General features: G+C 50.9%; 1 long non-coding RNA gene across 1 annotated transcript; it reads right to left on the reverse strand.

Annotated features, from left to right (window-relative positions):
- Positions 1-15844: 15844 nt before the first annotated feature.
- LOC147660956 (uncharacterized) lies at positions 15845-53941 on the reverse strand. The gene is made up of 2 exons (XR_015306102.1): positions 53792-53941; positions 15845-16870 (listed from the first exon to the last, which is right to left on the reverse strand). It is a non-coding gene; the product is annotated as an uncharacterized LOC147660956 (long non-coding RNA).
- Between the last annotated feature and the right edge of the window lie 17831 nt (positions 53942-71772).

Here is a 71772-nt window from a genome sequence, read left to right on the forward strand (position 1 = left end):
TCTTTTTAAATAATTCTACCGCTAGGAAATTATTGTCTGCCTTGATACTAATATCTAAAAAGTCTACTTTACCATTGCTGTATGAGGCTGTGAACTTTAAGTTTTCATCCCCTAGGTTGATCCAAATTAAAAATTCTTTTAAAACTTGTTCAGGTCCTGACCAAATGAAAAAAATATCATCTATGAATCTTACCCAATTTTTAATATTCTCGTAGAAGGGGCTAATTTCATTATATATGTGCCTTTCTTCAAATGTGAAGCGACCTGCGGTGAGAGGGCGGCCTGGTGAGAGTCGGCAGAGGCGGAGCAGGGACCAGTCGGGCCGTGCCTGGCTGGGGACGTGGATCTCGAGGCCGGCAAGGGTGCGCTGGTATACCGGGGCGGCACGGCGCTTCCCCCTTTCAACATCAGGTGGGGGCTGCCTTGTGGAGGAGCGCCCGGCGGCGGTTCGCGCTGCCTGGCTTTGCTGCGGGGGCCCTTGTGAAGACAGGCCTGGAGTGGTGAGCAGGGAGAGCGGGCGTAGTCATTCGGACGGCCCAGTGGAGGAATGCAGCCATCTTGCACATCCCGGGCCGGCGGTGGTGACCCCTGCGGGCCGCGTCAGGGGGGAGGCTTGCTCCTACCTCCTGCGAGTGCTACTGGGGCTGTGGGGCAGCACTGCTGGTGGATGCTTGGCAAGGCGGCTGGCCAGTCGGGTCAGCCTGTGTAGTCCAAGAATTCGAGAGGGAAACAGCGGCCGCCACATTGCGCCATACACTGGACCGAGGTGGGTCCCACCCATTGACCGGCGGGGTGGCTCTCTCCAATTGATGATTGGTGGCGTGGAGGGATTTGGAGCGACGCCATCAGGAGATCCTCGGCGGTAATCCTCCGGGGGCTTGCCATGAAGACGTCTGTGAAAAGTCAAAGAACTATCCCTGGAAAAGATGATTTAACGGGAAGTTATCTCACTCACTCACACATAATATTACAGGTAATATTTAAGTCACTGGTCACAAACTAATTTATACCGTTCACAGTCTTTTTATTAAAAACATAAAGATAAAAAAAAATTCATTACAAAGTCAATTTCATAATACATGTAAAATCAAATACATATCGTATTGTACAATAAATTAAAAACAGTATTAAAACATATTCAGTTTTATACATAGACAAAGCAGAGAAACAGAATACATGAGATCCTCGGCGGTAATCCTCCGGGGGCTGGCCATGAAGACGTCTGGCCGGATCTGGGGGTCCTGGGCGGGCAGCTTGCCGGCCCGGGCCCGCGGTGGTGAGTCTCTTCCATCGTGGTGTGGGGCTGTGGGCAAGGGGAGTCAGGTGGTGAGAGCGCCTATTCCCTCCCCCCCGCACCGTTTGCCTCGCCCGGATGTGCTTTGAGGTGAGGGTGGCCCTGACTCTTGGGTGCTCGGCGGCCTGGTCGGGCAGCGGCGACTGTGGGTGCGGCGGACGTTGCAGACTGGCGTGGCTGTGTTTGCAACCTTCCCAGTATAAGAATTGGCTTGGTAGTTTGGTCTGCCCTGTTCCCATGATGCACTGGGCCAGGGTCAGACTAATTTGCATATAGCCAAGTTCTGAGCTGGGATGGTGCAGTGAGCTAAAAAACGGTGATGGATCAAGCCCTGATCTTTGGACTGGGTAAGAGTGGTCTGCTTAATTCAGACACTCTGTTCATCACCACCCCCTTTTCTGAATCATGTGTTTGCAACCTGGCCCTGGTGTGGTTTGGTGGTTGATGGTGATCCCGTTGCTATGCTCGGAGGGCCTGCGGGAGTGAGTCGGTGGTCAGTGCGGGCCACGGTGCACGGAATAGAGTGGTATCCTCTGGTGGCGAGGATGAGTTGCCCTTCACGTGGCTTAGAATCCTGGTGATAGCCACAGCTTGCTTGGGGTCAGCTAGGAGGGCCCTGCTGTATTAAACGGTGTCTACTGCACCACCGGCGTGCGACATACGACGGCCCCTGGAGTTGGCTATCTCTGCTGCAGTCGGGTCCCAAGCATTCACGATGACCCACAAGGGAAGTGGTGGTGGTGCAAAACAGGGCACGCTCGACAAGTACACTGGCGCTGGGGCTGCCGCTGGGACTGTGGGCTCGCAGAGTCAATTGCCTGACAATGCAGCACTAATGGCGGCTATCACTCAGTCCCGTGACATGCTTGACGCCAAGATCGGGCTGTTGGATCTGATGTTACCTTGCTGCGCCAGAACCTGCAGAACACTGTGGAGCGTATTACTCTAACAGAGGCTCACGTGTCAGAGGTGGAGGACAACGTCACAGTCCTAAAGAAGAAAGTCGCAACAATGGAGAAGGTGCAGAAGGGTCTGGCCATGCGGGTCGAGGACGCGGAAGGGCGCGCCAGGCTCAACAATCTCCGTTTTGTGGGATTTCCGGAAGGATGCGAGGGAGATAATATGGAACGCTTTCTGACCCAGTGGTTGGAGAGTTGGCTCCCACCGGATGTGCTTTCCCGCTGCTTTGTTATAGAATGCGCCCACCGGGCCCTCATGCAGAAGCCCCCGTGGGTGCTCGCCCAAGGCCAATTATCGCCAAGTTTCTTAACTATCCTGCGACAGGCCAGGGCTAGGGCTACTCTCACGTGTGACAATGCCTCCATACTTATCTTTCCGGATTACACTCGCTTGGTGCAGCAGCAGCGACAGTCGTTCCTGACGGCCAAGGCGCCCCTGCAGGACCTTACGCTTCAATATGCTCTGCTATATCCCTCCAGACTGTGGGTCATCTATAGGTCCCGAACAGTGTTCTTTGATTCCCCAGAAGAAGTTTCCAAATGGAGTGATGAAACTGTGCGGATACGTCCTCGTACGCCGCCGAGCCTTGACTCTGAATCCTCTTCCGGTGATGTGGCGAGCGGGGGCATGGGCATCGGGGGGTGGCAGCCGGAGGTCTCGCTCCAGGGGTTGTAACAGGTCTGGCTCTGTCCTCAAGCAGACAGGTGCGTCTCCGGAGAAGCAGCAGTTGGAGGAATGACCTGGTGACACTATTGTTTGGATGCTCAAATGGGCTTGTTTGATTTAGGCTGGTTCCCGTTCACAACTGCGTGGACGGAAGGGGGTGGAGTTTTTTTTCCCCCCAAAACTTATGGGTGTTTCCTTGGGGATCCATTGGAGGGGATGGTGTTTGTCCCCCAGTTGGGGACTAGGCCTTGCTCCGGCCGCGACAGGTACTTCCATGTTTGGGAGGTATGGGGTGGAGGGGGAGGGGATGGGGGGGTCGAGGGGGGGGTTGGGGTTTGTTTGATTGCGTGATTGTGCTGTCTGTTTGTCAGAATTTGGATACACTGGGTCGGGGTGGCACTGGTGGGAGAAGTGAGTATTTGATATCATGCCCTACACTGAGGGTGGTTGCGGGTAGTCCCGGGGTTAGCTTGAATGTGCGTGGAGCCTTGGACAAGGTGAAGAGAGGTGCTATTCTGCACTACGCCAAGAGGGTGGGGGCCGATGTATTGTTGCTTCAAGAAACACACCTCCTAGGTACGAAGATCCTCTGTTTGCAGAGAATTGGCTTTGATCAGGTTTTCCATTCGGAGTTTACTAGGGGTTCAAGGGGAGTTCCAATTCTGATCCATCGTAGGGTCTCATACACACACGAGAAAATTAGGACCGACAATCAGGGAAGGTATGTGGTCATTCAGGGGACAATCGAAAGTGACCCCGTGGTGATCAGTAGTGTGTATGCCCCGCCGCCACTATCGTGGTCTTTGGCGGAACGATTCTTAACGTTGTGGGGGACCATGCCAGATGCCCTGTCCATAGCGGGGGGGACTGGAACGATGTGATGGAGCCTGGACTCGACAGGTGGCACAGTGGGGGGACGTCCTGTGGTGGGGGGTCCCTCTACCAAGCTGCATACCATGGTGTTGGGGCTGGACTGGGTGGATGTGTGGCGCTTTAAGCACGGATCTCGTTGGGAGTACACATTATTTTCTACAGTGCATGAGTCCTTTTCTAGGCTGGATTATATTTTTGTTCCCAGGGAACTTGTCCATAGGGTACTATTGGTTACTGTACTGCCCAGGGCCCTGTCTGATCATTCGCCTGTAGCGCTCACACTCCAGCTGGGCCCGGGGTAGCAACCGCTTCGATGGCGTATGTCGGGGTGGGGCCTTCAAGGGAAGGACTATAGAGAGTGCATGACCAGGGCCATTGCAGAATATTTTGTTGCTAATGAGGGGTCAGTGGACATCTCCGCGAGGCTGTGGGAGGCGCTGAAACCGACGTTGCGGGGAGTTGATATCTCTTGGTGCGTGGCAGCGCGATGGGAGCGGCAGCGAGATTCGGTGCGTCGGGAGGCCGCCATTGAGGCGTTGCACCGCAGGGGGTGGGAAGCTGATGGTGGGGTGGTGAGGAGACAGCTTGTGTTGGCCCAACAACAATATTCCGTGATTCTGATGGATGAGGCGCGTCAGGCCTGGCTGGCTACGCGTAGCCGTGTATACCAATTGGAGGAAAAGTCCAGCAAGATGCTCAACCGCCTGTGTCAGGGATCCCTGCATGCCCAGCCTCGGATCTGCGATCTGGAGGGGGCGCCTGTGGTCGAGGCCTCGGCTGTTGCTGCGAGCTTCGCAGAATACTGTGAGCGTCTATACGCGCCATGGGAGTGTCTCCCAGAGGAGACCATTCAAAAATTCATTGATGATCTTCCCCCCAGGGTGGTCTCAGATGAGGTGGGGGAGGGGTTAGATCGATCCCTGTCTGACGACGAATTGCATACGGCCTTAGGGGAATTTTTTTAACGTTTTTCTGTGCAGCTACGCCCCTACTTTTGACCGGTGATTGAGGAGGCGCTGGAGAGTGGCTCGCTACACCCGGACTGGCGACACGTGCAAGTGGTGGTCTTCCTCAAACCAGGGAGACCGCAGGAGCACCACGAGTCCTATAGCCCTATCTCCCGCCTGAAAATTGAGGCCAAGGTGTTGGCTAAGGATTTGGCTAATAGGCTCAGGCCACATATTACGGACCTGGTCCACCCAGACCAGGCCGGATTCATGCCCCAGCGGGCTACCCGTCATAATATCAGACGGGCGCATGTTGCAATATCGGCCTGGAAGCAACTCGGTGAGCCAGCGGCATTATTTTTGGCAGATATGAATAGGGCATTTGATTCCCTGAGCTGGGTGTACCTGTTTGCGTTGTTGCGCCGTCTTAATCTGTGTCCGTGCCTTTTGGCCTACCTGCGGTTGCTCTACACAGATCTTACAGCGTCGGTGCGAGTGGGGGGTGCGATATCTCGCTCCTTTAAGATCCAACGGGGCACACACAAGGGGTGCCCCCTCTCCCCACATTTTTTTGCGCTAGCTATGTAGCCACTGGCGGCATGGGTGCGTATTGATGCCCAGCTCAAGGGCTTTTGTTGGGCTCCTGGCGTTGTGGATAAGATAGCGTTGTACGCTGATGACGTCCTCTTTTTCCTCACTGATGTAGATAGGTTGGGACCGTGCTTGCTACGCATTTTACAGATTTTTGGCGAAACCTCGGGGCTTTATCTGAACCCGGGTAAATCCACCCTAGGGGTTCTGGATGATCATTATAGGGCAGGGGACTGGGCGTCCATTCTGCACCTCGCCTCTGGAGAGATGAAGTATCTGGGAGTCTATCTCTCGGCTTCATCGGTCGTCTCATGGGAGCGGAACCTGGCCTCGGTATGGGACCGCACGCGAGAGGACCTTAAGGCGTGGTCTCGTATGCCCCTCACTATCTATGGTAGATCGGCTTTTGTTAAAATGCTAGCGCTTCCTCGCCTGCTGTATCAGCTGCAGAACCACCCATATGTGATCCCGCCGCGGTGGTTCCAACAAGTGAATTCGGTCCGGGGTGGGTTTCTGTGGGAGGGAGGGGCGGTTCGTGTGGCGTTACGTATGTGTTTCCTTTCGACATACTCCGGGGGGCTGGCGACGTCGGATGTTCTCTCCTACTATCAGGCGGCGCACCTGCTGGTGCTTAATGAGTGGTGGTACAGGAATAGGGGGGACCCGGCGTACGCAGTGGAATGCCACTTGATGGGCACTAGGACACTACACACACTACTTTATTCAGTGCCGTTGCGGCACAGCCTCCCCTTGGCCACACAGGTGGTTTTTCTTGTCTGGTGACGGACATTGCATAGGATGGGGTGGTGGAATGTGCTGACGCGGGAGACGCCACTATGGGATAATGGGCGGCTGCCCCAGCTGGGGGCGCTGCGAGGATTTCAAGGGTGCGACTCGATAGGGATCTCGTCCTTGGGAGACGTGATGACTGACCTAAATCCTTTCAGGAGTTACGTAATGAGTATGGAATGCCGTGGTCCCAATTCTTTCAGTACTTACAGTTTAGGCATGCATTGTCACCTCATTTAGTGGGGCTGGAAATCCCTTCCTGAGTTGAGCCCTCTTGAGGCAAAGGTGTTTATCGGCGAGTTGCCAGACCGCAAGATTTCATGCATTTACCAGACGTTGACCCACCACTGTTCTACTGATTTGCAGCATCTTCGCGCGGCGTGGGTGGGGGATGTTGGTGATCTTGAGGAGGAGGACTGGACGGAGGCACTGGCGAGTCCGCGTGGGGCTGCTATCTCCACCCGCCTGCGGTTAGTGCAATTTAAATATTTGCATCGGGTCTACTTTACTAAAGTGCAACTGTGGAAGGTAAAAATGATAGAATCCCCTGAGTGCCTCCGATGCAAGACATTTGAGGGTATGCTCCTACACACTGTCTGGGATTGCTCTGTGCTGCATAGATTTTGGAGGGGTGTTTTCTCCTGTCTGCCTGATGTGCTGGCCTGGGAGCTTCCGTACACTCCGTGACTGGCGTTGTTGCATGTGTTGGAGAGTGTTGGGGGCAATAGGTATAAGCGCCACCTGCTTCTGCTGGGTCTCACACTGGCAAAGAGGGATATAGCCAGGGCCTGAAAGGCGGCTCAGGCTCCGCCGTTGGCTGCCTGGTGTTCTGGGATGGATTTTTGCATGGGGCTTGAGTTGGCAATATTTCTAGCCAGGGGATACCCCCTTAAACACTTCAAAATTTGGAAACAATGGGCTGATTACAGGGTATTGGAGCTGGACCCGCCGTCGGATGACGCTTCCACTGTACCTCCTTAAACCTGGGATGCTGATAGTAATTTATGGGGTGCTGGAAGGACTCAGTGTGGATAGTAGGTTGTGTGATTATTTTATTGTGATGGCATATACGCAATCGGGGGGTGGTGGGGTGGGGGTTGGTTGGGGGTATAAAAGCCTACGGCATTATTGTATTTTCTTTAATGTGTGCTACAGTCTCGGGTTACGGAACTATGTGTAATATGTGACCTGTGACAAATAAAAACTGCTTTAAAAAAAATAGCCATGTCAAAAAGACTCCTGGAACAGATGGGGTCCCTATGGACCTATAACACAAATATGGAATTTTTGTCACTATCACATGCCTATGTCTTCAACTCTGTGTCTAAGGCAGGCATTACTGCATCTTGCCACACATCAGTTATTGTTCCAGTTTTCAAGAAGGGCAGCTTGGTAGACCCTGCATGCTATCAACCCTTCACCCGCCTTGATTGAGTCACAAAAATAATTGAGCGCATAGTACTGGATCGCTTGTTAGACTGGACATCATGACATGGCATAATTTCCCCAGTGCAGTATGGGTTCAGGACAGGCCTTGGAACTACTGTGCCCTCCCTTAATCTTCAGCTGCTAGTAGCTAAATATAAGGATGCCATGGGTTCTTCCCTTTAACTGGCCTTCTTGGATTTATCCAGCGCCTTTTTAGTTTGTTAACGGGTCAAAACTGTGGTCATTTTAACATCTTTATGCCTGGAGGCAGATCTTGTTGCATTTTTACAACATCTCTATTGGGACTTGAAATTGTCAGTTAGATATGGCAACAATGGTGAGTGATACAAGGCTACCCCCGATAAGGGGTAGACTCCCCAATGCACTGCTTGAAAATGACACAGAGGTCTAAAGATTTGAAGTCCACTTCATTTAAAAGTTCAATCCACAAAATTCACTGATTCTTCGTATTTTTAATGAGTATACATTCTGCTCCATGTATAAATGTTCCAAACATTGGTAATATATATCATCCACAAAATTAAATTTCAATATTCAACGATCCCAATGCATTTCGGGCTATAGCGTAGCCCTTCCTCAGGGGATAGCTCTACAAACAAAGAAAATACCATCAACAGGTCTGATTCAAGCATAGAGTAAACAGTACTGAATGTGTAAACATGCTGGATTATCCAAACGTATTAAAAATGAGAATGAAATAAACCATAAGGTATGATAGAGTGAAAGAACCACACTTTCCAAAGTGCGTGTGCCAAGTAAAACAGAAAGAAAAAACACTCCACGTGTGAAGGTTACTACGTAAATCAAAGTGTTGTCACGCGGTGAGAAACCAACAGAAACCCAAACTTCCAATGAACAGTAAGACCCGAAAGCGTGTAAAGGACTTCTAAGCAAACGCGTGGTCTAGACATCAGAACGAAGCTCAAATGTACACCAGTGTAATATAGCGCGCAGCGCGCAAACACAGTTCGAGTAATTGTCGCCAGTATATTAGAAAACAGTCCCCACCAGGAGGTACTTACAGGGAACGCTGTCAGCGCACAACCACATTCGGCATCGGTGAACAAGATACAAACGCGCCCGGTACACTGCTGGTTTAAACAACAATGCTAAACATAGAAGATGGACACTGGGGCGTCCCGAAATGGGCGCCATCTTAGAATGGCAAACACACTGTAAAGCGAATGCTCACAATATACCTCCATAATAATGAGAATAATGAAAATAATAAACATGAGAAGAAAACAAGAGTAAAAAACAGTGTAAAACAAGAGAATCAAGGCTCAGACAGATAAACCAAAAAAAACGGAAATGCAGATAATTCTGAGATAACACAGGGATAATTCACAGATAACACAGAAATTCCATACGATCATTGAGCCCGTGCGGCTGCATGGTCGCCATGTATCGGATCCAAAAGTTCTCCCTTTTCAATAAGGTTTTTTTGTTGTCATGGGTCAGTGGTACTTGTTCAAGAATTTGATATTTCAACTGAGCAACTGTGTGATTATGATCCAAAAAGTGTGCAGCTACAGTGGATTTCACATTGCCAGTCCTTATGTTGCTCTTGTGTTCCAACAAGCGTGTCCTGACTTTCCGTTCAGTGTGTCCAATATAACATTTGCCACAAGGACACTTCAATAGGTGAATGACGTTCGCAGAGTTGCACGTGGCATTGACACGCAGTTTAATGGGATAACCCTTCATAGGGTGGTTCACAATATTCCCCAAGATGCAATTATGACAGTTACTGCAGTTATAACAAGGACGTAGGCCCTTGTAATTCACTGGTGGACTTTCAGATTTGGGTTTGCATAATATCTCTTTCAAGTTTCTTCCCCTTGTGTATGCAAACAAAGGTTGTTGTGCGAAGGCTCCCTGAAAATCAGGTTCCAGGCTTAATAGTGTCCAATGTTTAGAAATGATATTCTTGAACACCTTGCTCAATACTGTGTACTTGGATACTACGACCATCCTGGTATTTTCAGTTTTAGTGCTAGTCTGTAGTAGTTCATCACGAGTCATATTCCCACAACGGGTGACTGCTTTTTGAAGAGTTTGTGATGGGTAGCCACGAGCCTTGAACCTCTCGACCATGATGTTCATTTCAAGTTGACAGGTCTCATCAGAAGTGACGATGCGTTTGACGCGCATCAATTGGGAAAGAGGTAAGTTCTGTTTTAGCCCAAATCGATGAAAACTTTGGTAATGTAACATTGAGTTACGGTCAGTAGGTTTTCAGAAAAACCTACTGACCGTAACTCAATGTTACATTACCAAACTTACCTCTTTCCCAATTGATGCGCGTCAAACGCATCGTCACTTCTGATGAGACCTGTCAACTTGAAATGAACAACATGGTCGAGAGGTTCAAGGCTCGTGGCTACCCATCACAAACTCTTCAAAAAGCAGTCACCCGTTGTGGGAATATGACTCGTGATGAACTACTACAGACTAGCACTAAAACTGAAAATACCAGGATGGTCGTAGTATCCAAGTACACAGTATTGAGCAAGGTGTTCAAGAATATCATTTCTAAACATTGGACACTATTAAGCCTGGAACCTGATTTTCAGGGAGCCTTCGCACAACAACCTTTGTTTGCATACACAAGGGGAAGAAACTTGAAAGAGATATTATGCAAACCCAAATCTGAAAGTCCACCAGTGAATTACAAGGGCCTACGTCCTTGTTATAACTGCAGTAACTGTCATAATTGCATCTTGGGGAATATTGTGAACCACCCTATGAAGGGTTATCCCATTAAACTGCGTGTCAATGCCACGTGCAACTCTGCGAACGTCATTTACCTATTGAAGTGTCCTTGTGGCAAATGGTATATTGGACACACTGAACGGAAAGTCAGGACACGCTTGTTGGAACACAAGAGCAACATAAGGACTGGCAATGTGAAATCCACTGTAGCTGCACACTTTTTGGATCATAATCACACAGTTGCTCAGTTGAAATATCAAATTCTTGAACAAGTACCACTGACAACAAAAGAACCTTATTGAAAAGGGAGAACTTTTGGATCCGATACATGGCGACCATGCAGCCGCACGGGCTCAATGATCGTATGGAATTTCTGTGTTATCTGTGAATTATCCCTGTGTTATCTCAGAATTATCTGCATTTCCGTTTTTTTTTTTTTGGTTTATCTCTCTGAGCCTTGATTCTCTTGTTTTACACTGTTTTTTACTCTTGTTTTCTTCTCATGTTTATTATTTTCATTATTCTCATTATTATGGAGGTATATTGTGAGCATTCGCTTTACAGTGTGTTTGCCATTCTAAGATGGCGCCCATTTCGGGACGCCCCAGTGTCCATCTTCTATGTTTAGCATTCTTGTTTAAACCAGCAGTGTACCGGGCGCGTTTGTATCTTGTTCACCGATGCCGAATGTGGTTGTGCGCTGACAGCATTCCCTGTAAGTACCTCCTGGTGGGGACTGTTTTCTAATATACTGGCGACAATTACTCGAACTGTGTTTGCGCGCTGCGCGCTATATTACACTGGTGTACATTTGAGCTTCGTTCTGATGTCTAGACCACGCGTTTGCTTAGAAGTCCTTTACACGCTTTCGGGTTTTACTGTTCATTGGAAGTTTGGGTTTCTGTTGGTTTCTCACCGCGTGACAACACTTTGATTTACGTAGTAACCTTCACACGTGGAGTGTTTTTTCTTTCTGTTTTACTTGGCACACGCACTTTGGAAAGTGTGGTTCTTTCACTCTATCATACCTTATGGTTTATTTCATTCTCGTTTTTAATACGTTTGGATAATCCAGCATGTTTACACATTCAGTACTGTTTACTCTATGCTTGAATCAGACCTGTTGATGGTATTTTCTTTGTTTGTAGAGCTATCCCCTGAGGAAGGGCTACGCTATAGCCCGAAATGCATTGGGATCGTTGAATATTGAAATTGAATTTTGTGGATGATATATATTACCAATGTTTGGAACATGATGATTTATACATGGAGCAGAATGTATACTCATTAAAAATACGAAGAATCAGTGAATTCTGTGGATTGAACTTTTAAATGAAGTGGACTTCAAATCTTTAGACCTCTGTGTCATTTTCAAGCAGTGCATTGGGGAGTCTACCCCTCATCGGGGGTAGCCTTGTATTAGTCTTTGAATATACGCTGACCGGCGCAGACAGCGTTCATCCCTGGTTGCACGCCACACATCGTTACCTGTTGTAACTACAGATCACCTTCAGCTGTGCAAATACCTCTTTCCTTAACAATGGTGAGTGCACACAAACCTTCTCAGTTAATTTTGGGGTGAGGCAGGGGTGTTTGCTTGCCCTGATCCTACACCTGCTTTCCATTAATTAGTTTGAATCTATTGTAGTAAATGTGGGGGCTGATGTGCCCGAGGTGAGAGTTAAGCCCATGCCGGCTCTCCTTTACTCGGAGGACGCTGTGCTACTGGCCAGGACTGCAAATGGCTTGAAGCAGCTTATTACATTCCTTGTTCTTTTTTTGGGGAAGCTAAGCCTGCAGACTAATCTGTCAAAGACACAGATAATGATATGTGGACCAAAAAACACCAAAACGCGCCCCATTTGTGTTGGTCGGAAATCCATTGCTAGAGTGAGCCAGTTCCCTCATTTGGGGGTGATGGTCGTTAAGGTTCTTCATGGTCCCCGTGTGTTTTGAGTAGAGTAAGCCGGTATTCTTGTGCGGTTGGGTCTGTCTTCTCTCTTGTTACTGCCCTGGGGGGCAAACCTATTTTAGACATTTTCAGGTGGAAGTGCCTTCCTTCCCTGATATATGGATCAGGGATATGAGGACACAGGGACATCATAAGGGCACAAGTGGAAGAGAACAGAGTCTGTTGACGGCACGTGGGGGTTCCGCCGTCTACCTCCCATTTTATAGTCCATCAGGAGCTTGGACTAGAATATGTCAAGGTTCATATACGTTCGCTCCCTTTTTACTATGGTACTCATGTCGTAATTGGACAATGGCCGCGTTAGCGCTTAGCTGTACTACACGTTTTCCCGCTTAACTTGGCTATACACGGAAACGCCATTTTGAATGTTACGGCGGCCATCTTAGATTATAAGCGGCCTCGTGGCTAGCGTGCCCTTTAGTCCGTTGTCCGTACCACTGACCACTTGAGTTTGCCCAGCAACAGGCTATTTTTAGTACTGGTCAAGCCTGTACATGCGCAGTCCCCACTGACCAGTCACCCCTCAGGAATGTGCCGCCAAACTGACCAGCGGAGTTGTAACCCCTCCAATGAGCTGGCTGTGTTCCAAAAATGACCATATATGTACATAACGCCTTGTGACTTTGTGCCGCCTATCTTTTTATTACCTGCAAATTGTATAAAAGACCGAGTCACACCGATGTTCGGTGTGATACTTCTTGCATTACCGAAGGGTGCTGTAGGAATGTACCACCACCCCATGGGGTCTTAATAAACTTGTTCTTTGAATTTTACAGTTTCCGTGCCAACAGTTCTTGAATGTAAGTGGGTTATCTTCGGAGCATGTAGGCCTTGGGAACCCGATACTACACTCATTTTGGCTAGATTAAGAGGCTGACGTTGGCCGTCTTTTTATCTCTGACTGCCTCTCCTGTCGCCATGGTCATAGCATCCCCGTGGCTCAGATGTATTAGAGAGACCACCTTTGCCCTAGGCTTCCCCATGTCTTTGACAACCCTCTAAGCATCACCAAGAAGGATAAAGGGTGGATAGAGGATTGCTTCCTCTCCCATAGAAAGGCCTGTGTAGAGAGGGAGGGAGTAGTGAAACCATCTGTCAGAGATTTCTGCCATGTCCCAACAGGGAACGCTGTTGCTCCCTTCCTTTGTCTTGTACAGAATTCCTAGGAAAGGGTGCTATTAACGCTCTTTTGAACCTGCTCCATCAGATGATTTCTGTGCTTCCCTCAGGGACAATTTAACATAACATAACATAGCATGTGTATTTGTAAAGCGTGCGTTCACCCAGAGGTTTCTTGGCGCTGAATAGCAGATGTTCATTGTTACCCAACTCAATGGTACTCATTTTATCGACCTCAGATGGATGAAAGGCTGAGTGGACCCGCCGGGATTTGAACCTGTGACCATGAGGTCGAGCACAGGCCCCTGCAATGGATTTGCATCTGCTGAAATTTTACAATGCTCTCGTGATGAGACCTCACCGTAGTCGCTGTTGCACCTAGTATTGTTTTGTACGTTTTATGGCCCCTTGTTCAAAAGGTGATTCCACTATTATGAAATCCAAACATCAGGAGGTGGACAGCTGTGCTACTTTTTCTTCAGCAACTCCGATGACAATTGGTATGCAAAGCAGTTGGTTCCTTTTTAAAGAACGCTCTACGGTTGCGAAAGTCAATGCTGTTTTAATAATGGTATTTATTTGTTACTTTTATTCATTTTAATATGTTCCTGGTACATATACACTTGGTACTTGATGTATTTACTGTTTTTAGGGTCTTAGCATTTTTACATTGATATATTAGATGCACTTTAATTAATTGCCACAATTGTATATTGTGCCCTTTGATGTCTTTGTTTATGATCCATTGCTATGTGATCGAATGAAGAGATATTGAATTGTGTTATCTAGTTAGTTTTGGACATATCAGCCTTGGAAAGAAGAAACTCATTGTTATCCAATGCCCTATGTATATCTCTTGGCTCCTCTGAGGCTTTTTCAACCCACAGGCGGAATACTCCCCAGATCCAAAACTGAGGTTTAGTAGACTGTTTGTGAATTATTTAACCAACCAGAACTGTCAACTTGGTTTAGTTTGCAAGCTGTCTGACTACTTAGGGCCTGATACAGATTTCAGTGGATGTCGAAATCTAAATGCCATAAGGTATCATGGGATTCATAATTCGGCGGACGGCATGTCCGTCACCTATGTGATGGAGTATCCCATCTGCCAAGATCCTAATCAGTTCAGCACGGACGCATAATGAGCCATCAGACGAGGAGAGTAACACCGTTAAATTAGACAATAAGATAATCACTCTCGTCTGCAAGTTTTTAATTAAGTCTCAGGTGGAATTGAATCCTTACATTTTTTATCAGATGCATGGTTCCATTTCCCGCCCACAATCCTTCTTTATAATCTTCATGCATACTAAGAGTCCTCTTTAACTAATGCATATATCGACTTGAAACTAGACTCCATTCAGAAGGTTACCTACGGTGGTTATACAGGACCAAATTAGCATCAAAAGTAATTTTGACGTCCAGGCTGTATAGAGACAGACGAAGAGGAAGACTTTAACCTTTTATAAAAGATTTTAAATACGTGGCTTCCTGAAGAAGGCGTCTCCACTACGCCGAAACGCGCGTCTTAAAGAATATTTTGTCTGCCACAATTTGTCATTATGTTTTACAGTACTACATTGTTTATTATTACATTGTCCTTTTGTGTTTTATATATTCAGTAGAATGTATGTTTCTTCTCTAATCCTATAGTGAGGATTTTTTAATTAATTTTTTAATACAAATAAAATAATCTATTCTGATCTCTTTTTTTCACTTTTTTCATTAATGATATCTGGTTTAGATAATAATAATATATATTAATGCTGTCTGACCTATAGTATAGTTGTTCATACACCTTTATATGTTACAGATTGCCTAGAAGTGTTTATACATTGAAGATCCCAATCAGTCCCTTTGATTCTTTTTTTCCTTTTTCCCACCCTATTTTTGTCATTTCTAATATCCAACTGAGGTTTTAAATGAATCATTTTACGACGTTTTGTCTAGTTTTGCATTTTTATTGAGATATTTTCTAATGTTGTTAATATACTTTCATGGTGTGAACTCAGCAAAATAAGGCTGATGTTGATGACATGCAAAACAGATACTAATACTTGCATATTGTTTGCTGTATCCAGCTTTTTGCAGAAGGCATGGGGTATAAGCTTAAAATTAATCAAGTCCTGATGTTAGATTGAATACAAAGGGTGTAGATATTTTTATGGAGTTTATTTTTAATGTCGTGAATGATATGATTTCTGTGATTCTGAAGTATTTTTTTTAGTATTTATGAAGCAAAATAATTTGTTTAGCTGATGTATATTATCAAGAGTTTGTGCTTTTAAATTGTGGCATACATTTTGTATTTACTCACATTAATGGGTCAATGAACCAGAGCAAACAATAAAGTAAAGGTTTTTGGCTCCCACAGGGTTTGTCCATTAAAACCTCACTGTTTACTTTAGTGCGATGTATAGTAATAAAAGCTCAGCGCAGTTTAAGCAAGAATGAAACTCGACTAAGGTAAAGCATTAAGATTTTATTGCGTATTTGAATTCTCAACATTTGTTTAATGAATTACAGAACTACAAGCAAGGCATTCTTCCTTTCCTCTGAAACAATAACAAAGTGTACAAGACAAGGATACAGATGGAAGACAGAAGGCAAAGTAACACAACACCTGGATCTACATCTACCTATAGCCCCTGCCCTCATCCAAGGGACAGTATTATTGGGATCCCCTGCCCTCATCCAAGGGACAGTGTCAAGGGGAGCTCTGCCCTCATCCAAGGGACAGTGTCAAGGGGAGCTCTGCCCTCATCCAAGGGACAGTGTCAAGGGGAACTCTGCCCTCATCCAAGGGACAGTGTCAAGGGAAGCTCTGCCCTCATCCAAGGGACAGTGTCAAGGGGAGCTCTGCCCTCATCCAAGGGACAGTGTCAAGGGGAGCTCTGCCCTCATCCAAGGGACAGTGTCGAGGGGAGCTCTGCCCTCATCCAAGGGACAGTGTCAAGGGGATCCTCTGCCCTCATCCAAGGGACAGTGTCAAGGGGAGTTCTGCCCTCATCCAAGGGACAGTGTCAAGGGGATCAGCTGGTATTGTCAAAAGTAAATCTGGCTTTGTGTCTGGCTCAACAAATACTCTTATCAGGCACTCATTATTTGCATCGGTCTCTGTATGATCCCTAAACAGCGCCCACCGCTGAGCAAGCTAGAAGGTATTGTCAGAGAGGGGCTATGCAAATCTATCTTCAGAAGACCTGGAGTAGATCTTATCCAGACACAAGTGTCTATCTGCCACAAGTAACATGCAATGTACAGGGAGTTACTGAATGCTTTGGGCTCACACAGGGCTGTCTAATATTCTGTCGAAAGCAGTATGATCAGCAAGATGCAGAGGTGTCAGCGAAGCACATCCTTCCCTCATCGAGGGTCCTTCTTGCAGTGGACTCTGGAAAGGATTCTTGATGTCGGTCACAGAAGAGCGAGATCTGTCCGGCGCCTCCAGTGACAAGCACAGTCGGAGCAGGAGCTAGGGACGTGGTGGAGGTGCTGATAAGGAGCAAATGAAGAATGAAATCAATACAATTATGAAGCTGTAAAGATATAGACAGGCTAACAACCCTCCATTGTAACAACTTTCCATATCTACTTACTGTTTGCTCCTACAATGTATATGCACTGGAGTTGATAAAAACCAATGCTTGAGGGAGTAAAACATAACTTCAGAAAACTGTAGAGGGGATTGATCAAGGGCCATTTTATACTGAATGCACCGCTGGTGGAAATTATTACCATGTAGAGTCAGCAGTAAGAGAGGGCCATTGGAAGGCACACATCTGTCTCATAAACATGTCCCACATCCAAGTGAGTGTTGACCTTGAGTAAAGAAGAGTCTGCAGGTCCTCAGCACCCACCTAGGCATCCTGTTCATGCCCAAGAATAGGAGGGAGTGCACCTGGAGAGGGATGGATCGGGGGGGCAGCAAACCTGCTGACATCCTTTCTATTCCCACTGGCTGGAAGCAGGTTTACATATCCTGCACTCTCTCTTCAAATGCATATATGCTTGTGGGTAAAAACCATGGCAGTGGTACATCACCCCCCTCCCCTCATCCTCATCTTCCTCACTCACAAGAGCCATGATGAGGAAGGTAGTACTTATGTGATGAAGGTTACCGATATTTATTTATTTATTCATTTCACAATTTTATATAGTGCAACTCTAATCAAAATAGGCATCAGTGCACTTTACATAAGGATCAACGGCTGTGCATCTGGATTTCAGACCTCGCGGTGAAAGGAATCTCATTACAATACCGTAAGAGGGAAAACATATGTTACGACTGATCCTAAATTCAGCATCAGTGAAATTTCAGAAACACCCAGGAGGAAAGGGCGTTAAGTTGGAGAGGAAGAGATGGGAGCAAAATCAGTTGGGGGGGGACTAGAAAAGGAGAAAAGGAAAGAGTCCGGGAGCGGGGGTTGCAGGTCAAGGTACAGTTTAAACAGGTAGGTTTTTAGTTTTTGATGGAATTTGAATATTCCCAAGACATCAAAGGCCTTTCAGAGCATAAAATGGGAGCTGCACCAAAGAAGGAGTGGATAAGAGTTAGTTACATTTTCTTCCTTTCCTTATAATTTACCATAGGGAGAATCCTAAGCTCGGGTGGTGATCTCCCTATGGTAAAGGATGGGAAAAATTATAAATGTTTATTAAACTTTATATTAAATTACTAAAAATATGTTTATGTTAAATAATTCTTATAATAGTTAGACATTTCACTCGTACAAAACCAGAGAAATGCGGCCGTTATAGATAGTTGAGCTAACCATTACTCGCGCCCGCACAATGCACTGCCGATAACGTCACATATTACATCACACATGACATGTTCAGTGGCATCACTGATGACATCTCAAATGACATCACTGATGACATCATCCAGTGACTGTGTGTTTCTGCACACCGCCATGGTCTCCGGTCCTGACGAAAGCCTGGCAATTACCATTCAAAGGCTGAAACATGTAGACCTGACCTTGTAAACCTTGGATGCACTTGAGCAATTTACTCAATCACAGCATCCACCTTAACTTTTTAACCCAGCCTTACTCTCGACCTAATTAAACTTTTCTTGGGAAGCAGTAAGCCCATTTTAATCTCACCTTATGCACCAGCACTTATCACCCAAAAAAACCTGCTCCACTGCAATCAGGCGTCGTAGCACACCGGAGAGGCACTCGGCCTCTCTGCTGGGGGCCCAATAATGAAGCATGTCACCAACTAGGTTGGTGAGTGAGGGCCCTTTTAACAAACATGAGTGATTCCATTTAATAAGCTCCTCTGTTTTTGTAGCTTCACTCTTTCATTATATATATACAGACTAATATAGACTAATATAGATATTCACACGGATTAGTCACTAACCCATGCATTCAGTAAAACACGTTTAATCACTCACTTATACAGTCCGTCACGCACCTACTTATACACGCAAAGGTGTATTGAAGAATGAGTGGGTGTATGAATGTCTGAATGGATTATTTAGTAGGTGCGTGACGGACTGTATAAGTGAGTGATTAAACGTGTTTTACCGAATGTATGGGTTAGTGACTAATCCGTGTGAATATCTGTATTAGTCTGTCAGTAGGTGTGTAAGCGGCTGCATGTGTTGGTGAGGAGCTACTCTAGTGTCTATATGGGTCATTGATTGGTTGTCTGAGTACTTGTATGGGTGCCTGAGTGTCTGTGTGGGTGGGTGGGGTGTGTATGACTCCCTGCATGGATGTGTGAGTGGGTGATTCACTGGGTGTATGGGTTCAAGAGTGCAACTGCGAGGGGCTATATGGGTAGGTGAGTGCGTGTATGGCTATGTTGGTGAGTGAATAGATGTCTCAGTGGTACATATGTGAGTAACTACATATGTGAAAGGCAGTATATGTTAGTGTTGGAATATATAAGGTACTATATGTGAGAGTGAGTGATTGTGAGAGTGGCTGTATGGCTGAGTGTGTGCTTGTGTCAGTGATTGTATAAGAGAGTAAGGGCCATAAGTATCAAAAACGCGTTTTGCGATTCTCAAATTGCGATTTTTAGGGAATCGCAATTAGAGAATCGCAAAATGCAATGTATGTAGGATTTGCTAAAAATTTAGCGAATCCTACATATTTCTTATTTGCGAATCGCAAATTGAGATTCGCAAATAAGGAATTCCTTCCCATTAATTCCAGTGGGCTAGGAGCCCCATTGGAATGAATGGGCAGAAATTCTCAATTAGAGAATCGCAAATTGAGAATGCAATTCCAAGGGGGCCAGAGTGACAAAAGGACACCCTGTTGCACCCCTGAAATATGCGTGTGTGTGCACGTGGCGCACATACAAGCCCTAAGGGCATGTATGTGTGGCACTTGGAAAAAAGCAAAAAAGTGCTTTTTTCAAAGAATTTGAAAATTACCACCAACTGTCAGTTGGTGGTAATTTGCGATTTCTTATTCCCAATTCGCACAACTTAGTTGCTTTCTTCATCACATTTACGGAATCGCAATTTGTGACTCCTCAAATGAAATTGCAAAATAGAGAATCGCAAATTTTGTGATTCTCTAATTTGCTCTGCCCTTTTTGGATGATACAGCCCAAAAGACCTTTACCCGTTCGCAAACGGGCCAATTCAGAGAATTGGCCTGGTTACGAATGAGAAAAGGGCTTGATACAATAGCCCCTAAGTATGTGTGGGTATCAGTATAAATAAGTGAGGTGGTGTTTGTATAACTGTATAGGTGAGTAAATGGGAGTGTGATTTATTGTTTGCATGACTGCCTAGGTGTGTGAGTAATTCAATGGGGTAGTGATGGTGTGTGAGTGTCTGTATGGGTGTATGAGTGCATATGATAGTCACATACTTTTGGCATGCCCTAGGTACCACCATTTGAGACCTAGGCGGATAGCTTCTATCTGCAAACAGCTAGGTACCCGCTGTCAAAGTGATGTGTTGCATGTCTTAAAATCTGACTCCAGCATGCTAATTCTCTGTGCAGTTGCAAAATTTCTAGGTAAAATGTGGATTAGTAGATGACACACATTGACCATGTAACTGACGTAACCCTTTTGTATTTTAATATTTCTTAAATGATGTTATATAAGTAGCTATCTAATAATTTAGTTTTGTACTAAACATGGAATTGTACTGCAAGACGGGTCATGTTGTTAACTCTTACGGCATAGACTTTTGCAGCTACACTTCCTGGTCTTGATTATAATTGTTTTTATCGCTCTTATTATTGTCTTAGAAAATTTGAACCAAACCAGATTTTCGATCTTTGTAATCAATCTTCAGATCCTTTTGCACTTTAGGCACTGGCACTTTTAAGGTCCGTATTCGTCAATTGCTTAAGATTTTAACGGCAGAATCAATTAAAGATATCAGTCTATAACACCGTGGATCCCCTCTCTGGCCCTTTTTAAAAACCGGTATGATCGTAGACAAAGACCATGAGGCAGGTAACCCCTGTGCACTTGAAACATTAAAAACATTAGTTAATCTCTTGGCCCAAAATTTTGGGTTACTTTTATACAAATCAGCAGGGACGGAATCAGGGCCAGGAGCTTTATTACTAGACATCTGTATTATCGCCATTTCTACATCCTCCTCCTTAAAACCGCAGGAGGTAAAAACCTATCAACTTCCATGCTAGAGGGGGAATCCGCAGTGACATTAGGTCCATAGACAACTTCAAAATGGGAGAGCCACTGGTCCTCTGTAATATTACATTCCAAATTGCCATTCTCTATACCAGAAAGGTAAGGTTTATTAAAAATGGCCCTAAATTTCCAGCTATCCATTACAACTTCCACAGATAAGAGTGCATTCCAGGCCTCCTCTTTGATCTCCTTATTCCGCATAGAAACAGCGGTCTTATACTGTTTCCTTAGCATGACTACCTGCTTCTTATCTCAAGGTATATTTTTCAGGGCTTAAGCCAGATTGCGATGGGCACGTGAGCAGTTGTTGTCAAACCACCTTTCACCCATAGTTTGTCCGGGTTTGGATGTCATATTCAGATCAGAGGCTACCTAACCACAAATGTCTTCAAAGGCTCTTCGGACCTCAGCCCCTGGAGTGATGTTATCAACACATATTGCAAGGTTATCTTTGGCCTTTTCACAGAGATTCGATAAACAAAGTTCCGAAGTTACCTTGGCCAATTTAAGCCTCCTCCCCTGATCGGTTGTAACCACGGATCTAACTCTCACTTTCTCACCCGTTTTTCTCAAAAGACCATAATCTTTATCTAGCACTAGTATTACTGGATTGTGGTCGCTGAAAGGCGACAGCCTGGCGTTGTAAAACACTACCAGAGCTAACATGGGTGGGGGGGGATAAATATGTAGTCAATAACAGTGCCCCTCTCCCTAGCTTTAAAAGTAGGGATCCAATCAATTGGATCATTAAAACTAGGTTCAAAGTGGGGTGTCGCAGAATGAGCTGGCCCTAAATGGTCATCAACAGAACAGTTCAATTCACAAATATGAATGTTAAAATTGCCCATAAGTACAATGTGATAAAAAGTAGTTTGCTTCAGCCTATATCCTTCCAGGAAACATTTCACGTAACATAAATGTTGATTTATAAAATCCCTTTCCACAGAGTTATAAAAATTAACAACAGAGTTATAAAAATTACCAAATAATACTTCGGGGGAGTTAAGGGTTAGGGGCTGTGTCTACATCTGTAACCTGGCCATTTTAGCTGTCTCTGTGGGAGCTCTCATGGGACGCCTCCAGTCAGTCATTCACATCTAGCTGGGACAGTGGGAGAAATCTATTCCTTAAAGCTAAACCATCTCCTTCATACGCGGTCAGCAAGGATAATGACTGTGGGACTGTTACCTGTCTCCAGCTCGGCCTATCTGAATGGGTCGCTAGTTCTTTATTTCGAGAAAGACAATCTCCATTCTGATAATACATCATTGAGCATGCCTCACTAGGGGATCTTAGAGGTCTACCAAATACTTTTATTCCTCATATTGGTGGGTAAAGGAAACCCAGGGGCATAGCCCTGATGCCCCCTCCCCATCACAGAACTGTCCCAAAACAACCGGCCAGCAATATTCCGTTTATCGAAATTAACAATAATACAATCACCTTCAGCCGGTTTGGGGTAGTTTCCCACCCATCCAACACGTCTAACCATTATAATGTAAGATAAAACCTCGGAATTGCCTTTACACTGTTGGTCAAACCATATTTAGTTTTTCGTAGCAAAGCCCGGGTGGATTTATTGTCACGGTCTCCAAATGGAGGTACCGCTAAAAGAACAGCTAGCTAGAGGAGTGGCTTCTGGGGGAAGATTAAGCCTACAGCTATTCGGTCTAGTGTTCCTCTCTTGTATACCTTGGTTCTGACCGTCCTGATTGGAGCTCCTGCCCCCGCTTGGATCCCCTGGACTACTCCTGTCCTATTCAAGGGGCTAGGTTTTGTCCTATGCAGAGATTACAATTGAGATTGAGTACCAGGACATTCCTCACCCATATGAAACCTAGACTCACTTTGGACCTGGGGTATTATAGACTCTCTTTGGACCTGAGCTATTGTAGTTAAATTAGGGGTATCGCATGAGATTTTTGAGTCCCTCCAAAAAGAATCAATACCCATCACACAAGTATTCAATGAATCAATTATATCTTTAGCAATGCTTGTAAGTATAGATTCCATCCGCAAGATAAATATGTCCTCCACCAGTTTCCGTAATATTAGTTGAGTGTTCTTATCCACGACAAACTCATGTGTAGAATTGCTCTTTTTTGGACCTTTATCACATTTATTTACTTTTTTGGTGATCCTCCTTTTCCTTCGAGGCCCCATAATCACCCCTTTTGTTGCCCTGTTCAAGTTTATCAAATTTTCTCCGATTACACCATCCGTACCCCTAGACAGAGCAACATCAATTGTTGATTCTCCTCTCACTCCATTCAGATGCTTGGCTCTAGGGGTACAGGTATTCTGGGAGAGACCTCATTTACAATATTCCCCTCCCCAGGATCTTGACTCATACCCAGTCCCAGTTCTTTTTCTGCATTACCTATTTCCTTATTGCAGGCTCCTACCGCCGAAGTTAGATATGAAATAATGGACGCAGACTCCCTATGGATTTTTGCTTTTAGCCCCCCTGCTGCTGGCTGCAGAGTTGCTTCCGCTTACCCATAGCTGTCGTTGAAAATCTGGAAGTTAGGGGGGTGGCCCAGCCCAGCCTCTGCCTGTCTCTGAAGGGCGCAGACGGGCCCGCCTTTAGACCGGGTTGTGCTCGGCGCGAGCCAGCGCACATCCCGCAAGGCGGGTCCCACGAGTTGTTTTAAATGCCCCTGGGCGCGCAGCAGCAGCGTAGGCGCCTCCTGGCGCGAAGTCAGGGCTTTCTGGGGGTTGGAGTCCCCTTCCAGTGGCAGCGTTAGAGAGCAATTTGCGATGAAGCGGCTCCCGCAAAGCGGGTGCTGTGAGTTGTTTTAAATGCCCCCTGAGCGCACAGCAGCAGCGTCGGCGCCTACTGGCGGAAGTCAGGGCCTTCTGGGGGTTGGAGTCCCCTTCCAGTGGCAGTGGTAGAGTGAAATTTGCGGCGACTTACAGAGTTCCTTCCACATATTAGTAGGTCACTTGGGCATGTTCCAGAACTCACACGTGCTGGTAGCCGTCACGGAATAAAGAAGTATCCAATGCGTGGGTTGTGATCTACGAATCTGGTAGGTCTTGAACGCGTGTGCTAGCTGTTGCTGCTGGGAAATTTGAATGCTGCTGGGGTATTGTATGCATGTGATACTTCTATAGTCTCAACGGCCGAAATAAAGTTATTGACTGTTGGAAAACGAGGCAGCATCTGTGAGGCCTGCACAAATAACATGACTACATTTGTCCTTCACTGGGAACCAAACACCTAATTGTAGCACCTGACTCTCAGAGAGTAGCGTTGCAGAGCATATCTGAAGCTTACTCAAGGGAGGTGGTGTGGGCTAGTAATCGCCATTTGCAGGTGCGCAGAAATAACACTCAATAATTGATTGTCCAGTCTGTACTCTGCTTTATAAAAGTAAGAGTACATTTATTAAACACACACACTACTCAATGCTATGCACCAATTTACAAATATACATAAGCTATTGGAATTACTTTGTGACATTGCATAACATCTCCACCCCTCCCACAGGGGGGTGGGGTCTAGTACCACCACTCCCATGTAGGCACATCATCTTGCCCCCAATGCCATTAGTTGAACATAACCTGGAGCGAGGGCCCTGCACACTGGCACCATCCCAGAGGCGACCCACCCCATTATCTCAACAAGCATTTAAACTAGGTAACCCTGCCTTGGTGACACACAACCCTGACTGAGCATTTCCTACTGACCATGAAGTATGCACCTCTATATCTTAAGGGCTAGCCGTCTGGGTTCTTCACCTAAGCGCAGCAGCAAGAATACATGTTTAAGCATCACTTTAGAATGAGGGTACTCATCACATTTGTGTATCATTAGACTGCATTGCAATTCCAGCCCCTAAAGGCATCACTGATGAAATCACAGGATTACGCATATACAGCCAGACACCCTAGAAGGAATGTCTGGCAACATAACCACACTTTGCTTATGACATCACCTTCATCATGTACTTCACATTAGACACATGAACTTCAGTGCCTCCAAAAGAAATGACGTTAGTAAAAGCATTTCTGGTGCAATTACACCTCTTCACCTCTAGGGGATGCCCTTCTGCAGACATCCCCAACTCAGCCCTTCACTCCTTAATGTATTTCTCAATACACCCTTAGCTGTAGAACAAAGGTTCCAGCCTAGAAGGTGTTAAATGCTGGCTGAGCCCTTGAGGGGTTATTCCTTTCAAGTCCCCATGTGACTTAGGGAGGGACATCTCTTCGTGCTGGGGGGAGACTGCGCTCCTCCAGCACCTCCCCAAGCACCTTATTCATAATTGAGGGTAACCCCCCTCCTCTGGGGGCCACCAGGCACCAAAAACACTGATTTCCCAATTCCTTGCAAGGCATTATGGGGCGCTACAGGCTCCTTAAGAATATTATAGCAGCACCTCTCCTGCTCCATTGGGGAGAGCTGCAATGTGGGCCTTTGGCTGTGGCATCCCTCGTTGCCCCAGGTGAGTGTAATGGCTCGGGGAGCCCAACCCTGGCCACCTTTTCCAACTTTCGGGGGCCCGGTCCCACCCCGGCCCCTCGCCGCACTTCCTTGCTGTTTTGGGGTCCCGGTCCCAACCGGGACCCCCAAATGCCCGTTCAGTGGATGGCATCTCAGGGAGCCCACCCCCGGCTTCCACCGCCGGCTCCCCTCTTGCCTAGCATCCTCGTGTGCTGCCGCAGGAGCCATTATCCTCTTCTGGTCTGCCGGCTCCGGCGGGCAGGTGCTTGGGTCTTTGCCGGCTCCTCTGGCTTCCCGAGGGAATGCAATGGCACTCCCCCACTCGCCAGCCCGCACTCAGGGCCCGGGGATGGGATCCCTGGACATCTTTGGGCGGGGGCGCGATGGCGCTCCCCCATCCAGCGTCAACGGGGGCCAGGGTGGGCTCCTGGCGCTCCACTGGGGGGCATCTTCATGGGGAGCGTGATGGCGCTCTCCTACTTTGCTTCGGGGCTCAGGGATGGGGTCCCGGGCCCCTCTAGACCCTCTTGCGGGGGGCGCGACAGTGCTCCCTGCCCCAGCTCCTCTGCATCTTTGGAGCCTGGGGATGGGGTCCCGGGCCTCTTGCGCACATTTCCACGGGGGGCGTGATGGCGTTCTCCCTCCTCTTCATCTTCGGGGCCCGGGGATGGGGTCCCTGGCCCCCTTGCGCACATTTTCACGTGGGGGGCTCGACGGCGCTCCCCCTCCTCCCACATCACCAGGAGCCAGGGTGGGCTCCTGGCCTCCTTCTTGGGCAACTTTATGGGGGGCGTGATGGCACCCCCGACTTTGCTTCCTCCTGGGGAAGCCCCTGCAGCCTGACTCACCCCGGGGGCATAATTGCGACCAGCGGCATAACACTACGCGCTTCGTAGTCAGTCCCAGGTGGAGTCAAAGGTCGCCTACCTTCTGGGGGGCATATCTCGGCCCCCAGGCAGCCGATTCTCTCCATTTTCATGTGTTCTTGCTCCTGGTGGTGCCCCCAGCCACTGGGAGCACTCTCCATTACCAGCGGGGCCTCTCAGAGGGGGTATTCATCAGGGAGCTGCCTTCACGGGCTCCCTGCGCCAGCCTTTTGCCTGTCTCTCCCCCTACGCCTCTCTTCTGCTTGCGCAGAGGCCCAGGTTGCGGCTCACTTGTCCTGGACTCTTCTTCTAGCACTATTCTGCCTTCTGGGACAATCAGGGGGTTCCTCCTTCCAACTGCCCATAGCACCAGGTTTAAGCACCCTCTGCCTCCGCAGCCAACACCCCAGAAAGAGCTTCTCTTCCAGTGCAAGCACTTTTTTAACGTTGAGTAGTGGGCTGGCAGGAAGTATCTGTTTGTCCTATCAAACAGCGACACATTACTTCCCTGCCCCTGCTCCCTCCTTCTTGTCCAGCCTCTTGGTTTGTTCAAAATGGCGTCGTCCAGGGTCTCTGGCCACATGGTCTCTGAAAAAGCCCCTTCCCCCCTCGCTGCCTTCCCTCCTCGGTGCAGCCTGGTGCCTGGCACCCAGTGATAGCTGCTGATGGATAAGCCTGTAGCCCCACCCATCTTCTCTTCATGGAGAAGAGGACTTAGCTTGTGGAAGAAAGGTTATCAATCCATCCTGCTGAGGTCAGCCCTCATCCAGGGTCTGGTTATGGCTGGCTCAGAGAAATATGACAGTTTTGGATGACCCAAAAGCAGTACAGATATGACTTTGGACTCTGCAGAATACTCTTTCTCACATCCGTCACAGTGGACTTTAGTGCGTGTCTGGAATCTGTAGGCCTTATGAAAGTTACTCTAGCCCATGGGCTCCACATCCCCATAGGAGAATAATGAAGTAAAAAACAGTAAAACACACTGACTTTCCCTTGGCATGTTTATTCCCAGTGTATAAAGCCTGATCCCTGCCACCACCCCATTCTGTATAAGTCCTTCCACAAAAGTCTATCTGCTCTTGCTCTTTTGCTGCACACGCTAGGAATCTCCCCAGTGCAGCCCCTTCATGTGTGCGCACGCATGTACACATGTGTCTGCATGTAACCAGCCTGGTGTCCCTTACTCCAGCTGCTGCGCAGTGGCCTGGTCAAGCCAGGGTGACACCAGTAAAATCCCCATGCAATCTCCTTCATCCTGAGTTCACTGTGGGTGAGTACCAACTTATGAGGTTCACTCACAGAAAAAGCTCAAGACTTAGGTGCTCAAAAAGAATAAAATCCGGGCGGCCCATAGTGTCAGAACCACCTTCTAACATTGATTGACTAGCATATGATAGTGGATGTATTGATGAGTGACTCCATGTATGAGTGACTATATGTGTGAGTGAATAGATGTGTGTGTGGCCTAGGAATCCATGAGTGGGTATATACTAACTGGGTTTGGTCTGTCTATGGTTTAGAGAATGGTAGTCTGAATGTTAGAGTGGGTGTATCAAAGGTTATATTAGGGTGTGAGGAGGTGCATCAGATGATCATGTGGATGATGTCATCAGTAATGACATTAGAGATGTCAGTAGAGATACCATCAGTGATGTCACTGACCATGTCGTGAGTGATGTAATATGTGACTTCATCAGCAGTGCATTGAAGGGTCGCGAGTTATAGTTAGCTCAACTAACTATAACGGACAGATTTCTCTGGTTTTATACGAGTGAAAGTCCAACTAACTATAACATCCCTGGAGCCTGTGTTTTTTTCAGTGAATTTCTACGTTTTTTAAAATGCTAATTTCTAACTATAAAGTCCCTGAAACCTATGGTTTTTCAGTGAATTTGAAAGGCTTTTTAACTGCTAATTCCTTACTATAACTTTCCTGAAACCTCTGTTTTTTCAGTGAATTTCTAAGGTTTTTTAAATGCCTGTTGGACTTGGCCATTCTGGCAGGTTCACCTCTAAACTTTTTGATTTAGTATGTGACTCGGTGTTAGTTATTTTTGGCTTCGCAACACTTTCACAGTGTCCCAGTGTAAAGTGCATGCGCACTCTGAGTGCGTGTGGTGAGATTGGCCTGCCCTCCCATAGGAATGCATTGGAAATGTATGTGTCAGTGTTAGTTCCTGATGTATGGGGAGTGCAGGCTCGAGTTTGGTATGTGCGGACTCTTGTGATTGAATGTTGCGCGATGATGTGTGCGGCATTCATGTGTCTAATGTGGAGGTGCCACTTTTAGAACTTGGCCTGTCTATGCAGTGACTGTCTGGCTTGTGATTGGCTGGTGCTGGCTGGTGAGTCTGGCTCCAGGATTCAGGATGGGTCTGCCCGGTGGTGAATGGGGAGATCTGCATGCTGACGGCAGGGAGGAGTGCACCTGTGACCTGAATAGGGCTGGGCTTTCCCCACACAATGCTGGCTCTGCCCCCTGTGGTGTGTCTGATGTCCCTAGACTGGCCAGTGAATGGAGAGAGGTGGACAAAGGATTTATGTGTATAAAAAGGGGCTTTGACCCCTTGCAAAATGTTCTCTTGCTGATCCTAACTTGGAGGGGGCCAGCTGCTGCTGGACGCCAGGAGGACCACCACTGGAGACTGCCTCCCTGCCTGGAGGGCCCTGTGAGCTGGCCCCTGGGCCCAGCCTTTGCCCCCTCTGCCTCGATTCCTTTCTAGACCTTGCCCCTGGACTTTTGGGACTCCTTTGGAAGCCAGCGCCTGGGGATTGCTGGTCTCCCCCCAAAATAGTGTGTGGTGCCGCTAGTGAGGCGATTCCTTTCCAGAGGGATTCCCCGGCGTGGGTATCCCCCCTTGTTCTCCATTCCAGAGCAGGTGCCCACCCTGCAGAATTGCCGCATATTTACCCTTTTTATTTGAACCCCTGACGGGTGCCCACCCCGCCAGGGACTCGTGCATTTTAACGGGGGCCCTCCCCGTTTTATTATTTATTTTACGGGAGCCCACCCCGTAATAAGGAAAGAGAAATCGCCGCCGGCTCGGGACACCCTGTGATGTAATTCCCTGGGCCGCGCTGTGATTGGCTGCCGGCCGGAGGCTAGAACCGGAAGCCAACGGGAGCCCACCCCACGCTCCGCTGGACAAAGAAGGTGAGGAGAAGCATCCTTGGCACCAAGGGAGGACGGGGAGGACAGGAGCCCACCCCGCCTCCCAGAACGTCCCCGCCCCAGGAGCAGCGCCGGCAGAAGAGAACCCTGCGCTGGGACATGACCAGAGAGGTGCTGACGGCCGGGGAGCAGAGGCACCGCAGGAGCCCCGAGGAGCGGGAGCTACCATGCAACGACCAGCCGGTGAGTGAGGCCCGAGCTCTCCTGCATTCCTGGGCGGCCCCGTGGGGCAGCGGGTCGCCATAACACTCCTGGGCACATTGTTATTCCGAGCCCCCAGAGGGGGGACTCCAACATCAGGTACATTTTGTTTAGAGCCCGGTGGCTCCCACTTCTTTGGGGGCATCTCAAGAGGTAGAGCGGCCCCGGCTGGCAGCGGGCCCCCCCCCACAGTGGGCAGCATTTTCTTTCGAGCCACGAGGCCCCTGAGACCCCATTTGTTTCTTCAGAGCAGACGAGGCTCCCGAGCCCTCAGTTCTTTCAAGCCCACGAGGCCCCAGCGCTGAAGGGGGCATTTGCTAATTATACCTCAGAATAAGATCCAGGAGGCACGCTGGTGCCAGGCTCCCTGCTACAGCTGCCCAGCACTTAGTGGTCAGCTGCTTCGTTTAGGCCTGATTGTTAGACGGACCGGGAGGGTCGGCCGAGGTTACGGGGAGAGGTCTCCAGGGAGAGCCGTCTCCAACGACTGTACAGATAAGCAACTTCCCCCCCACAGACGGACACCACACAAGGTTGAAGGTTAACGAGACTTTATATGCAATTCTTAGGTTACGATGATGGATACAAGGAGGTCTGGACTCAGGGGTCCCCTCGGTTCTAGTCTCTGGTTTAGGAAAGGGGTAGCGGGACAGTCTTTGAACTGCCTTCCTGCTCTGGAGCTGCCCCAGTTATAGGGCTGGTGTGCTTTGATGTCCGGACCCTCGCACTTGGAGGTCGGGAGGTCCGGGATGAGGGAGTCCAGACACCCAGCAGGGGGGTGGAGCCAGCGCCCGGGGAGGCGATGGGCGAGCGGCACTTGGTGGGGGAGAGCCATCGGCACCTCTTTCTCCTATTGACTTGCCAAGTAGCCCGCTCACCTCCTGGGTGGAGGGTGGTGCCGGAATGTCTGAGGCCGGCCCAGGCCCAGGGTTGAGGTCGATCGGGGGCCAGGCGGCCTCGTGGTGGAGTGTCCAAGATGGCGCCCCAGGCTGGGCGCGTGGGCCGGCAGTGGATCGGACCCACGAGGTCGACATGCTCGAGGGCAGGGGTCCCTGAGGGGACGGAGGACGTGCAATGGTGGTGTGTGGTACTTGCGGGACTGGACTCAGGCCTGGTTGGGCCGGGGGAGAGCGGCCCTTCATGTGGCCTGTCCAACATGCGTCCCCCCCAGCTGAAGGCGGGGAGAGTTACCCATCCTCTTGGGGACTCTCCTCGTCGAGGCGGAAAAACCGGGACAGGCCATCCGCGTTGGCGTGATCTGGCCCAGGCCGGTGTTCGACTGTGAAGTCCATACCTTGCAAGGAGATGGACCAGCGTAGCAACTTTGGGTTCTCCCCCCGCATATGCATCAGCCACTGCAGGGGTCGGTGGTCGGTCTGCACCCGAAAGTGGGTGCCAAAAAGGTAGGGCCGGAGCTTCTTGAGGGCCCATACCACAGCGAAGGCTTCCCTCTCTATGGTGCTCCAGCGTTGCTCCCGTGGTAGGAGTCTCCGGCTGATGAAGGCCACCGGTTGATCAAGGCCTTCGGTGTTCACTTGAGACAGGACTGCCCCAATGCCCTGGTCGGAGGCGTCCGTCTGGACGACGAACTCCCGGCTGTAGTCTGGGGCCTGGAGCACAGGGGCGGAACACATGGCGGCCTTCAATTGTTCAAATGCAGTTTGACACTCTGGGGTCCAGGTGACTTTCTTGGGCTGGCTCTTTGACGTGAGTTCTGTGAGGGGCCCCACTATGGTACCATAGTCTTTCACGAACCTTCGGTAATAGCCCGTGAGGCCCAGGAAGGCTCGTACCTCGGTTTGGGTGATGGGGGGCTGCCAAGCCTGGATGGCGGCAATTTTCAGCTGTAGAGGGGCCACCAGGCCGCTTCCCACCTGGTGTCCGAGGTAGGTTACAGACCCTTGCCCGATTTGACACTTGCTGGCCTTGATCGTGAGGCCAGCTCGCTGAAGGGCTTGCAGCACTGCTCGGAGGTGGTGGAGGTGCTCGGTCCAATGGTGGCTGTATACAGCGATGTCGTCTAGGTAGGCGGCGCTGAATCCTTCGAGCCCCGCCAGGACCTGATTGACGAGCCGTTGGAATGTTGCTGGGGCATTCTTCATGCCGAAGGGCATGACCGTGAAATGGTAATGGCCATCGGGGGTGGAGAAGGCAGAACGTTCTTGCGCCCGGGGTGTGAGGCCGATCTGCCAATAGCCTGCTGTCAGGTCGAAGATGCTGAGGTAGCGGGCAGCTCCCATTCGGTCGACTAGTTCATCTGCCCGGGGGATGGGATGCGCGTCTGTTCTGGTGACCGCATTCAAGCCCCGGTAGTCGACGCAGAACCGGAGTTCCGGTGTGGTGCCGGGGGCAGCTGCTTTGGGGACCAGTACGACAGGGCTGGCCCAGGGACTGTCTGAGGGCTTGATGACCCCGAGCGTGAGCATCTTGGCTATTTCTTCCTGGATGCAGGCCCGTACCCGGTCTGGCACGCGGTAGGCCCGGTGGCGGATAGGGGGGCTGTCCCCGGTGTCCACATCGTGCACACACCAGGAAGTGACACCTGGGGTGAGGGAGAACAGGCTGGCGAATTGTGATAGGAGGGCTTGACACTCTTGGCGTTGTTCTCTGGTGAGGGCCTCTGAGAGCCGGACCCCATCCACGGAGCCGTCTTGCTCTTGAGTCCGTAGGAGGTCAGGGAGAGGCTCGGAGTCTTCTTCAACCCCAGTGTCTGTGGCCATCAGGAGGCTGAGCTCTGTTCGCACAAAGTGGGGCTTTAGTCTGTTAGCGTGGAGGACCCGGAGAGGGTTCCGGGAGGATTCCATGTCGATGAGATAGGTGGCAGGACCCTTGCGCTCTATTACTTTGAAGGGCCCCGTCCATTTGTCTTGTAGGGCGCATGGCTCAGTGGGGGACATCACCCATACCTGTTGGCCAGGTTCGAATTCAATGGATGAGGCATTCTGGTCATACCATTTTTTCATGTCCTCTTGACTGGCCTCTAGGTTGGCCTTCGCTAGTTCTCTGAACCGCCGGGTCTGGTTGCGGAGGGTGAGGAGGTACCGGAAGACATCTGGAGGGTTCTTTAACGGAGGCATCTCCCAGCCTTCTTTGACGAGACTGAGCGGCCCTCGCACTGGGTGTCCATATAGCAGTTCAAACGGGCTGAAGCCCAGGGATTTCTGGGGGACCTCTCGATACGCGAAGAGGAGGCACGGCAGGAGCACATCCCACTGGCGACGGAGGGGCTCTTCCAACCCCCCGATCATTCCCTTTAGCGTGCGGTTGAACCGCTCAACGAGTCCGTTCCCTTGAGGGTGATAGGGGGTTGTGAATCGGTAGGTAACCCCGCACTGTTGCCAGAGGGATTTCATGTACTTAGAGATAAAGTTCGTGCCTCTGTCGCTGACGACTTCTCGGGGGAAGCCCACACGGGAGAAGATCCCCATCAGGGCCCGGCCGACTACCGGGGCTGTCACAGTTCGCAGAGGAACAGCCTCAGGGTAGCGGGTGGCGTGGTCCACTAGCACCAAGATGAATCGATGGCCTTGTTTTGTGCGTGGGTCCAAGGGCCCCACAATGTCGATTCCGACTCTCTCAAACGGGGTAGTGACCACAGGAAAAGGTTGCAGGGGGACCTTTAGTTTGCGGCCGCTCTTTCCACTGGCTTGGCACGTGGGGCAAGATCGGCAATGCTGGTGCACATCGTTCCTCATTTTGGGCCAGAAGAAGTGGGTCACTAGGCGACTGTAGGTTTTATCTTGTCCCAGATGTCCTGCCAGGGGGACATCGTGGGCCAGGTTTAACAGGAAGTCTCTGAAACGGAGGGGTACCACGAGTACTCGGTTGCTCCCCAGCTCGGCGATTCTTTGCTCGCTGTACAGCAGATCATTGTCCCAGTAGACCCAATGAGTTCCGGAGGTATCCCCTGCGCTTTGGGCGAGCGCTTGCTGGCGGAGTCCCTCGAGGGAGGGACAGGTCTTCTGTTCTTGGCAAAATTGTTCTTGCGTGGGCCCCCCTTCTTGAGGCCACTGATCGAGGTTAGCGAGGTCGGTAGGTTGAGCTGGTTCGGAGGGAATGTTACGGTCGGTGTTTTCGGCTGGGGCGACCGGAGGCGGTGGCGCCGGCCATTCGGGTTCTTCTGGCCGGTGGTTGGCACGGGCGGCCATGGAACGGGTGGTGACGCACGCCCAGTCCGGGACGCCCAACATCCCCAGGTGTTCCTTTCGCTCCACGGCGGCCCACGGAGAGCTTTCCAGGTCATTGCCCAGGAGGCAGTCTACGGGGGCATCGTCTCGGACCGTTACTTTCAACATGCCAGAGACCCCCCCCCATTCGAAGGGGACGCAGGCCATCCGACACAGGCTTTCCGAGTTATCGGCTGATCGTACAGGGCAGAGAATGTTCGGTAGATACTGTTCTGGGGCCACCAGGTGACAGCGGACGGCTGTTACACTGGCCCCGGTGTCACGAAGGGCTTCGGCCTGGCGTCCATTGATGCTCACCCATTGGCTGTACTTCTGGGTGTTAGCGGGTAGGGGGACCCGCGGGACCATGTCTTTCCCCCCTAAGCAGGCTAAGGTCATGGCGGCTGGCTCCCACTCTTGATGCTCTTGTTCGTATTCTTCCTGTTCCTCGGAGATCTGTTCTTCCCCTAGGGCTGCAGCGGCCACTTGGCGGGGTCTTGGGCTCTGGTACTGCGGGCAGTTTGGGTCGTTCGCATAGTGGCCGACTCGTTGACATCGGTCACACGTGACATTGGCTCTGTACCCCGGTCGCGCTGGGGTGCTGCCCCGGTTGGCCGGGGGGGTGGTGTTGGTAGCGGGGGCGACCGGGGCGTTGTCTCTTCCTCGCCCTTGGCCCCCTCCTCCTCCTCTGGGTCGGTGCTGACCATTGTTGTTCCGGTTCTGTTCGTAGGACCCATTCCGGCCCACTCTGGTGATCTCCCACCGGTCAGCTTCGGCTGCGAGCTGCCGGGGATCCGTCAACTTGCTGTCGAGGAGGTGCTGGCGGAGTTCAATGAAGCAATTGTTCGACAGATGCTCCCATACCATCAGATTAAATAGTTGCTCGTAGGTCGTGACGTTGCTTCCTCGGATCCAGCCCTCGAAGGCTCGGCTAAAGTATGTTACATAGTCCACCCAAGTTGTACCCGGGATGCGGGTGCAGTCTCGGAACCTCTGACGGTACATCTCGGGTGTGAGACCATAGCGGGTGAGGAGTGCCGCTTTCATATGGTCGTAGGAGGTCATCTGGTGGTCCGGGAGCTGTAGCAGGGTGTCGCGGCCCTCATTGAGGAATCTTCCCCAGAGACCGGCTCCCCAGTCGCTTCTATCGATCCGGTGTGCAGTCATAGCGATTTCATAGGCTTTAAACCATTGCTGGATGTCGTCCTCTCTGAAATATTCTCGGACAACATCCTTGGGGATGTGTACCTTTTTGTCTGTGGCCCCGGAGGTGGGGGGTCGCTCGGGCACCCCTGCTTCTTTATTCTGCTTGCGTAGGTTGATCTCGGCTAGGTTCCGTTCGTGTTCGTACGCTAGTTTCTTTTCCTCGAGCTCCCTTTGTCTCTGTTTCTCCTCTCTTTCTTCTCGGAGACGCAGGTGCTCTAAGTTGATTTTTTGTTCGGCCAACTTAAGTTCAACGTCCATTTTGAGTCGGGCCATTTCTAGTTCGTGTAGTCGGGTCCTTTCTCTTTCCTGGATCTCGTCTTGCGAGAGACCCGTTCTTTGCCCTTCAGGGGCCGTGGTCGTTTTTTCTACGGTGCTTTGATCAGGGGTTCCGGCAGCCCCGGTCTCTGCCCAAGATTCTAGGGCATGCTTAAAATCGTCCTTGGTACTCAGTCCGGTGGTAGCGATACCCAGTTCGATGCAGAATTGCTTTAGTTCACGATGGTTGTACTCCTCCAATTTCTCCATTTGGAATTTCTCGGTTGATCCGCTCTCTTTCGTGGTCATTGTGACTTCGTCGTGGGGTGAGCTACTCTCTGTACGTTTATGCGGTGATTCGGATCGCGCCGCTGGCCACCAATGTTAGACGGACCGGGAGGGTCGGCCGAGGTTACGGGGAGAGGTCTCCAGGGAGAGCCGTCTCCAACGACTGTACAGATAAGCAACTTCCCCCCCACAGACGGACACCACACAAGGTTGAAGGTTAACGAGACTTTATATGCAATTCTTAGGTTACGATGATGGATACAAGGAGGTCTGGACTCAGGGGTCCCCTCGGTTCTAGTCTCTGGTTTAGGAAAGGGGTAGCGGGACAGTCTTTGTTACCAACGAGTGGAAAATAGCTCTCAATCCTCGAGCTCGGCGTTCTAGATGATCGGGCCGCGGCGGAGCCAGGCAGGTCCCGAGATGGACGAAGGAAAACGACGGTCCGCGGCGGAGCCTGCAGGTCCCGGTGAAGATGGCGGTTACAACGGTCCGCGGCCACGCCAGCAGGTCCCGACGACGATGAAGGTGATGAAGATTACGACGGCTGTGGCAGCGCCAACAGGCAGGACGATGGTGCACAAGACAGAGCTACGGCAGCGCCAGTAGTCCGTCCAGGATGAGTTCCTCTTTACGTCTCTCGACTCCAAGATACAACTGCCTTCCTGCTCTGGAGCTGCCCCAGTTATAGGGCTGGTGTGCTTTGATGTCCGGACCCTCGCACTTGGAGGTCGGGAGGTCCGGGATGAGGGAGTCCAGACACCCAGCAGGGGGGTGGAGCCAGCGCCCGGGGAGGCGATGGGCGAGCGGCACTTGGTGGGGGAGAGCCATCGGCACCTCTTTCTCCTATTGACTTGCCAAGTAGCCCGCTCACCTCCTGGGTGGAGGGTGGTGCCGGAATGTCTGAGGCCGGCCCAGGCCCAGGGTTGAGGTCGATCGGGGGCCAGGCGGCCTCGTGGTGGAGTGTCCAAGATGGCGCCCCAGGCTGGGCGCGTGGGCCGGCAGTGGATCGGACCCACGAGGTCGACATGCTCGAGGGCAGGGGTCCCTGAGGGGACGGAGGACGTGCAATGGTGGTGTGTGGTACTTGCGGGACTGGACTCAGGCCTGGTTGGGCCGGGGGAGAGCGGCCCTTCATGTGGCCTGTCCAACACTGATCTTTTGCGCATCTCCTTTGGCTGCCTGCACAGCCTGCCCTAACATGCTGGACACAGAGCGTTTCAGCCCCTAAGAGGCCAGGTTGGCCTGGGGAACAGTTTCATGTGTTGTGCCCTGGCGTGGGGTACGTGTTTATGTCCTATGTGATCTTTTGCGCAAATGTGATTACCTGCCTAATGTGATTTCTGTATCATGTGTAATGCTTTATGCCCACACCTCTGAATGTATGTTTATGCTTAGGAGGTTGTTTTTCCTAGTATAGGTTATGCTAGTGAGTTCATGGTTCCCTGCGTGATATCGGCCTAAGGTGTCTAGGATTGGGTAGGTGGTACTTACCTTTTGCCAGTGGTTACTGGTTGTGTGTTGGTGCTACAGTTATTATATGTGCTATGTTCTAAGCGTTATTTCTATAAAGTGCTAATTCTACCAAGTGCTAGTTCTAAAAGTGTTATTCCTGACAGTGGTCCATGTGGCCCTGCCCCATGTACATAATCCCCCTGTAAATTCTGCCCGTGCCAGTTGGCACAGTGTAAATTGTGTGTTTATTATTCAATGTGTTTGGTATAATACAAAGGCTATTTTTATATATAACCTTGTGTGGAGTTTCTTTTGTTATGGGCCTTGGATGTTGTTGCTGGGTGCACGCGCAAACGCTTTACACCTTGCCTCCGAGATAAGCCTGACTGCTCGTGCCAAGCTACCAAGAGGGTGAGCAGGGGTTATCTAGGCGGGTGACTTCGTTACCCTGACGTAGAATGGTGGTTTCTGCCTGGCTTTGGCGCAAGCCTCAGCCAACCGGAAATCGCCATTTCTAACAATGCTAATTTCTAAATATGCCTATATAGGTAGGACACGTGCAGAAAGAGGAAGAAAGGCGCAAAAAGAAGCAACAGAGGTGCAGAAAAAGGCAACATAAGTCCAGAAAGAGGAAGAAAGGTGCAAAAAGGAGCAAGAGAAGTGCAGAAAGAAGCCTACTTTGAGTGTACCCTTCCACAGACTCATAGAAAGTAGCCTAATCACTAATCCTTCTCCCAAGATGTCTTAAACCTCACTTTTCTCTTGAAGGTTTACTATTCATCGACTGTTCAGAATTTGTTGGCCTACCAAATGTAAAACAGCAATCCTAACCATATCACTTTTGCAAGTCTGACCAAGTTTGTGAAAGTATGCATGTGTGTGTCTCTGCTTTTACCTGGTGATATGTTACATAAAATTAAACATAAAAAAGGTGAATATCCGTATTTCAAACAGCATACTCTGTAAATTTGTGTACAAGAAGGTGCATGTATTTCTTTCTCCTCCTGACCATATTCAATAGTACATTTGAGGGGCTCTACACACCTATATAAAACGTGTCTGCCTGTGCAACCGAATGACAGAGCAGAACTAACAAGATTTGACCATCTATAAGAGAAGCTACCCCCATTTTAAACTACCATCTTCAGATCAATAACACGTGAAAATACATGTACAAGTAGACATATACCTCAGTCACGAGAGCACGCAGATCTTTAAACTTAACAGTTTGCACTTCCCAATAACGTCCTCCCCCTCAGTCTCCTTTTCTGGTCTTATGATTTATAGACCTCCGGGCCCTTGATTTAATTTTAGTCAGAATTTACTGAAAATTCTAGAACCTTATTTTGGTAGTTCCCATCTGACTGTTATGGGAGATTTGAACTTCCATTTAGAGGACTTAGATTCTAGTGAAACCCGCCTCTTGGTGGATTCCTTGGCCACATGCGGCCTCCGGCAACTGGTAGACAGCCCTACTCATCGGGCTGGCCACACATTAGATGGGTTTTTTTCCAACGACCCCAGACTCAGGACAGGTCCCCCCATTCCCCTGGTGTGGTCCGACCACCTAGCTGTCCCCTTGGAATTTAAACCCCCCTCTCCTTTCACTCTGCCGAGTGATCCCAGGATAAGGGAACCCAAGCGGAACTATATGAGAAATTCCAATGACACCTTGGCCCCCTTGATGGCCAATGCCAGGAGGATGTATGACGTAACAACGCATGTTATTACAATGCGTGCTGTTACGTCGCAGTCGTTACAACGACTGCATGTTACCACGCTATGCCTTTACAACGCAAGTCTTTACATCGACTTGCGCTAGGTGGCGTGCTAACAGTAAAAAAGGGTAATTTACTATTCCAACTCCAGTCAACTTATCAGTAGGGAAGGTGTTGGGATAGTAAACTACACCATTTTTAATGTTAGCACGCCATCTAGCACAAGTCGTTGTAAAGACTTGCGTTGTAATGGTATAGCGTTGTTACATGCGGTCGTTGTAACGACTGCGATGTAACAGCATTGCGGTGTAATAACCGCGTTGTAAAGGATGTTTCGGATGCCAGGATAACCCCTGTGGGGGATGTCAGCGGTGCTGCACTGGAGCTTTCTAACTCCATTGCAGAAGCAGTGGATTTTCTGGCCCCCGCCTCATATTGCTACTCCGCTAGGAAGAGACCCTCGGCCCCCTGGTTTTCAGAAACACTTAGGCTCCTAAGGCAGGGCTGCAGGAAACAGGAGAGGTTCTGGAGAATGAGCTGGGATCTCAGGGAAAGGGAAAAACACAAACTCCTTCTTAGAGAGTATAAGGCAGAGGTAATCAAGGAAAAACAGGCTCACTTCTCCAGTTTAACAGCCTCCCTCAGTTCCCCTAGGGAACTGTTTAAAATTGTTGATTCCCTGTGCACCCTGCAAACTCCTGACCCCATTGTAGGTTCTCAAGAGCTGTGCGATAAGATCTCTCTATTTTTTCAGACAAAAATAGTTGACATTTATGCCACTCTTGAATCACAAAGGGATTTGTTGGGTTCTCCTCTCCCTCTGGCCCCATCATTCATAGAATGTTGTAAAACAGATTCTCTTGTGACCCTGTCCAATTTCCCTCTTCTTTCCCTCCAGCAGATAGATCTGCTTCTAAATAGGACCAAATCTGGATCTCCTTTGGACCCATGCCCTCTCAAGATCCTGAAGGAGTGTAGGAAAGTCTTGATGCCCCTCTTTCTCCAGGTGATGAATCGCGCTATGAAGGAAGGCATCTTTCCATCTTCTTAGAAAAAGGCAGTGGTCAAGCCTTTGCTGAAAAAGCTGACACTAGATCCAGAGATATTAAAAAACTTTTGCCCAATATCTCTGCTGCCGGCTCCAGCAAAGAAGCAAGAGACACACCTCAACCAACATTTAACGGCCTTTCTGGACAGCTGTGGGCACTTGGACCTGTCACAACACGGTTTCCGGAAGTTCCATAGCACGAGTCGGCTCTCACAGTGGTCGAAAACAACATTCACACGAAGGTCGACCAGGGCCAGACCACTTTTCTGGTCCTGCTTGACCTGACAGCAGCTTTCGACACCCTGTCTCCCTCTATTTTAACAACTCGCCTCAGGGAGATAGGGGTGGAGGGCCCAGCGCTGAGCCTTCTGATCTCCTTCCTTAATCAAAGGGAGCTGAGGGTCAAGCTGGGAGAGTTCCTTTCCCCTGCTATACCTGTGCAATGTGGGGTCCCACAGGGTCAGCCTTGAGCCCCACTCTCTTTAACATCTATGTGGCCCCACTTGCGAGGCTAGTAAGATCCTTTGGGATGGAGGTGGTGTCATACGCCAATGACACCCAAATTATGGTGTCCCTCTCCCACTCGGTGAGTGCCTCCGTTCTCAGCTTCAGGAACTGCATGGAGGAAGTTTCACAATGGATGATCCTGAATTCACTGAAGCTGCACGGAGAGAAAACCGAGGTCCTGATTTTCGGTGGAGGTCAGGATATCTGGTCAAGCGACTGGTGGCCCCCTTCTCTTGGAGCCTGCCCACTGCCCACGATATCTGCCCAGAATCTGGGCGTGATGATTGACACCTCACTTGCTATGGTCCAGCAGGTAAATAGAACGGTCTCCACTTGCTGGGGTGTTATCAGGATCTTGAGGAAAATCACCCACTACCTTTCCTTGCAAACCTGCAAACAGATCGTGGTTGCCCTAGTCGCCTCACGGCTAGACTATTGCAACGCGCTCTATGCGGGCATCAATAAAGACCTGATACAATGCCTGCAGACTGTTCAAAATGCGGCAGCTAGTTTGTGCTTGATGTCCCCAGCTTTTCCTCTGCCACAGCAGCTAGGAAGAGCCTGCATTGGCTCCCGATTCAGGCCAGGATCTCTTTTAAGATCCTGTGCCTTGTCTATGGGGCCCTGTCTGGCGAAAGCTCTGAAGGCATAAAATCTCTGCTGGTTTCATACGCTCCCAGCAGAAACCTTCGCTCCGCCAGCAAGAATCTTTTGTTTGTCCCTCGGGTTCGCAGAGTCAGGGGAGAGGAAGGGCCTTTTCCTCCCTAGCCCCTAAGCTGTGGAACACCCTCTCCTGAACTGAAAGCACAACCTTCTATCTTGCTCTTCAGGAAAGCATTAAAAACATGGCTCTTCGCCGAGGCATATCTGTAATCTGGCATGGCCCCTATATTATAATTATTCTTTGTTAGGCGCCTTGATGCCCTCTGGGCTAAGTTGCGCATTATAAGATGTCCTTCATTCATTCATTCATTTATCCATTTCAATATAGAAACAGGCAAGAGAAGTACAAAAAGAAGCAAGAGAAGGATAGAAAAAAATAAGAGAGATGCAGAAAGAGTAATAAATGTGCAGAAAGAGGCAAGAAACGTGCAGAATGAGGCAAGAGAAGTGTAGAAAGAGACAAGAGAAGAGTAGAAAGAGGCAAGAGAGGTGCAAAAACTGGAAAGAGAACTGCTGAAAGAGGCAAGAGAGTTGCAGAAACAGGCAAGAGAGGTGCAGAAAGAGGGAACGGGTACAGAAAGAGGCGAGAGGTGCAGAAACAGGCAAGATAGGTACGGAAAGAGGGAACAGGGGTACCAAAAGAGGCAAGAGAAGTGCTGAAAGAAGTAACAGAGGTACAGAAAGAGGCAAGAAAAATACCTAAAGAAGGAACAGAAATGCAGAAAGAGGGAAGAGAAGTACAGAAAGAAGCAACAGAGGTGCAGAAAGAGGCAGGAGAAGTGCAGAAAGAGGCAACGAGGTACAGAAAAAGACAAGAGGTGCACAAAGAGACAAGAGAGGTGCACAAAGAGGGAAGACGAGTACAGAAAGAGGCAACAGGGGTGCAGAAAGAAGCAAGAGAGGAGCAGAAAGAAGCAAGAGCAGTGCAGAAATAAGCAAGAGAAGCGCAGAAAAAGGCAAGAGAAGTGCAGAAAGAGGCAAGAGAGTGACAGAAAAAGGCAAGACAGGTGCAGAAAGAGGCAAGAGTACTGTAGAAGGAACCAACAGAGGTGCAGACAGAGACAGGAGTGGTGCTGAAAGAGGCAAGAGAAGTGCAGAAAGAATCAACAGAGGTGCTGAAAGAGGCAAGAGAACTGTAGAAAGAGGGAAGAGGTACAGAAAGAGGGATGCAGAAAAACGCAAGAGGGATGCAGAAAGAAGTAAGAGAGGTGGAGAAACAAGCAAGATAAGTGCTGGAAGAAGCAACAGAGGTACAGAAAGAAGCAAGGGGTGCAGAAAGAGGGAATACATGTGCAGAAAGAGGGAAGAGATGTGCAGAAAGAGGGAATGGGATACAGAAAGAGGCAAGGGGGTGAAGAAAGAAGCAACAGAGGTGCAGAAAGAGGCAAGAGAAGTGCAGAAAAAACCAACAGTGGTGCAGAAAGAGACGTGCAGAAAGAGGCACACGGGATGCAGAACGAAGCAAGAGAAGTGCAGAAAGAGGCCAGAGAAGTGCACAAAGGCAAGAAAGTTGCACAAACAGGCAAACAAGATGCAGGAAGATGGAACAGGGGTACAGACAGGGGGTAAAGAGGTGTGGAAATAGAGAAGAGGAGTGCAGAAAGAGGCAAGAGGGTTGCAGAAAAAAACAAGAGCGATGTAGAAAGAAGCAAGAGAAGTGCAGAAAGAACCATCAGAGGTGCAGAAAGAGGCAAGAGGGGTACAGAAAGAGCCTAGAGGCGTGCAGAAAGAACCCACAGAGGTGCATAAAGAGGCAAGAGAGCTGCAGAAAGAAAAAATAGAGGTGCAGAAAGAGGCAAGGGAAGTACAGAAAGAGGCAAGAGAGGTGCAGAAAGAAGGAAGGAGGGTGGAGAAAGAGGCAAGAGAAGTGCAGAAACAAGCGACAGAGATACAGAAAGTGGTAAGGGGTGGAGAAAGAGGCAAGAGAGGTAAAGAAAGAAGCAAGAGGAGTGCACAAAGAAGCAAGAGAGATACACAATGTGGGAACAGGGGTGGAGAAAGTGGCACAAGGGGTGCAGAAAGAAGCAAGAAAGGTGTAGAAAGAAGCAAGAGAATTGCAGAAAGAGGCAAGAGAAGAGCAGAATGCTGCAAGAGATGCATGGAAAAATGTGAGAGGTGCAGAAAGAGGCAAGAGAATTACAGAAAGAACCAATATTGGTGCAGACAGAGGCAAGAGGGGTGCATGAAGAGGGAAGGGGGGTGGAGAAAGAGGCATTGGGGTATAGAGAGAAGCAAGAGAGCTGTAGAAAGAAACAAAAGAAGTGCAGAAAGAAGAAACAGAGGTGCAGAATTGGGCAAGAGGGGTGCAGAAAAAGGCAAAGGGGTGCAGAAAGAGGGAAGATTGGTGCAGAAGCAGGCAAGGGGGTGCAGAAAAAAGTAAGAGAGGTACAGAAAGAGGGAACGGGTACAGAAAGAGGCAAGAAGTGCAGAAACAGGCAAGAGAGGTGCGGAAAGAGGGAACAGGGGTACCAAAAGAGGCAGGAGAAGTGCTGAAAGAAGTAACAGAGGTACAGAAAGAGGCAAGAAAAATACTGAAAGAAGGAACAGAAATGCAGAAAGAGGGAAGAGAAGTGCAGAAAGAGGCAACAAGGTACAGAAAAAGACAAGAGGCGCACAAAGAGACACGAGAGGTGTGGAAATAGAGAAGAGGAGTGCAGAAAGAGGCAAGAGGGTTGCAGAAAAAACACAAGAGCGGTGTAGAAAGAAGCAAGAGAAGTGCAGAAAGAACCATCAGAGGTGTAGAAAGAGGTTAGAGGGGTACAGAAAGAGCCAAGAGACGTGCAGAAAGAACCCACAGAGGTGCAGAAAGAGGCAAGAGAGCTGCAGAAAGAAAAAACAGAGATGCAGAAAGAGGCAAGGGAAGTACAGAAAGAGGCAAGAGAGGTGCAGAAAGAGGGAAGGAGGGTGGAGAAAGAGGCAAGAGAAATGTAGAAACAAGCAACAGAGATACAGAAAGTGGTAAGGGGTGGAGAAAGAGGCAATATAGGTAAAGAAAGAAGCAAGAGGAGTGCACAAAGAAGCAAGAGAGATACCCAATGTGGGAACAGGAAAGGAGAAAGTGGCACAAGGGGTACAGAAAGAAGCAAGAGAGATGAAGAAAGAAGCAAGAGAATTGCAGAAAGAGGCAAGAGAAGAGCAGAAAGCTGCAAGAGATGCATAGAAAAACGCGAGAGGTGCAGAAAGAGGCAAGAGAACTACAGAAAGAACCAATATTGGTGCAGACAGAGGCAAGAGGGGTGCATGAAGAGGGAAGAGGGGTGGAGAAAGAGGCAATGGGGTAAATAGAGAAGCAAGAGAGCTGTAGAAAGAAACAAAAGAAGTGCAGAAAGAAGGAACAGAGGTGCAGAAAGAGGCAATAGGGTTGCAGAAAGAGATCTGGGGGTGGAGAAAGAGGTAAGGGGTGCAGAAAGAAGCAAGAGAGCTGCCAAAAGAAACAAAGTGCATACAAAAGGAACAGAGGAGCACAAAGAGGCAAGAGGGGTGCAGAAAGAGACAGAAGGAGTGCAGAAAGAAGTAAATGGTGCCGAAAAAAACAAAAGAAGTGCAGAAAGAAGGAACAGAGGTGCAGAATGAGGCAAGAGGGGTGCAGAAAAAGGAAAAGGGGTGCAGAAAGAGGGAAGATGGGTGTAGAAGCAGGCAAGGTGGTAAAGAAAGAAGTAAGAGAGGTACAGAAAGAAACAAAAGAAGTGCAGGAGGAAGGAACAAAGGTACAGAAAGAGACAAGAGGGGTGCAAAAAGAAGGAAGAGGGCTGCAGGAAGATAAAAGAGGGGTGCAGAAAGAAGCAAGAGAGGTGCAGAAACAAAAAAAGAAGTGCAGAAAGAGGCACGAAGGGTGCAGAAAGAGGGAAGGGGGTGTGAAAGAGGCACGAGGGGTGCTGAAAGAAGCAAGAGAGGTGCAGAAAGAAGCAACAGAGTTGCAGAAAGAGGCAAGAGAAGTACAGAAACAAGCAACAGAGAGTCAGAAATGGGTAAGAAGTGTGGAGCAAGAGGGGTGCAGAAAGAATCAAGAGAGGTGCAGAAAGAAACAGAAGAAGTACTGAAAGAAACAGAAGAAGTACAGAAAGAAGGAGCAGGGGTGCAGAGAGAGTCAATAAAGGTGCAGAAAGAGGGGAAAGGGGTGGAGAAAGAGGCACAAGGTTGCAGAAAGATGTAAGAGAAGTATAGAAAGAAGCAACAGAGGTGCAGAAAGAGGGAAGAGTGGTGCAGAAAGAAGCAACAGAAATGCAGGAAGGGGAAGAGGGGTGGAGAAATAGGCAAGAGGGGTGCAGAAATAAGCAAGTGGGGTGCAGAAAGAAACAGAATTGCAGAAAGAATGAACAGCGGTGCAGAAAGAGGGAAGTGGGGTACAGAACAAGGCAAAAGGGTTGCAGAAAGAAGTGAGAGGTGCAGAAAGAAACAAAAGAAGTGCAGAAAGAAGGAACAGAGGTACAGAAAGAGGCAAGAGGGGTACAGCAAGAGGGGTGTGAAAGTGGCAAGAGGGGTGCAGAAATAAGCAAGTGGGGTGCAGAAAGAAATAGAAGTGCAGAAAGAAGGAACAGCGGTGCAGAAAGAGGGAAGAGGGGTACAGAACAAGGCAAAAGGGTTGCTGAAAGAAGTGAGAGGTGCAGAAAGAAACAAAAGAAGTGCAGAAAAAAGCAACAGAGGTACAGAAAGAGGCAAGAGGTGTGCAGCAAGAGGGGTGTGAAAGTGGCAAGAGGGGTGCAGAAATAAGCAAGTAGGGTGCAGAAAGAAACAGAAGTGCAGAAAGACGGAACAGCGGTGCAGAAAGAGGGAAGAGGGGTACAGAACAAGGCAAAAGGGTTGCAGAAAGAAGTGAGAGGTGCAGAAAGAAACAAAAGAAGAGCAGAGAGAAGGAACAGAGGTGCAGAATGAGGCAAGAGGGGTGCAGAAAAAGGCAAAGGGGTGCAGAAAGAGGGAAGATGGGTGCAGAAGCAGGCGAGGTGGTACAGAAAGAAGTAAGAGAGGTACAGAAAGAAACAAAAGAAGTGCAGAATGAAGGAACAGAGTTGCAGAAAGAGACAAGAGGTGTCGTAATTTGATAAATGACTGGGTTAGCGTTAAGCTTTGCTACACATTATTTCCTTATCTTGGCCATAGTTGTTAAACGCCATTTTGTATGTTACGGCGGCCAATTTAGCGAATGTGTCGCCTCGTGGTCAGCATGCCCTTTGTCCGTCCTCTGTACCACTGACCACTCAAGTTTGCCCAGCAACAGGCTATTTTTAGTAATGGTCAAGCCGCACATGCGCAGTTCCGATTGACCAGTCATCACTTAGGAATGTTCCGCCAAACTGACCAGTGGTGTTGTAACCCCTCCCATGAGCTGGCTGTGTTCCAAAAATGACCATATATGTACCTAAAACTCTGTAACCATGTACTGCCTATTTTTTAATGTCTGTAAAACTGTATAAAAGAAGGACTTACACCGATGTTCGGTGTGATACTTCTTGCATTGCCGAAAGGTGCTGTAGGAATGTACCACCACCCCATGGGGTCTTAATAAACTTGTCTTTTGCATTTTCTAGTTTCCGTGCCAACAGTTCTTATGGTGTAGAGGGTATTCTGCGGAGTATGTAGGCCTGGAGAACGCAATACCACAGAGGGGTGCAAATAGAGGGAAGAGGGCTGCAGCAAGATAGAAGAGGGGTGCAGAAAGAAGCAAGAGAGGTGCAGAAACAAAAAAAGAAGTGCAGAAAGAGGCAAGAGGGGTGCAGAAAGAGGGAAGGGGGTGTGAAAGAGGCACAAAGGGTGCTGAAAGAAGTAAGAGAGGTGCAGAAAGAGGCAAGAGAAGTACAGAAACAAGCAACAGTGAGGCAGAAATGGGTAAGAAGGTTGGATAAAGAGGCAAGAGGGGTGCAGAAAGAATCAAGAGAGGTGCAGAAAGAAACAGAAGAAGTACAGAAAGGAACAGAAGAAGTACAATAAGAAGGAGCAGGGGTGCAGAGAGAGACAATAAAGGTGCAGAAAGAGGGAAATGGGTTGAAGAAAAAGGCACAAGGTTGCAGAAATATGCAAGAGAAATGCAGAAAGAAGCGACAGAGGTGCAGAAATATGGAAGAGTGGTGCCGAAAAAAGCAACAGAAATGCAGGAAGGGGGAAGAAAGGTGAGAAAAGAGGCAAGAGGGGTGCAGACAGTAGCAAGAGGGGTGCAGAAAGAAACAGAAGTGCAGAAGGAAGGAACAGTGGTGCAGAAAGAGGGAAGAGTGGTAGTGAACAAGGTGAAAGGGTTGCAGAAAGTAGTGAGAGGTGCAGAAAGAAACAAAAGAAGTGCAGAAAGGAGGAACAGAGGTAGAGAAAGAGGCAAGAGGGGTACGGCAAGAGGGGTGTGAAAGTGGCACATGGGTGCATAAAGAAGTATGAGAGGTGCAGGAAGCAGCAACAGAGGTGCTGGCAGAGGGAAGTGGGGTGGAGAAAGACAAAAGAAGTACAGAAAGAAACAACAGATGCAGAAAGAGGGAAGAGGGGTGGAGAAAGAAGCAAGAGGGGTGCAGATAGAGGGAAGAGGGTTGCAAAAAGAGGCAAGAGAGGTGCAGAAAGAGGCAAGGGGGTGCACAAAGAAGCAAGTGAGGTGCAGAAAGAGGCAACAGAGGTGCAGAAAGAGGCAAAAGTGGTGCAGAAAGTAGAAGAGATTTGCAGAAAGAGGCAAGAGAAGTGCAGAAAAAGAAAGAAAGGTACAGAAGGAAGCAACAGAAATGCAGAAAGTGGCAAGAGTGGCTTGCACACCATTAGTACCAATTTAACACCCACATTAAGCAATAAGAAACAGGTGACCATTCTAAGTTTGCAAAGGACCTTCACCATGGTGTAACTCTTGTTGCTGCATTTTTGGTAATGTTTGAGCCGTTTGAGCTAGAAACAAGGCGTTTTTTTGTTCAAATCTGTAGATTAGGCAGCAGAAGATGGATTATGTGGCTAATGCGGAAAATGTTTAATTGTGCAAACGTCAGTGCAGCCAAACAGTCGCATAATTCAAGTGGCCCTGCTCCTTCCTCTGACTAGGTCCAGAAGTTCTCCTCAGTGATTCCTTCTTTTTTGTCTCATTGAGTTCATAGTTTAGCTTCTATGGAAACGAGGAAGACTAAACCTGAGGTTATCACTCCATAACACAGACTACCATACCACATAATTACTCTCCATAACATATAATCCCACTCTACATAATACCTATACGCTAAATACCACATACTTTCTATTCACATAATTTCACTGCACAACATACCACATAATTCCACTACACACAACATACATCTACTCCACTCCAAAAAACATTAATAAAAATGTTTACATTTACAACACCAACATCTAACTCTTGCAAATGCGACACCTATTACATTACAAATGCTTCTTTAACTGTTAGTCGCGTTTGCAGAGTGGTGGAGAAAGGGGGCTGGACCTCCGACCAGCCCTTAGGAATTACGCTGTGTAGGACTAACAGGAGGTACCAGGAGGGCTTCTTAGCCCCCAAAGTCCCTCAGGAGAATAGTGGACTTCATCCCCTAACACATATTGTGCCAGGACGGGCGTTTGCAGAGTGGTGGAGATAGGGGGGCGTGGCCTCCGAAGACCTCTTAGCAATCCCACTGTGTGGGAATTACTTGAGGGAACAGGAGGGGTATTTCGTCCCCAAGAACAACCTTGGGGGCCAACTATCCCTCCTATCACCTCCAGTAAGTCCCACACAGCAGCATTGGTAAGTACTCATAGCATACCATGCCCCCTTTGACCACCAGTCTGCAAACACGAACCCTGGCGTGCTCTTTGGTGGGGATTAAAGTCCCCTTCACTGCTGGGGTGCTTAGGGTCCAACTAGCCTACCTGATACCTCCAGTAGGCCCCAGATAGTGGGATTGATGAGAGGTGGACACAGGTCATGCCCCCTTTTGCCACCACTCTGCAAACACGCCTCCAGCAGAGTGCCAAGAGGCGCATTTGCAGAGTGGTGTAAAAAGAGACATGGCCTTCGACCACCTCTGGTCTGTGGTCCCTTGCGGGAGACGGCATTGCTTTTGGACAAGGGGAGCTGCCGACATGCAGCTCCCCTTGTCCAAAAGCAATCTGCTTTGCTTCATGGAAGCGAGAGCAGGTTTTCTGCTCTCGCTCCATTAAACAAAGCAGAGTTTGCAATGACAGGGCGGGAGCAAACTGCAATGTCCTTGGGGTGGGCACTTCATTACTGGAGCCGCACTGGGGGGTGTCGGTTCGCAGGGCCATGGAGGGCTCCAACAAGTTGAAAGCCCCGGGGAGGTGGTGGTCACCAGGTCTGGGGGTCTGCAACGGACCCCCGCATTAACATAATTAGCGCCCAGAGGAGGTTGTGGTCCCCGGGTCAGTGGAGAGGGGCAGGAGCCCCCCCACACTTCTCTAATTACATTGAAGCCCTGTGGAGGTAAATGTCCCTGGGGCTTTGGGGGCCCGCAAGGCCCCCACCCATATTTGTGAACAGCCCCGTGGAAGTGGCAGTCCCCCAGGCAGCGGGGGGCCGCGTGCCCCCGTGCATAATAAATAAAGCCCTGGGGAGGTGGCATTCCCTGGGGCTTTGGGGCCCCGCGCAGCTCCCGCAGATGTATTGCACATTACCCCTGGGACTCGGTCCACCCGGGGGCTCACAGAAACGAAGAGAGCCCACGCTTCATTTTTTTAAAAAAAGTTCTCCCACAAGTTAAACTTACAAGATGGCTGCCACAATTTGTGTTGATCGTGAAATGTGCCAAAGTTATAAGTTCATTAAAACATAGTTGAATCCTACGTTTTATTATCCTCTCATTAGATCTGCCTAATAAAACCTGAAACACTGGTCCTGGTGTATCTTGCCTACTGCTTGCTGCATTCAATGCTGATTCATCAAACACCAAAGATATAAGCAAAACAACACTTTATTGACATTCTTTAACTTTTCCCCTCCCTATGATGAGCTGACACAGCAGTGGTGGCTGTTGATTTCTAAAAGTAGTGAAGTGCAATCCTTGTTCCAAATTCTAATGAGTAAGCCTGGCTGCTTCTCAGAGGGTGAGGGGTGTTTGCTCACACTCACTGGCACTCAGTCTTACTATATCAATCATTGTCCCTTACCCTCATTTACTTAATCACATTAGTACATTCACTAAACTTTACTCACTCTGTCTCAGTGACTCACCCAGTGTTACTCTGTCTCCCTTAATCTCACTCAGTCTCGTTTAATCTCACTCATTCTGATTAATTTAATCTCCCTCTGACTCACTCAGTCGCACTAAGTCCATCTCATCCTAAATAAATCGGACTCACTCTATCTCACTGTGACTCATTCATTCTCACTGAGTCTCCGTTCAACTCAGTCTCACTCTGACTCACCCATACTAAGTCTCACTCAGCCGCCCTCTGAGTCATTAGCTCTCCCTGATTAACACCTCCTGATTTATTCAATCTTATTCTGATTCACTCCTACACACTTAATCTCACTTATACTTACTCAGTCCCACTCATTCTGACTCACTCATTCTCACCCTAACTCACTCAGACTCACTGAGTCTCACTCATTCACATTCATTCTGTCTCAGCCTCACTCAGTCACTCAGTGTTACTCAATGTCAAGCAGTCTCATTTATTCTCGCTCAGTCTCAAACCTTCTCACTTACTGTCACTCAACCCCACTCTGACTCAATTAGTCTCTCTCAAGTTCACTGTGACTCACTCATTCTTAGTCTCGCTTAGTTTACGAAATTTCATTCGATTTTCCCTGCCATTTGAAAACTGCACTGGCTTTCTGCCGAAAAGCGAATTCTGTTTACAGCCCTATGTATCGTACATGAAGCACTTTTGAACCTTGGCCCAGAAGTCATCAAATACCTGTTCCAGCGCTATGTCCCTCCAGACAGCTGCTTTCTGCCAACAAGATCTGGCTTGTAGTAACCAGGTTCAGAAAGGCAAAGTGGGGAGGAAGAGCCTTTGCTGCGGCAGTATCCAAACTTTGGAACACCCTACCTATATCATTGTCTTGTCTAGAGTCACATCCACTCTTTCATAAATCTTTAAAGACCTGGCTTTTTGCCCTTTAATCTTTAGAGTACTGATATCTACATTCCTGTGAGCTGGCTTCAGCTGTCAGCGCCTTGACGCCTTTGGGCATTGTTAGTGCTTTACAAGTTGATTATTTATTCAGTCATTCATTCAGTTTAAACCCAGGTCCATTCGTTATGATTCAGTCAATCTCCCTCGGACTCACTCAGACTCACTTATTCACAGTCATTCTCACTCTGACACTCTCCAACTCACTCACTTACTCAGTGTCACTCATTTTTAGTTAATGTCACTCAGTCTCGCACATTCTCACTCTGACGTGTCTAGTTTCACGCAGTCTCAGTCTCACTCATTCTCAATTACTTTGACTCAATCAGTCTCACTCAGTCTCACTCATTCTCACTCTGACTCACTCTATCTCACTCATTCTCATTCTGACTCACTCTATCTCACTCATTCTCACTCTGACTCACTCTGACTCACTCATTCTCTGACTATGACTCATTCAGATAGTGACTCATCCAGTCCTTCTCTCTCATTCATCCTCACTTGTGCTCACTCTTCCGGTCTCTCATTCTCACTCACTCTGACTCACTCATTCACTGACACTCACACAGTCACACATAGACACACTGACATTTCGCTCATACATGCACTCACTCGCAAGAACACACTCTCATGCAAACATACAGAGCTTTTAAAGGTTGTTTTGTACGCTCCCTGTTGCCTCCTTTGTTCCTGTTTGGAGTCTTTCTTTCTGCTCTCAGGGCAGGAGCATGAACCTTAAACCTCGGACTCGCAGTCACAGATCTGAGGTTTCAGTCATCACTTTCACCCCACCGTTTGCCAACTATGGCCCACATGCATCAAAGCAAAAACCGGTCGCAAACAGGCAGATTCTCAGAATCTGTGCCTTTGCAACTGTATTTTTGCATTTGGGATGCATCATCCCAAATGCAAAAATCGCAACTTAAGTAATCTCTAAATTGCGATTACTTCAATAGCCATTGAAATTATCACAAATAGAAATTCCTTAAATGCAATGCATTAAAGTTAAAAAACTAGCGATTTTGCTAATAGGGGGAGCAAATTACCATGAAGTTGAACTTCATGGTAATTGGCAAAAACTTGGAAAAATGCACTTTAGTGCATTTTTCAAAGTTCCATTTTACTCACATACATGCCTTGGGGCATGTGTGTGTGCAAGATGTTCTCATATGCAGATTTCAGGAGTGCAACACGGTGTCCTTTTGACACCCTGGTACCTTTGAAATGGCATTCTCAATTTGCGATTCTCTAATTGAGAATCGCAAATCGAGAATGTCTTCCCATTCATTCCTATAGGCCTCTAGGCCCATAGGAATGAATGGGGAGGTATTCCTTAATTGCGACTCGCAATTTGCGAGTCGCAATTAAGGAATGTTTAGAAATTGCAAATTTTTAAGCGATTCCTACATGCTTAGCCTTTTGCTATTCCTTTTTAGCGAATCTTTATTTTTCGCTTTTAAGGAATCGCAAATGGCATTGTTGATGCATGTGCCAGCAAGTGACGAGTTGGGAATGGGTGGGTCGACTGGCTGATTGGTGTGTATCCATAGTCACTGCAGGGCTTCAGCCTGCAACGCCCATGGCTACATTTAGATGTGGCTCTTTAGCACATCACAGGTGGGGAGGCACAGAGTTGTGCAGGGTCCTGCCAGCAGGCCTGGGGGTTTCGCCAGCCCTGGATAATCTTCTGATGTCTGGTGCTGGAGCCCTACTCTGCCTGCGCCAGCCGTCAGACACTGTCACTAGCTGCCTCAGTCTGCTGCTTGATGCCATTTCTTTGTACACTCAGAGTGAATAATACGCTTTTATTCACTCTTCTTATAATAAAAATGGGCCAGAAAACATGAAGGCTGTGACCCTGGAGTCGTAAAGTGAGAGTCACCGCTGTGACACATGACATACCAGTAGAAACGCATTCTTGTTGGCATCAGCCAGATTGTCTGCAGATGGGTCATGCAGTGGCAAGTTTACCAGAAAATCAGCACTTGTTAGCACCCCTTTATTTTGAGCCTGCCAGTCCCCGCTTGGTGGATCTGCACAAAGTTGAAAATACAAGAGTAATCGCCACATACTAAGAGCTGAATTACGAGTCTGGCGGTCCATTGACCTCCAGACTCATGGGGGCGCAGCGGTGGCGGTCTCCCGACCACCCTATTACAATAAGGCAGTCAGACCACCATTGCCCCCATAGCAGCCAGTGCTGTAGATGTTGTGGGGGCTTGTACTGGTGCTACTCACTCTGTTTCTGCAGTAAACTTGTACTGCTGCTGCCAACTCTTGCCCTGTTTGTGTGCAAAGGAAGCTTGCACTGCTATTATGCATCTTAATAAAGTTTGAAGGAACCTTTTATTGCACCGGGGCCCCTAACCATGGTTACGGAATGACCTGTATTGAGGTTCATTATTGTACATATATAGATATTTCTCCCGAACCTTAGCATCAGGGATGACGTCTATCAGTCAGGTGCGCCTGGGCCTGCTCTGGGCTCACCTGTGAAGTATGAAGTTGTCATCGGTTTATTCTCAGAGAGGCTCAGGCTGGACTCTGACAATACCATGGAATGCGCCCCCTGCCTGCAGCCCTACGCGTCTGAATGTATGTTCAGTTTACACTTATGGTAAAGATCAGGCCCCTACTTTGTGCCAGTTCCGTGGGGCTGCCGGACCCAAAGCAGCCGGAAGTGTGTGAGCCCCCCTCCCCCCAGGCGTTGCCATGGAGACCCCTGCATTGCCCCCATACCTATTGCAACGCAAGACGCGACACAGTCGACGAGGCAGCATTTCTGGATCCCATGGCAGTTCTGGTTGTTCAGGCCGCAGTCATTGCGGAAACGACCCCTGCAGATGTCTATCGGAACCGGAGGAAATGGAACACAGTCGCCGTCTTTCTCTGTAATGAACAAAATGTAAGAGTCGGTGAGTCTGCGGCCTCGTCATTCAGATCCAGCCCCTGAAGTCTTTTCATGATCATTGGAGGCAGTTTGTACAATGCAGACGACGGTTGAGCACAGAGAGGGGCTCCACAGAGTCCAGCCTTACACAGTGACCCAAAGCCATCAGTGTGCAGGACAACCCTGAGGGAGCTTCAACGCGCACACAGCTCCCTCACAAGACAGCTTGCACCCTCTCCCTCATCTGCTGCGGCTGCACACAGATCCCTGCCACTGAAGCTCGCACCCTCTCCCTCATGTGCTGCAGCTGAACAAAGCTCCCTCCCAAGGAAGCTCACACCGTCTCCCTCATGTGCTGCGCTGCACACAGCTCCCTGCCACTGAAGCTCGCACCCTCTCCCTCACATGCTGCAGCTGCACACAGCTCCCTCACAAGACAGCTCACACCTTCTCCCTCATGTGCTGCGGCTGCACACATCTCCCTCCCAAGGAAGCTCGCACCTTCTCCCTCATGTGCTGCAGCTGCACACAGATCCCTGCCACTGAAGCTCGCACCCTCTCCCTCATGTGCTGCAGCTGAACACAGCTCCCTCCCAAGGAAGCTCACACCCTCTCCCTCATGTGCTGCATCTGCACACAGCTCCCAGGCACTGAAGCTCACACCCTCTCCCTCATCTGCTGCAGCTGCACACAGCTCCCTCCCAAGACAGCTCGCACCCTCGCCCTCATGTGCTACGGCTGCTCACAGCTCCCTACCACTGAAGCTTGCACCCTCTCCCTCATGTGCTGCAGCTGAACACAGCTCCCTCCCAAGGAAGCTCACACCGTCTCCCACATGTGCTGCAGCTGCACACAGCTCCCTACCACTGAAGCTCGCACACTCTCCCTCATGTGCTGCAGCTGCACACAGCTCCCAGCCACTGAAGCTCGCACTCTCTCCCTCATGTGCTGAAGCTGCACACAGCTCCCTCCCAAGGCAGCTCGCACCCTCTCCCTCATGTGCTGAAGCTGCACACAGCTCCCTCCCAAGGCAGCTCGCACCCTCTCCCTCATATGCTGAAGTTGCACACAGCTCCCTCCCAAAGCAGCTCGCACCCTCTCCCTCATGTGCTGCAGCTGCACACAGCTCTCTCCCAAGGAACCTCGCACCCTCTCCCTCATGTGCTGCAGCTGCACAGAGCTCCCTCCCAAGGGAGCTTGCACCCTCTCCCTCATCTGCTGCAGCTGCACACAGCTCCCTCCCAAGGAAGCTCGCACCCTCTCCCTCATGTGCTGAAGCTGCACACAGCTCCCTCCCAAGGCAGCTCGCACCCTCTCTGTTAGACGGACCGGGAGGGTCGGACGAGGATAAGGGGAGCGGTCTCCAGGGAGAGCCGTCTCCAGCGATCGTACAGACAAGTAACTTCCCCCCCACAGACGGACACCACACAAGGTTAAAGTTCAACGAGACTTTATAGGCAATTCTTTAAGTTACGATGGAATGGTACAAGGAGGTCTGGACTCAGGGGTCCCCTCGATTCTGGTCTCTGGTTCGGGAAAAGGGTAGCGGGACAGTCTTGTTACCAAAAAGGTGGAAATAGCTCTCAATCCTCGAGCTCGGCGTTCTAGATGATCGGGCCGCGGCGGAGCCAGCAGGTCCCGAGATGGACGAAGGAAACGACGGTCCGCGGCGGAGCCAGCAGGTCCCGATGAAGATGATGGTTACAAACGGTCCGCGGCCACGCCAGCAGGTCCCGACGACGATGAAGGATATGAAGGTTACGAAGGTTGCGGCAGCACCAGCAGGCCAGACGATGGTGCACAAGACAGAGCTACGGCAGCGCCAGTAGTCCGTCAAGGATGAGTTCTTCTTTACGTCTCTCGACTCCAAGATACAACTGCCTTCCTGCTCTGGAGCTGCCCCAGTTATAGGGCTGGTGTTCTTTGATGTCCGGACCCTCGCACTTGGAGGTCGGGAGGTCCGGGATGAGGGAGTCCAGACACCCAGCAGGGGGGTGGAGCCAGCGCCCGGGGAGGCGATGGGCGAGCGGCACTTGGCGGGGGAGAGCCATCGACACCTCTTTCTCCCATTGACTTGCCAAGTAGCCCGCTCACCTCCTGGGTGGATGGTGGTGCCGGGATGTCTGAGGCCTGGCCAGGCCCAGGGTTGAGGTCGATCGGGGGCCAGGCGGCCTCGTGGTGGAGTGTCCAAGATGGCGCCCAGGATGGGCGCGCAGGCCGGCAGTGGATCGGGCCCATGAGGTCGACATGTTCGAGGGCAGGGGTCCCGGAGGGGACGGAGGACGTGTAATGGTGGTGTGTGGTACCTGCGTGACCGGGCTTGGGCCTGGTCGGGCCGGGGGAGAGCGGCCCTTCATGTGGCCTGTCCAACACTCTCCCTCATGTGCTGCAGCTGAACACAGCTCCCTCCCAAGGAAGCTCACACAGTCTCCCTCATGTGCTGCAGCTGCACACAGCTCCCTGCCACTGAAGCTCGCACCCTCTCTCTCATGTGCTGCAGCTGCACACAGCTCCCTGCCACTGAAGCTCGCACCCTCTCCCTCTTGTGCTGCAGCTGAACACAGCTCCCTCCCAAGGAAGCTCACACCGTCTCCCTCATGTGCTGCAGCTGCACAAAGCTCCCAGCCACTGAAGCTAGCACCCTCTCCCTCATCTGCTGCAGCTGTACACAGATCCCTCCCAAGACAGCTCGCACCCTCGCCCTCATGTACTATGGCTGCACACAGCTCCCTGCCACTGAAGCTCGCACCCTCTCCCTCATGTGCTGCAGCTGAACACAGCTCCCTCCCAAGGAAGCTCACACTGTCTCCCACATGTGCTGCAGCTGCACACAGCTTCCTGCCACTGAAGCTTGCACACTCTCCCTCATGTGCTGCAGCTGCACACAGCTCCCAGCCACTGAAGCTCACACCCTCTCCTTCATGTGCTGAAGCTGCACACAGCTCCCTTCCAAGGAAGCTCGCACCCTCTCCCTTCTTATGCTGCGGATGCACACAGCTCCCTCATCTTCAAAGGAACCTCGCACCCTCTCCCTCATGTGCTGCAGCTGCACTCAGCTCCCTCCCAAGGAAGCTCGCACCCTCTCCCTCATGTGCTGAAGCTGCACACAGCTCCCTCCCAAGGCAGCTCGCACCCTCTCCCTCTTGTGCTGAAGATTCACACAGCTCCCTCCCAAGGGAGCTTGCACCCTCTCCCTCATGTGCTGCGGCTGCACACAGCTCCCTCCTAAGGAACCTCACACCCTCTCCCTCATGTGCTGAAGCTTCTCACAGCTCCCTCCCAAGGCAGCTCGCAGCCTCTCCCTCATGTGCTGAAGCTGCACACAGCTCCCTCCCAAGGGAGCACGCACCCTCTCCCTCATGTGCTGCGGCTGCACACAACTCCCTCCCAAGGAAGCTCGCACCCTCTCCCTCATGTGCTGAAGCTGCACACAGCTCCCTCCCAAGGCAGCTCGCACCCTCTCCCTCATGTGCTGCGGCTGCACACAGCTCCCTCCTAAGGAACCTCACACCCTCTCCCTCATGTGCTGAAGCTTCTCACAGCTCCCTCCCAAGGCAGCTCGCAGCCTCTCCCTCATGTGCTGAAGCTGCACACAGCTCCCTCCCAAAGCAGCTCGCACCCTCTCCCTCATGTGCTGCAGCTGCACACAGCTCTCTCCCAAGGAACCTCGCACCCTCTCCCTCATGTGCTGCAGCTGCACAGAGCTCCCTCCCAAGGAAGCTTGCACCCTCTCCCTCATCTGCTGCAGCTGCACACAGCTCCCTCCCAAGGAAGCTCGCACCCTCTCCCTCATGTGCTGAAGCTGCACACAGATCCCTGCCACTGAAGCTCGCACCCTCTCCCTCATGTGCTGCAGCTGAACACAGATTCCTCCCAAGGAAGCTCACACCCTCTCCCTCATGTGCTGCAGCTGCACACAGCTCCCAGGCACTGAAGCTCACACCCTCTCCCTCATCTGCTGCAGCTGCACACAGCTCCCTCCCAAGACAGCTCCCACCCTCGCCCTCATGTGCTACGGCTGCTCACAGCTCCCTACCACTGAAGCTTGCACCCTCTCCCTCATGTGCTGCAGCTGAACACAGCTCCCTCCCAAGGAAGCTCACACCGTCTCCCACATGTGCTGCAGCTGCACACAGCTCCCTACCACTGCAGCTCGCACACTCTCCCTCATGTGCTACAGCTGCAAACAGCTCCCAGCCACTGAAGCTCGCACCCTCTCCCTCATGTGCTGAAGCTGCACACAGCTCCCTCCCAAGGCAGCTCGCACCCTCTCCCTCATGTGCTGAAGCTGCACACAGCTTCCTCCCAAGGCAGCTCGCACCCTCTCCCACATATGCTGAAGTTGCACACAGCTCCCTCCCAAGACAGCTCGCACCCTCGCCCTCATGTGCTACGGCTGCTCACAGCTCCCTACCAGTGAAGCTCGCACCCTCTCCCTCATGTGCTGCAGCTGAACACAGCTCCCTCCCAAGGAAGCTCACACCGTCTCCCACATGTGCTGCAGCTGCACACAGCTCCCTGCCACTGAAGCTCGCACCCTCTCCCTCACATGCTGCAGCTGCACACAGCTCCCTCCCAAGGAACCTCGCACCCTCTCCCTCATGTGCTGCAGCTGCACAGAGCTCCCTCCCAAGGAAGCTTGCACCCTCTCCCTCATCTGCTGCAGCTGCACACAGCTCCCTCCCAAGGAAGCTCGCACCCTCTCCCTCATGTGCTGAAGCTGCACACAGCTCCCTCCCAAGGCAGCTCGCACCCTCTCCCTCATGTGCTGCAGCTGCACACAGCTCCCTGCCACTGAAGCTCGCACCCTCTCTCTCATGTGCTGCAGCTGAACACAGCTCCCTACCACTGAATTTCGCACCATCTCCCTCATGTGCTGCAGCTGCACACAGCTCCCAGCCACTGAAGCTCGCACCCTCTCCCTCATCTGCTGCAGCTGCACACAGCTTCCTCCCAAGACAGCTCGCACCCTCGCCCTCATGTGCTACGGCTGCTCACAGCTCCCTACCAGTGAAGCTCGCACCCTCTCCCTCATGTGCTGCAGCTGAACACAGCTCCCTCCCAAGGAAGCTCACACCGTCTCCCACATGTGCTGCAGCTGCACACAGCTCCCTGCCACTGAAGCTCGCACCCTCTCCCTCACATGCTGCAGCTGCACACAGCTCCCTCACAAGACAGCTCACACCTTCTCCCTCATGTGCTGCGGCTGCACACATCTCCCTCCCAAGGAAGCTCGCACCTTCTCCCTCATGTGCTGCAGCTGCACACAGATCCCTGCCACTGAAGCTCGCACCCTCTCCCTCATGTGCTGCAGCTGAACACAGCTCCCTCCCAAGGAAGCTCACACCCTCTCCCTCATGTGCTGCAGCTGCACACAGCTCCCAGGCACTGAAGCTCACACCCTCTCCCTCATCTGCTGCAGCTGCACACAGCTCCCTCCCAAGACAGCTCGCACCCTCGCCCTCATGTGCTACGGCTGCTCACAGCTCCCTACCACTGAAGCTTGCACCCTCTCCCTCATGTACTGCAGCTGAACACAGCTCCCTCCCAAGGAAGCTCACACCGTCTCCCACATGTGCTGCAGCTGCACACAGCTCCCTACCACTGAAGCTCGCACACTCTCCCTCATGTGCTGCAGCTGCACACAGCTCCCAGCCACTGAAGCTCGCACCCTCTCCCTTATGTGCTGAAGCTGCACACAGCTCCCTCCCAAGGCAGCTCGCACCCTCTCCCTCATGTGCTAAAGCTGCACACAGCTCCCTCCCAAGGCAGCTCGCACCCTCTCCCTCATATGCTGAAGTTGCACACAGCTCCCTCCCAAAGCAGCTCGCACCCTCTCCCTCATGTGCTGCAGCTGCACACAGCTCTCTCCCAAGGAACTTCGCACCCTCTCCCTCATGTGCTGCAGCTGCACAGAGCTCCCTCCCAAGGAAGCTTGCACCCTCTCCCTCATCTGCTGCAGCTGCACACAGCTCCCTCCCAAGGAAGCTCGCACCCTCTCCCTCATGTGCTGAAGCTGCACACAGCTCCCTCCCAAGACAGCTCGCACCCTCTCCCTCATGTGCTGCAGCTGAACACAGCTCCCTCCCAAGGAAGCTCACACAGTCTCCCTCATGTGCTGCAGCTGCACACAGCTCCCTGCCACTGAAGCTCGCACCCTCTCTCTCATGTGCTGCAGCTGCACACAGCTCCCTGCCACTGAAGCTTGCACCCTCTCCCTCTTGTGCTGCAGCTGAACACAGCTCCCTCCCAAGGAAGCTCACACCGTCTCCCTCATGTGCTGCAGCTGCACAAAGCTCCCAGCCACTGAAGCTAGCACCCTCTCCCTCATCTGCTGCAGCTGCACACAGATCCCTCCCAAGACAGCTCGCACCCTCGCCCTCATGTACTATGGCTGCACACAGCTCCCTGCCACTGAAGCTCGCACCCTCTCCCTCATGTGCTGCAGCTGAACACAGCTCCCTCCCAAGGAAGCTCACACTGTCTCCCACATGTGCTGCAGCTGCACACAGCTTCCTGCCACTGAAGCTCGCACACTCTCCCTCATGTGCTGCAGCTGCACACAGCTCCCAGCCACTGAAGCTCACACCCTCTCCTTCATGTGCTGAAGCTGCACACAGCTCCCTTCCAAGGAAGCTCGCACCCTCTCCCTTCTTATGCTGCAGATGCACACAGCTCCCTCATCTTCAAAGGAACCTCGCACCCTCTCCCTCATGTGCTGCAGCTGCACTCAGCTCCCTCCCAAGGAAGCTCGCACCCTCTCCCTCATGTGCTGAAGCTGCACACAGCTCCCTCCCAAGGCAGCTCGCACCCTCTCCCTCTTGTGCTGAAGATTCACACAGCTCCCTCCCAAGGGAGCTCGCACCCTCTCCCTCATGTGCTGCGGCTGCACACAGCTCCCTCCTAAGGAACCTCACACCCTCTCCCTCATGTGCTGAAGCTTCTCACAGCTCCCTCCCAAGGCAGCTCGCAGCCTCTCCCTCATGTGCTGAAGCTGCACACAGCTCCCTCCCAAGGGAGCACGCACCCTCTCCCTCATGTGCTGCGGCTGCACACAACTCCCTCCCAAGGAAGCTCGCACCCTTTCCCTCATGTGCTGAAGCTGAACACAGCTCCCTACCACTGAATTTTGCACCGTCTCCCTCATGTGCTGCAGCTGCGCACAGCTCCCAGCCACTGAAGCTCGCACCCTCTCCCTCATCTGCTGCAGCTGCACACAGCTTCCTCCCAAGACAGCTCGCACCCTCGCCCTCATGTGCTACGGCTGCTCACAGCTCCCTACCAGTGAAGCTCGCACCCTCTCCCTCATGTGCTGCAGCTGAACACAGCTCCCTCCCAAGGAAGCTCACACCATCTCCCACATGTGCTGCAGCTGCACACAGCTCCCTACCACTGAAGCTCGCACACTCTCCCTCATGTGCTGCAGCTGCACACAGCTCCCAGCCACTGAAGCTCGCACCCTCCCCCTCATGTGCTGAAGCTGCACACAGCTCCCTCCCAAGGCAGCTCGCACCCTCTCCCTCATGTGCTGAAGCTGCACACAGCTCCCTCCCAAGGCAGCTCGCACCCTCTCCCTCATGTGCTGAAGTTGCACACAGCTCCCTCCCAAGGCAGCTCGCACCCTCTCCCTCATGTGCTGCAGCTGCACACAGCTCCCTCCCAAGGAACCTGTCACCCTCTCCCTCATGTGCTGCAGCTGCACAGAGCTCCCTCCCAAGGAAGCTTGCACCCTCTCCCTCATCTGCTGCAGCTGCACACAGCTCCCTCCCAAGGAAGCTCGCACCCTCTCCCTCGTGTGCTGAAGCTGCACACAGCTCCCTCCCAAGGCAGCTTGCACCCTCTCCCTCATGTGCTGCAGCTGAACACAGCTCCCTCCCAAGGAAGCTCACACCGTCTCCCTCATGTGCTGCAGCTGCACACAGCTCCCTGCCACTGAAGCTCACACCCTCTCCCTCTTGTGCTGCAGCTGCACACAGCTCCCTGCCACTGAAGCTCGCACCCTCTCCCTCTTGTGCTGCAGCTGAACACAGCTCCCTCCCAAGGAAGCTCACACCGTCTCCCTCGTGTGCTGCAGCTGCACAAAGCTCCCAGCCACTGAAGCTCGCACCCTCTCCCTCATCTGCTGCAGCTGCACACAGATCCCTCCCAAGACAGCTCGCACCCTCGACCTCATGTACTATGGCTGCACACAGCTCCCTGCCACTGAAGCTCGCACCCTCTCCCTCATGTGCTGCAGCTGAACACAGCTAACTCCCAAGGAAAGTCACACCGTCTCCCACATGTGCTGCAGCTGCACACAGCTCCCTGCCACTGAAGCTTGCACACTCTCTCTCATGTGCTGCAGCTGCACACAGCTCCCAGCCACTGAAGCTCACACCCTCTCCCTCATGTGCTGCAGCTGCACACAGCTCCCTCCTAAGGAAGCTCGCACCCTCTCCCTCATGTGCTGAAGCTGCACACAGCTCCCTTCCAAGGCAGCTCGCACCCTCTCCCTCATGTGCTGAAGCTTCTCACAGCTCCCTCCCAAGGCAGCTCGCAGCCTCTCCCTCATGTGCTGAAGCTGCACACAGCTCCCTCCCAAGGGAGCTCGCACCCTCTCCCTCATGTGCTGCGGCTGCACACAACTCCCTCCCAAGGAAGCTCGCACCCTTTCCCTCATGTGCTGAAGCTGAACACAGCTCCCTACCACTGAATTTCGCACCCTCTCCCTCATGTGCTGAAGCTGGACACAGCTCCCTCCTAAGGGAGCTTGCACCCTCTCCCTCATGTGCTGCGGCTGCACACAGCTCCCTCCCAAGGAACCTCATACCCTCTCCCTCATGTGCTGAAGCTGCACACAGCTCCCTCCCAAGGCAGCTCGCACCCTCTGCCTCATGTGCTGAAGCTGCATACAGCTCCCTCCCAAGGCAGCTCGCACCCTCTCCCTCATGTGCTGCAGCTGCACACAGCTCCCTCCCATGGAACATCCCACCCTCTCCCTCATGTGCTGCTCTGCACACAGCTCCCTGCCACTGAAGCTCGCACCCTCTCCGTCACGAACTGCAGTTGCACACAGCTCCCCCACAAGACAGCTCATACCTTCTCCCTCATGTGCTGCGGCTGTACACATCTCCCTCCCAAGGAAGCTCGCACCTTCTCCCTCATGTGCTGCAGCTGCACACGGATCCCTGCCACTGAAGCTCGCACCCTCTCCCTCATGTGCTGCAGCTGAACACAGCTCCCTCCCAAGGAAGCTCACACCGTCTCCCTCATGTGCTGCAGCTGCACACAGCACCCTGCCACTGAAGCTCGCACCCTCTCCCTCATGTGCTGCAGCTGCACACAGCTCCCTGCCTCTGAAGCTCGCACCCTCTCACTAATGTGCTGCAGCTGAACACAGCTCCCTCCCAAGGAAGCTCACACCGTCTCCCTCATGTGCTGCAGCTGCACACAGCTCCCAGCCACTGAAGCTCGCACCCTCTCCCTCATCTGCTGCAGCTGCACACAGCTCCCTCCCAAGACAGCTCGCACCCTCACCCTCATGTGCTACGGCTGCTCACAGCTCCCTACCACTGAAGCTCGGACCCTCTCCCTCATGTGCTGCAGCTGAACACAGCTCCTTCCCAAGGAAGCTCACACCGTCTCCCACATGTGCTGCAGCTGCACACAGCTCCCTGCCACTGAAGCTCGCACACTCTCGCTCATGTGCTGCAGCTGCACACAGCTCCCAGCCACTGAAGCTCGCACCCTCTCCCTCATGTGCTGAAGCTGCACACAGCTCCCTCCCAAGGCAGCTCGCACCCTCTCCCTCATGTGCTGAAACTGCACACAGCTCCCTCCCAAGGCAGCTCGCACCCTCTCCCTCATGTGCTGAAGTTGCACACAGCTCCCTCCCAAGGCAGCTCGCACCCTCTCCTTCATGTGCTGCAGCTGCACACAGCTCCCTCCCAAGGAACCTCGCACCCTCTCCCTCATGTGCTGCAGCTGCACAGAGCTCCTTCCCAAGGAAGCTTGCACCCTCTCCCTCATCTGCTGCAGCTGCACACAGCTCCCTCCCAAGGAAGCTCGCACCCTCTCCCTCATGTGCTGAAGCTACACACAGCTCTCTCCCAAGGCAGCTCGCACCCTCTCCCTCATGTGCTGCAGCTGAACACAGCTCCCTCCCAAGGAAGCTCACACCCTCTCCCTCATGTGCTGAAGCTGCACACAGCTCCCTGCCACTGAAGCTCGCACCCTCTCCCTCATGTGCTGCAGCTTCACACAGCTCCCTGCCACTGAAGCTCGCACCCTCTCCCTCTTGTGCTGCAGCTGAACACAGCTCCCTCCCAAGGAAGCTCACACCGTCTCCCTCATGTGCTGCAGCTGCACAAAGCTCCCAGCCACTGAAGCTCGCACCCTCTCCCTCATCTTCTGCAGCTGCACACAGATCCCTCCCAAGACAGCTCGCACCATCGCCCTCATGTACTATGGCTGCACACAGCTCCCTGCCACTGAAGCTCGCACCCTCTCCCTCATGTGCTGCAGCTGAACACAGCTCCCCCCCAAGGAAGCTCACACCGTCTCCCACATGTGCTGCAGCTGCACACAGCTCCCTGCCATCGAAGCTCGCACACTCTCCCTCATGTGCTGCAGCTGCACACAGCTCCCAGCCACTGAAGCTCACACCCTCTCCCTCATGTGCTGAAGCTGCACACAGCTCCCTTCCAAGGAAGCTCGCACCCTCTCCCTTCTTATGCTGCAGATGCACACAGCTCCCTCATCTTCAAAGGAACCTCGCACCCTCTCCCTCATGTGCTGCAGCTGCACACAGCTCCCTCCCAAGGAAGCTCGCACCCTCTCCTTCATGTGCTGAAGCTGCACACAGCTCCCTCCCAAGGCAGCTCGCACCCTCTCCCTCATGTGCTGAAGCTGCACACAGCTCCCTCCCAAGGGAGCTCGCCCCTCTCCCTCATGTGCTGCGGCTGCACACAGCTCCCTCCTAAGGAACCTCGCACCCTCTCCCTCATGTGCTGAAGCTTCTCACAGCTTCCTCCCAAGGCAGCTCGCAGCCTCTCCCTCATGTGCTGAAGCTGCACACAGCTCCCTCCCAAGGGAGCTCGCACCCTCTCCCTCATGTGCTGCGGCTGCACACAACTCCCTCCCAAGGAAGCTCGCACCCTTTCCCTCATGTGCTGAAGCTGAACACAGCTCCCTACCACTGAATTTCGCACCCTCTCCCTCATGTGCTGCGGCTGCACACAGCTCCCTCCCAGGCAACCTCACACCCTCTCCCTCATGTGCTGAAGCTGCACACAACTCCCTCCCAAGACAGCTCGCACCCTCTACCTCATGTGCTGAAGCTGCACACAGCTCCCTCCCAAGGCAGCTTGCACCCTCTCCCTCATGTGCTGCAGCTGCACACAGCTCCCTCCCATGGAACATCACACCCTCTCCCTCATGTGCTGCGGTTGCACACAGCTCCCTCCAAAGGAACCTTGCACCCTCTCCCTCATGTGCTGAAGCTTTACACAGCTCCCTCCCAAGGTAGCTCACACTCTCTGCCTCATGTGCTGAAGCTGCACACAGCTCCTTCCCAAGGGAGCTCGTATCCTCTCCCTCATGTGCTGTGGCTGCACACAGGTCCCTCCAAAGGAAGCTCGCACCCTCTCCCTCATGTGCTGAAGCTGCACACAGCTCCCTACCACTGAATTTCGCACCCTCTCCCTTATGTGCTGAAGCTGCACACAACTCCCTCCCAAGGGAGCTTGCACCCTCTCCCTCATGTGCTGTGGCTGCATACAGCTCCCTCTCAAGGAACCTCACACCCTCTCCCTCATGTGCTGAAGCTGCACACAGCTGCCTCCCAAGGCAGCTCGCACCCTCTCCCTCATGTGCTGAAGCTGCACACAGCTCCCTCCCAAGGCAGCTTGCACCCTCTCCCTCATGTGCCGAAGCTACACACAGCTCCCTCCCAAGGCAGCTCGCACCCTCTCCCTCATGTGCTGAAGCTGCACACAGCTCCCTCCCAAGGCAGCTCGCACCTCTCCCTCATGTGCTGCAGCTGCACACAGCTCCCTCCCAAGGAACCTCACACCCTCTCTCTCATGTGCTGCAGCTGCACACAGCTCCCTCCCAAGGAAGCTCGCACCCTCTCCCTCATCTGCTGCAGCTGCACACAGCTCCCTCCCAAGGAAGCTCGCACCCTCTCCCTCATATGCTGAAGCTGCACACAGCTCCCTCCAAAGGGAGCTCGTATCCTCTCCCTCATGTGCTGCGGCTGCACACAGCTCCCTCCCAAGGAAGCTTGCACCCTCTCCCTCATGTGCTGAAGCTGCACACAGCTCCCTACCACTGAATTTCGCACCCTCTCCCTCATGTGCTGAAGCTGCACACAGCTCCCTCCCAAGGGAGCTCGCACCCTCTCCATCATGAGCTGCGGCTGCACACAGCTCCCTCCCAAGGAACCTCACACCCTCTCCCTCATGTGCTGAAGCTGCACACAGCTCCCTCCCAAGGCAGCTTGCACCCTCTCCCTCATGTGCTGAAGCTGCACACAGCTCCCTCCCAAGGTAGCTCGCACCCTCTCCCTCATGTGCCGAAGCTGCACACAGCTCTCCCAAGGCAGCTCGCACCCTCTCCCTCATGTGCTGAAGCTGCACACAGCTCCCTCCCAAGGCAGCTCGCACCCTCTCCGGCATGTGCTGCAGCTGCACACAGCTCCCTCCCATGGAACTTCACACCCTCTCCCTCATGTGCTGCAGCTGCACACAGCTCCCTCCCAAGGAAGCTCGCACCCTCTCCTTCATCTGCTGCAGCTGCACACAGCTCCCTCCCAAGGAAGCTCGCACCCTCTCCCTCATGTGCTTAAGCTTCACACAGCTCCCTCCCAAGGCAGCTCGCACCCTCTCCCTCATGTGCTGAAGCTGCACACAGCTCCCTCCCAAGGGAGCTCGCACCCTCTCCCTCATGTGCTGCGGCTGCACACAGCTCCCTCCCAAGGAAGCTCACACCCTCTCCCTCATGTGCTGAAGCTGCACACAGCTCCCTACCACTGAATTTCGCACCCTCGCCCTCATGTGCTGAAGCTGCACACAGCTCCCTCCCAAGGGAGATCGCACCCTCTCCCTCATGTGCTGCGGCTGCACACAGCTCCCTCCCAAGGAACCTCACACCCTCTCCCTCATGTGCTGAAGCTGCACACAGCTCCCTCCCAAGGCAGCTCGCACCCTCTCCCTCACGTGCTAAAGCTGCACACAGCTCCCTCCCAAGGCAGCTCGCACCCTCTCCCTCATGTGCTGAAGCTGCACACAGCTCCCTCCCAAGGCAGCTTGCACCCTCTCCCTCATGTGCTGCAGCTGCACACAGCTCCCTCCCAAGGCAGCTAGCACCCTCTCCCTCATCTGCTGGAGCTGCACACAGCTTCCTCCCAAGGCAGCTCGCACCCTCTCCCTCATGTGCTGTGGCTGCACATAGCTCCCTCCCAAGGAACCTCGCACCCTCTCCCTCATCCAGTGGTAGAAGTGGGCGGGACCGGCAGGGCACGGCGTGCCCCTACTTTGACATTTTTTTACTGTCAGTTCCCCTACTTCTTTTATTTTTAAAAAGCGTCCCAGGACGGCAGGAATGTTCCTAATTAAAAATTATAACTTTAGCATTCATCGAGCAAAGCCTCTGCAGTGCCCACGGCCTCCTCCCCCTTCCCCTCTGTATCTGGAGGCAGGGACCTGCAAAGCAAGCTGAAAAGGCCATGAGTCTTGGGTTAGCACGCAAAAACGGCTACCTCTGATGGCCCTGCTGTGCAGTGATTTGCAGCTCATTACTGCTGAGGCTACCTGCCTTCCCCTCACTGTGACCAATACAATGGTCACATCAGGATGCTTTGGTGGCCCCAGCTCTTGAACACCTCTGCCCTTTATTTTCGGGCGCAGACTGAGGGACGCCTACTGGAAAAGAAGACAAGCATTGAAAATGCAATAGTTCTCGCCTTCGATTAAGTTAAAGCCATTTACCTTGCTAATAATAATGTATAGCAAATTAAATGGCTTTAACTTAATAAAAGGTGAACCTATTGCATTTTTAATGATTGTTCAAGGGTGTTGTGTAACCTTTTTTTTTTTTTACAGGCAGCATATTGGTCTTGTGTAGTGCATAATTTGAACTGAGTTGCATCCAAGTGTTTATAACGGGTAAAATTGAATTGTGGCTGAAGGTAGTGCGCATTTCTCTGAATTCCTATCAGGGACAAACCGGTGTTCAAAAATTGTTGTTGTTTAATCTTCAGCGCTGCTGCAAGGCACACAGAGCAATATTCCGGTATGGCGGTTGCCGTTGTGTTTCTATGCAAATGTGTGGGATAGAGGTTTTGAGTACTGTAGAGGAATTTGTTTAAGCAACGCCCTTAATTAATTTAGGCTGACAGTTCAGGGACCCCCCCCTAATTTTTTCATCCCAATTAAAGCCCTGGATGTAGGTGTGTAGCAGACAGACTGCAGAGTAAAGTAATGTGACTGGAAGACTACCACCCCGTCCGCAGATCTTCAAAGGTTTAATTCACTCATATTTTCAAACCTGAACAATTTTTCAGTCCTAATTATTCACAACAAAATGAAATATCCAATACTGGTTACAAGCACTGGCAAAGCCAATAGGTTTGGCTTGGTTTAGAGGCCTGTCTGTTACTGTGTGATAAGCCCTTAACAAAAGCTTAAAGAGAAGCACCAAAAAACTGCTGTGGTGGTGGTATGCCGAGCACAGGATTTTACTTTACATGTTTTAGCACTGAGTACAGTAAAACCCAGACAGATCCATTTGCCAAAAGACACAGATCCACTTGCCAAAAGCAGGCATTTGACCAAGTAATGGTGGGAAAACAGGAGCAAGGGGTGCTGTAATTTCGCACTCAGTATATTATTCCCCATTGTGAACCTTAAACCGGTATATGCACAGAAGTCACAGGTGATACAAGCTGTAACTGTAATTTCAGGAGGGGTTGCCCCCCCCCACCATAACAGTGAAAGTCATGATTAGGCCCCTATTTTTCTATATCTGTGCGCACAATAGCACTCACCCCATGATATGCACATACTAACACCCATCAGAACACACCAGAGACACCCCCACCCCGTCTGCGCAGCAGCAAACAGCGAAACACCCATAACAACAATAATAATGTTCAATAATAATGCCGGACCATTTATCCTCCAAATCATGTATCTTGTCTCAATCAATCTCATTTTGGTAAAGTGTCGTCACATCATCCCAAGCTCTGTTTGAATGAACTAAAATAGATTAAAAGGAAAGGAAGCTTTGAGAAACAAGCCATGAATGCATACACAATCACTTTGGATCCGGCTAGATAGCTCAGCGAGTTAAACACTCGCCAACTCATACAAATGTATTTTCTATTAAGTTCTGTTTTTTTCTGCGGCGGAAAATTGAACAAACATTAAATTGCATAAAAAAGAACACGTGTTATTTACAGTGCTTAGAAATGCGGAAGTGCGGTTTGAAGTGCTACCTAAAGACAAGTTATCTTTACTATAGGTTTTATGTCCAGCAGTAATTGCCTGTTCTGCATCTGTGTAAAGCTAACATGAGAACTTTTCTGTAAATGCTTCTATCAGCTCTGATCCCTCCTAAGAGAGGCAACGCTTTCATTTGCATCAATAAACAAACCTTTGGTTCCTGGCAGCGAACTGGTGGCTACCAATGGCTTCCATGCCACAATTCCCTCCGGTCCGCGGTGAATTTTGTTAACGAGAGAGATCTCTACTAATTACCGTTAGCTGTAAAAACTCTGGCTAAAGGAAGGAGGTAAATGTAAATGTACATGTATATTTATATAGCGCAAATCACTGACCGAGGTCGGTATCTAAGCGCTTGCTTAGGGAACCAATCCTGGTATTCCCCTGTGAGATAACCCTGGCAGGGTATCCACAAGGTGAAAGCCAGGCATCCCGCCGCAAGGGGCCATTGTGGAGATTAAGCAAGCTATTGCCCAGAGTCGCAGAGTGTGAACCTGTGAGTTGAGAAGGCACCGGAGCGAGAATTATCGAGTCCGTGGCACTTTTTGAGCCTAAGACCCACCGAGGCGGGGAATTAAACCCTGGTCCAGGGCCGATCTCAGCTTCCGGGTCTGCCGCCTCTAACCCCTGAGCCACATTGGTTCTCTTAAAGAGATGTACTTGAAACGCGGTTTGGAGGCTCAGTGGGATAATGCATCCTCTCCAGGGACCCTTGTGGGGCCTCACAGTCACAGGTTCAAATCTCTGACAGAGCCACTCACCCTTTCATCCTTCCTAGGGTGATAAAAAGGAGCACCACAGAGTTGGGTAAAAGGTGTAATATACTTACAGGACTAGGTAAGGCATAATCTGATGGAAGAGCCCTCTGGAGGAATGCAAACCCCACCATGCTCTCTCCTCCTCTGTTGGAGACAGGCGCCCGGAGGAGTGTAATGAATGATGTGCTCACACCACTGTGGAACAGAATATCAATCAATCTGTCTTCTATAATGTTCATAAACGTGTGGGGCCTCCTGTCATAGAATTTAAACCCACATTTTTTGTTCAGAAATTGTTAGAAAAGGGGAGTGGAGGAAAGAAACTGCATGGCTCAGAGACAAATGGCTCATGATTCCACTTATAATGTATTCTGTGATTGGAAACAAGTCCCACATTGTAAATGTATTTCAATGTAAATACCTTCTACATTAAACCTCAAATAAACATGTCTATCCATTGTTTGAATTAAATAACGTTATAAGCTGTAACTGGTCAGTGAAATGCCTAACGTACAAAAAATAGATATGTTTTGCTCTTTCTAGCCACACCTCTGACTCCGCCCACTTATCCAATCTTCAGGTTATTCCCGCCCCCTGATTCTCCGCCCACAGTTCCCCTACTTTTTTTTCCCCACTTTGACCACTGCCTTCTTCAGCAGTGGGGGCACTCCTCCACCATAGCAGAGGAGCCGCCCCTGGGCAGTGTGTAGAGAAGCCACACAGAGTCTGTACTCACGAGCTGCACACATCTGGAGCACGGGGCCCAGCACGAGGGCCAGGGCGAGCAGGTAACAGCCAGTGATCTTCATCTTGATATCCGAGGGATGCTCTGAACTCCAAGTGGTGGAGCCACCATATTTATAGGCCTCTGCCTGTTTGTTTCACAAGGCTGGCCAATGGGGGGCGGGGGATGGATCTGTTTCTTCCACTGACTCCGCCTCCCATTAAGACTCACCGCCCCCTGTCCTCGCCTGTCCCGGTGTTTGACGTCCTGGAGCCGGTGCCAGCATTTCCAGCGCACAGCAGGATGTGTCGACGTGGGCAGAGTTCCATCGTAAGACACACACCCCACAGCATGAGCAAATCTCGAGAGTCAGGGCTGGTAACACTCCTGCTGGCAGAGACCTTTGAGGTGGGCAAAGCTCGAGAGTCAGGGCTGGTAACACTCCTGCTGGCAGAGACCTTTGACATGGGCAAAGCTCGAGAGTCAGGGCTGGTAACACTCCTGCTGGCAGAGACCTTTGACATGGGCAAAGCTGAGAGTCAGGGCTGGTAACACTCCTGCTGGCAGATACCTTTGACGTGGGCAAAGCTCGAGAGTCAGGGCTGGTAACACTCCTGCTGGCAGAGACCTTTGACATGAGCAAAGCTCGAGAGTCAGGACTGGTAACACTCCTGTTGGCAGAGACCTTTGACATGGGCAAAGCTTGTGAGTCAGGACTGGTAACACTCTTGCTGGCAGAGACCTTTGACATGGGCAAAGCTTGGGAGTCAGGGCTGGTAACACTGCTGCTGGCAGAGACCTTTGACGTGGGCAAAGCTCGAGAGTCAGGGCTGGTAACACTCCTGCTGGCAGAGACCTTTGACATG

The sequence above is a fragment of the Lissotriton vulgaris genome, unplaced genomic scaffold (genome assembly GCF_964263255.1).
Source record: "Lissotriton vulgaris unplaced genomic scaffold, aLisVul1.2 SCAFFOLD_1887, whole genome shotgun sequence".
Classification (NCBI taxonomy): Eukaryota; Metazoa; Chordata; class Amphibia; order Caudata; family Salamandridae; genus Lissotriton; species Lissotriton vulgaris.